At 47.4% G+C, this 71321-nt stretch overlaps 2 protein-coding genes and 1 pseudogene across 2 annotated transcripts in view; 1 reads left to right on the top strand and 2 right to left on the bottom strand.

Annotated features, from left to right (window-relative positions):
* The window catches only part of LOC131570078 (zinc finger protein 271-like), a 4991-nt gene extending 3517 nt beyond the window's left edge, over nt 1-1474 (bottom strand). The window contains exons 1-3 of the mRNA XM_058822419.1: nt 1143-1474; nt 657-738; nt 1-469 (exon numbers count right to left, since the gene is read on the bottom strand). The exon at nt 1-469 is cut by the window's left edge and continues 703 nt beyond it. Coding sequence (XP_058678402.1) covers nt 1-469; nt 657-711 — 524 coding nt within the window. The 5' untranslated portion in view covers nt 712-738; nt 1143-1474. The remainder of the gene's footprint in view (nt 470-656; nt 739-1142) is intronic.
* A 39961-nt stretch (nt 1475-41435) lies between these two features.
* LOC131570083 (U1 small nuclear ribonucleoprotein A-like) lies at nt 41436-51068 on the bottom strand. Its single transcript, XM_058822424.1, has 7 exons — nt 51032-51068; nt 50052-50137; nt 49744-49916; nt 47518-47694; nt 45705-45875; nt 44862-44950; nt 41436-42827 (listed from the first exon to the last, which is right to left on the bottom strand). The coding sequence occupies exons 2-7, from the start codon at nt 50122-50124 to the stop codon at nt 42668-42670; spliced, it is 843 nt and encodes a 280-aa protein (XP_058678407.1). The 5' UTR covers nt 50125-50137; nt 51032-51068; the 3' UTR covers nt 41436-42667.
* A 2317-nt stretch (nt 51069-53385) lies between these two features.
* LOC131570080 (zinc finger protein 883-like) lies at nt 53386-60022 on the top strand (annotated as a pseudogene).
* Nucleotides 60023-71321: the final 11299 nt, after the last annotated feature.

Raw genomic sequence — 71321 nt, 5'->3', positions numbered from 1 at the left:
TTCAGAAGAGTGGAGCTTCTCTGAAAGCTCTTCCCACATTCCCCACACTCATACGGCCGCTCCCCCGTGTGGCTCCTCTGGTGGTTGATCAGGTCAAAGTTATCTCTGCAGCTCTTCCCACACTGCCCACACTCATGGGGCCTTTGTCCAGTGTGGATCCTTTGGTGGCGGATCAGGGCTGAGCTTCGGCTGAAGCTCTTCCCACATTCTCCACACCTGTAGGGCTTCTCCCCATCCTGAAGCTGCTCAGGGACCCCCAGCTCTGAGCTCCGGCCACCTTCCCGGCCCAGGGTGGGTCTTTCCTCCTCAGATCCCCGTGATCTGCGTTTGCAGCCCCTCCTCGTGAGGGATCTCCGGGACTTTTCTTCCCCGTTAGATTCCTGTGCTGTGGAGCTGCTCAAAATGGCCTCATCCACGAGATTCTGCTGTGGTGACTCATCCTCCCTGGTCTCCGCCCTCAGCTCAGTGCCTGGGGAGAGGAAGGACAAGGAGAGGATGGGATTTCCCTCCGTGCCACACGGAAGGACAAAGAGATTCCCCCCAGTGCGTCCCAAGCAGGACAGCTTTGGCAACAGGGTTGTCCTGCAGCCGGGGGCCGTGCTGGGCTGGGAGATGGAGCAGGACAGAGGGGGAAAGGGCCTTGACTTCCTCCTCACCTGCCTGGGGCTCCCGGGCCATCTTCCTCTTCCTCGCAGCCTCCTCTTCCTCCATCCGGCCAAGGTTTAGGAACGGGAAATCCTGCTTTGGACGTGAAAACAAGGGCTGAGTGTGTTGGCTTTGATGGTCCCGCTGCCCAAGTGCAGCTGGAGAAGTCAGCGCCCCTTTCAGCCTCGGGGGGCCCGGAGCCCGCTCATCTCTCGCTTCCTTCAACCCTCCAGGCTGCCGGGGTATCCCAGCTGTGTGATCGCCCCTTTGTGCTCTCCCCCATCCGGGGCTCCCGCGTTCCCCCCGGCTCTCCCTGGGATCCCCAAACCCGAGATCGCCTCTCTGCCCGCAGGGACAGGGCACGCGGGACTCCCCCAAGGGTTATTTGTGACTCAGCTTTTGGGTCCTGGAAGATCCTAAGATCCCTTCCCCACAAAAAAAACTCTCCCAGAGACCCCCCCCGATGGATTTGGGGCGACCTCCCGCTCCCCACTCACCTGCGGGTTCTGGAGGCGAGGAGGGCGATGCAGCAGGAGCCGGGGGAGCTGCGGCCTGAGCGGGGGAACCGCGCGGTGTTGCTGATACTGCTGCTATTCCTTGCCCGTCTCTTTCTCCAGTTCCTGCTCGTCTTCTTCCTTTTCCTCTTTCTCTGTCCCGCCTCTTCCTCCCGCTCCTCCTCCGCTCCCAGCCCGGCCCGGGCAGTGCCGGCACACAAAAGGCGTCGCGCTCTGCCCTAGGGTGGGGTTCCCATAGCGGCCCCGGGAGTGGGAGCGATCCTGAGAGCCGCGGGAAGGAATTGGGAGCGCTTTCCCTGCCAGTCCCGCTTCTACTGGGAGCACTGGGAGGGAACTGGAAGCAAACAGCGCCTGGAGGCGGCTTCAGGCGGCGGTGGGCGGGGCCAAATCGAAGGGCGTGGTTACGCAAATACAGGAGAGATCGCGCACTGGGATTGGTGGGCGGGAGCAGCGCGGGGTCTCCTCGGTCACGTGAGGGCCGGAGCGATGGCGGCGGCGTCCGGTGAGAGGGGGCTGGGAGCGGGAATGGGGAGCGGGACTCGGAATGGGCCAGGGAATACGGGACTGGGATTGGCAATGCGGACAGGAGCCGGGACCGGTATTGCGACTGGGAATGGGAACAGGGACCGGGAGCCCGGAACCGGGAATGGGACTGGAAATACGGGAATGGGACCGGGAACGGGACAGGGATGGGAACCGGGCAAGAGGGACACGGGCAATGGGAGTGCTGGGAAGCGGGCGGGAGCGGGGTGACACCGGGGCGAGGAGCGGCCGGGAACAGGAGCGACACTCGGGTGGGGGGACACCGAGGCCCGGGCCGGGGAAGTTAACGGCTCCAGGGGACGCTGTGCACCTGCCCTGTGGGCAGAGGGGACGGCGAGCGGAGGAGACACCAGAACAGGGTGGGGGAACACGGGGACGAGGGTGACACCGGGGACAGGGAGTCCTGACCGGGGGTTTATCGGAGGCAGGGGACAGTGTGCACTGGGCAGTGGGGACACCGGAAGAGAGGAGTGGCACCGGACCGAGGGGGACACAGACCGGGGAGTGACACCGAGTAGGGGGACACCGGAACAGGGGTGATCCCAGGACACGGGGTGACACCGAACAGCGGGGACATGGACCAGGGGGTGACACCGAGCAGCAGGGACACCAGACTGATGTGACATCGGCGAGTGTCCCCAGAGACCAAGCAGCTGCTGAGCTGCGGCCCCAGGTACAGCACATCCGAGGTGGCTGTGGTCTCAGTAGACAGCGAGCTGGGACAGTGGGGATGGCAGGTGGGGACACTGGGGACAGTAGCACGAGGGACTGGGATACCAGGGAGGGAGCACGGGGACATGGGGACACTTTGAAAGGGATGCTGGGGTGTCCTGGGACAAAGCATGGCAGCATCACCGTGGTGAGAAAGGAGCTGATGGCAGTGGTGGCCTTTGTCCCAAACCATAGAGTGACACTGCTTTGGGGTGAAACATGATGGTGTTGCCAGGGTGGGACAGGGCCTGACCATGGAGGACTTTGTTCCCAAGCATGGGGTGTCACTGTTTTGGGATAAAACTCACCATTGTCACCATGACAGAATATGTGGTGACAGAGGTGGTGGCCTTTGTACCCAAGCTGATCCTGTTCAGGCTCAGCAACCAGCTGGTGCTGGCCTTCAAGCACCTGTTGGGCTACAAAGACGGCACCAATGACACCCAGGCCATCTACACCTGCAGGAACCTCCTGAAGCACCTGGCCTTTGTCCTCAAGAAGATGGCATGGGAATACTGGGAGGGGTTGGGGACATCGGGGGAGTTGGGGGCATTGTGGGGCTTGAGGACAAGGGGACCTCCTGGAGCATGTGGTCTACTCCCTTTAGAAGGTGGCACAGGGATACCAGGCAGGGTTGAGGACACCAGGAGAGGCTGGGGACATCAGGACCTCCTGGAGCACCCTGCATATTCCCTCAAGAAGGTGCCACGGGGACACTGGGAGGGGTTGCGGACACAGTGGTGGTTTGGGGACATGGAGATTCTCAGGGCGATGGAGGGGATGTGGGGACACTGAGGTACCACAGGGCCACCTCCAGCCCCATGTCCCTGTCCCCACAGTACCTGTCTGTCTCCAACAAGGCCCTTGGCCACTACGTTTTTGCTCACTTCTATCTGGTCAGCACACTGTGTCGGAATTATAGGGGTCTCAGTCTCAGTCCTTGGCAGAGGGGCTTCAATCTCTGTTCGTCATGGTGGTAGTGAAACAGACAAAGGATTTTCCATGGGGAGGACCACCAAAGTTGCTCCAGCAAGTTAATTGGGCCAAGAGGTGGGAAAATTCCTGGGCTGTTGTCGCAAAGCAGGTGCAAGCACACAGGCCCATCACCCCCTTAACCAGGCCCTGTTAAAAACAGTGTACCATGGCGGCAAATAGCCCTGCAAACAATCACTGGGCAGGCCAGAACTCTGCTCAAGGGCTTGGCATGCATCCACCTCAAGCAGGTCAAAATTCCAATCAGGGTCCTCAGGTGTAAGAGCCGAAATGAGGGATGTGGGACTCCAGGTGGCTCTTCAAAATGCAGTTTATTCTATCTAAGATGTTACAGCAGTCCAGGGTTGTGGGCGACAGAGCCTGTGCCTGCAGCTGTCAGCTCCTGCTACAAGCAGGCCTGCAGACCCTTTGGTTTTGGTTACATTGCATTATATACTTTTCTTTGCTGAGCATCTTAATACAGTAGAACCAACCTATACCTTAACTATTATCTACAGCCTATCATTACTGCTATAATTACCATATTCATGTTAGTATTCTCCAGTCACTAAAAGTTAGTACATTACAGTTTAAGCTAGAAGTTGTTTTTCAGTTTTCTTGCAGTGGAAAATCTGGAGACCTTTTTTCTACTTGCAACATCAGCAGGCTTGTTGCCTGTGCTATCTTTCTGCTCAGTAAAAACATCTGCTTGTTTGAGGTGGCTTTATCCTTTGCTCTAAGTCATAAAAACCCCCTTCTCACTAACATACCCTTTGCCATCTTAGTTATCCAGTAAGACTGTTTCAGCAATTCTTTTCTTCTATATCAAAACTTGCTTCCATCTCCATTCCTTCATCAGACTCTACATTTAAAAATCTTTCTGCTAAGCATACATATCTGTGAGACTTTCTTGCCAAACTTTCATCCTTCCCAACACCATAGGGGCTTGGCCTGCTTGATGGCAGCACACATCTCACAGTCGTGGATAACCTGAGCAATACTGTCCATGGTTAGATCCACCCCTCGGTCTCGTGCCCACTTACAGAGGCATCATGGGCCCATCCAGCTAGGAATAACTCTCCCTTGTGTTCCCAATTTAAGTCTATCTTGGACACCCCTATCTTTGCAGCCTGGTCTACCTGCTCATTGTTTCAGTGTTCCTCATAAGCTCTACTCTTGGGAGCATGGGCATCTACATGGTGGACTTTCACAGGTAGCCTCCCTACCCTGGTAGCAATGTCTTTCCACTCATCAGCAGCCCAAATTGGTTTTCCTCTACGCTGCCAGTTAGCCTTTTTCCACCTTTCCAGCCAGCCTCACAGAGCATTGGCTACCATCCATGAATCAGTGTAGAGGTAGAGCTTTGGCCATTTCTCTCTCTTAGCAATGTCCTGGGGCAACTGAACGGCCTTGAGTTCAGCAAGCTGACTTGATCCACCTTCTCCTTCGGTAGCTTGTGCAACCTGTCATGTGGGGCTCCATATGGGTGCTTTTCAAATCCAGTTCATCCCTATGATGTGAGAGGAACCGTCAGTGAAAAAAGCGTATTGTGTTTCCTCTGGTGGTGGTTGGTTGTATCATGGAGCTTCTTCAGCCCTTGTAACTTGTTCCTGCTCCTCTTCATCAGCGAGACCAAAGTTTTCACCTTCCAGCCAGTTTGTAATTATCCCCAAAATCCCAGGGTGATTCAGGTTTCCTATACAGGTGCACTGTGTGATAAGAGCAATCCATTTCCTCCATATAGCGTCAGAGGCGGGGTGGGTGGTGGGAACCTTTCCATCACCATCCACCCCAGCACTGGTAGTCAGGGTGCCAGGAGGAGTTGTGCTTCCGTGCCAGTCACCTCTGAGGCAGCCTGGACTCCTTCATAGGCAGCCAAGATTTCCTTCTCTGTGGGAGTGTAGATGGCTGTAGACCCTCTGTAACTTCAGCTCCAGAATCCCAGTGGTCGGCCTCGAGTCTCCCCAGGCACCTTCTGCCAAAGGCACCAGGACAAGCCATTGTACCCAGCTGCAGAGCAAAGAACATTCCTTACGTCTGGTCCAGTCCTAAATGGGCCAAGGGCTACCACATGAGCGATCTCCTGCTTAATCTGGGTAAAAGCTTGTTGCTGCTTTGGGCCCCAGTGGAAATCGTACTTCTTGCGAGTGACCAGGTAGAGAGGGCTCATGATCTGACTGTACTCAGGAATGTGCATTCTCCAAAAGCCTATGGTGCCTAGGAAAGCGGGTGTTTCCCTCTTACTGGTTGGTGGAGACATCACGGTGATCTTGCTGATGATCTGAGTGGGAATCTGACGCCATCCATCTTGCCACTTCACTCCCAGGAACTGGATCTCTCAGGCAGGTCCCTTGACTTTGCTCTTCTTGATGGCAAACCTGGCCTCCAGTAGATTCTGGATGATTTTTTCTGCTTTCTGAAATACTTCCATTGCTGTGTTCCCCCACACAATGATGCCATCCATGTACTGCAGGTGTTCTGGAGCTTCACCCTTTTCCAGTGCAGCCTGGATCAGTCCATGGCAGATGATGGGGCTGTGTTTCCACCCCTGCAGCAGGCATTTCCAGGTGCACTGCACGCCCCTCCTGGTGAAAGCAAACTGAGGCCTGCATTCTGCAGCCGGAGGAATGGAGAGAAATGCATTAGCAATGCCAACAGTGGCGTACCACTCTGCTGCCTTGGACTCCAGCTCATACTGGAGTTCCAGCATGTCCGGCCCAGCAGCGCTCAGCGGTGGAGTCACTTCATTTAAGGCAGGAGAGTCCACAGTCAATCTCCATTCTCTGTCAGAATTGCACACAGGCCAGATGGGGCTGTTGAAGGGTGAGTGGGCCTTACTGACCACCCCTTGGCTCTCAAGCTCACAGATCATTCTGTGGATGGGGATCACAGCATCTGGATTCATTTGATACTACCAGCGGTGCACCGTCAAATGTGGCAGTCGGCACTCGTTGCTCTTCCACCTTCAGGAGTCCTACTGCAGATGGGTCTTTTCATAGTCCAGGCAAGGTGTTCAACTGCTTCATGTTCTCTGTCTCTACAGCAGCTATTCCAAAAGCCCACCTGAGTCCCTTTGGGTCTTTGTAAAGCCATTCCGGAGGAAGTCTATGCCCAGAATACACGGGGCCTCTGGGCCACTCACATTAGGAATTTCTGCCACTCCTTCCCAATCAGGCTCACCTCAACTTCCATCAGAGTCAATTGCTTTGATCCCCCCATCACCCTGGCAATGGAAACGGGTTCTGCCCCCACATGTCCTGATAGTATCAGGGTACGCTGTGCATCAGTATCAACTAACACTTCAGAGCCATATTTCTGTGGCTCTGATGTGCCAGGTTATCAATCCACACCATCCAAAAGACCCAGTTTTCCTGTGCCTCTTATTGGCTAGAGGCAGGGCCCCTCTAGGCCTGGTTTTTACTTCTTTCCTGGGCATACATACTAGAGGTTCCTTCAAGGAGATATGACAGATCATACCTGGCAGCTTGGTCAATGAAGGCTTTCACTTCAGTGGACCATCACTTGCTTAATGTTTACCTTCTTGAGCTGGTGCACCCATGCTGCCAGGACAGAATTGGGTTTTCCATCCCACCATTCCCATGTCTTCCCCATGGTCACGCAGAAAAAACCACAGCTCAACCTGCGGGGTGTACCCTCTCTCTCTGGGGAACGTTGGGCTCTGACTCTGGGGCCTGTGACTCGCACTGGTGCAATGTGGGAACTGTTCCTCCTCACCTCCTCCCTCATCTCCCTTATGTCCTCTTGGAGACTCTTAACCACAGCAGAGACATGATCCTGCATGGGGTCATTGATCACACTCTCACAGTTTCTAAGCTTGTTGGCTACAGAACCCACTGTCTCTCGGTTGGTATCAGCATTAATTGTTGCAATGAAGGTGATGTATTGGGATGGCCCCAGATTTGCCAGACTCCACAGCATTTGCCTGTGCACTTGACCTTGTCAGAGTCATTATCATGCTGTCCATCCCTCCCAAAGAGTACCTCCGGTGTATCTGTTTTCCAGGTGAGTGGAATGGGGAAAGTCCAAGCAATGGCAATTACCCCAAAGGGTGCTGATTAGTTAACACCACTCCCAATTGGGTTAAAATGTCCCTTCCAATTAAACAAGAAACTGTAGGAGGCAGTTGAACAATTGAAAACACAGCAGATATTTGTTGATTCTCAATACACACAGACAAAGGCGGCGACCTGCTTGCCAGTGTAAATCCTCCCACTCCTGTGAGCATGTTTGATGAGGGAAATAGAGGCCAGTGTTGTGGCCATGCTTCTGGAGAAATGATGCTAGTATCTGCTCCTGTATCCAATAATCCATAAAGGGTAATGCTTTGATGCCCATAAGTAATTCCAACCTTTTGCTTTGGTCTATTTTGTAAATCCACAGTTAAAAGTGTAACACCAGTAGAGCCAAAACCTTTTTCATCCCGTGTTTGTCCAGTAAATGATTGTATTCCTGATGTCATTTGTGACAGTGGTACCAATTGTGCAATGCGTTGTCCTTTTGTAATTTTAATCGGAGGATAAAGGGTGTAAGCCATGATTTGTATTTCCCCAGTAAAGTCTGCATCGATAACACCAGGCAAAACAAATAATCCCAACATAGTTGTAGAAGAACGTCCCAGCAATAATGCTCCACATGTTTGTCCATTTAATATAAGAGGGCCCTTTACTCCAGTGGGTATCCTCTCAGGCCGATTCGTCATTAGTGTGACGTCTACTGCTGCTGATAAGTCCAAGCCGAGGCTCCCTGTTGTTGCGGGTTGCAGACAGGAGGTAGCAGCGATGTTACAGCAGCAGCTGGTGTCTCTGATGACACGGTGGCAACTTGTGTCTGTCCCTCATTGCCGCATCGGTAACACTTGATGAATGGTCTCGAGCCTCCTTACGTGACCACCAGTGAGCCACTTCGGAGAGGAGCAAGAGCAGCTAACACCTGATTTTGAGTAGACTATGCTTTTGCAACCCTAATCCTAATTCCTTTAAGGCTTCTACTATAAATGCCTGTGAAGCTGTTGGCATTAATGCCATTCACTCTAATGCTTCCTCAATAGCCCAATTTGCCCCTAAAGTAGCTAGCACTCTTTGGGTTGCTGGATTGCTATTTTGCAAGGCACACTACTTCAATAGGGCCCTGCAACACCAGCCCGATCTATAGCAGTAGCTGCTCTATCGATAAAATTTCCAAATGATTCTTCTCTACCTTGTTTAATGCCCATATAAACCGGTAACCCTCCTGGCTCTTTAACCATGTCAATTGCAGCACTCACTAACCACATAGACTCCCTAAGTTTATCTTCTCCCGATATCATCTGTGCCTCTGTACGTAAAAATGCCTCTAAGCCCATCAGCTCCTTTACTGTTACTCCATGTAATGGGTCATGTGCATTAAACAACAACTGCTGATGCTGAGTGAATATCAACCTCTTAAATCATTAGGACATAAAACCTGAGTATTAAAAAGATAATCTAGCATTTGCTTAACAGGTTCACTTTTTACTCCAAACTGACTAACCGTAGAACGTAGCTGAGTTAACAGCTTCCAATCTAAGGGAGTATATTCTGCTATATTATGCGTAAGGTTCCCCTGTGCATCATAGTGTGGTGTGTATGTAACTGGGCATGCAAGACTAGAAGCTATTTCCACCGCCTCACCATCCCCCATTTGCATTACTTCTTTCGCCAAAGCAGCCCAAGCTTCCCTCCTCTGTTTAGCCATCTCCCCCCATGGATCACGGTGTGCCCCTGGGATGGGATCTGGCTCTTTAAGGGTGCTATGCTGCTGGCGCTTCGGTGCAGGCACCGAGTTTTCGCACGGGGAAGGCAGTGAAGCAGAGGCTGGCTCGCGCGGGGGAAGCAGGGGAAGCAGCCCCCCCGCTGGAGCTGACAGTGAAACCGGAGCCGGCTCAAGCTGAGACGGCCCGCGGGGGGCAATCAGCCCCCCCGCTGGAGCCGGCTCGCGCGGGGTATGCAGCCCCCCCGCCGAAGCTGTAACCGGAGCCGGCTCATTGAGGGGAAGCGGCGGAGGCAAGGCTGGCGGCGGAGGCGAAGCTGGCTTGCTCCCACTCCCACCGTCCGACCCGCCCGAAGCCGGTGGCGGAGGCAAAGCTGGTTTGCTCTTACCCCCACCATCCGACTCGCCCTCCCCCTCAGACAGGAAAGGTGCAGACGGTTCCACTGCGCCTATAGGAAAATCTTCCACACTACTTTCCTGGGGACCCTTAGGCATAAGTATCTTAGTTACAGAAGGTGCCAGGGGATCATCCTCACGACCATACCCTATATTCCTCCTATGAGCTTCTGTTGCCCTTTCTGCTGCCTTTCTCTCAGAGACCTGCTGCAGTAACGTGTTATACACCACCCGCCATAACTTCCCGAATTTCTTTGCTGACTTATCATCGTCCAACACTGTATCCCACAATATTTCCCCAAACTTCTTCCACTCTGCTAGCTCATGAACTGTATGAGGGTTAGAAAAAATACCCTTAGCATGGCCATAGGCTAATAACCCTGGTAACTCCTTTTTTAAATCTATCCCTTTTATCCCACGCCGCTCTAAATAGGCGGTAAATAAATCATATGCCGCTTGCCTATCCATACCTGTTAATCAGCGCGCGCTGTTGCAGCTCTCCAGGCTCCCGCGGCACGTATTGGCTTAAGTCCACCGTTGTGAACCTTAAGGGTGCTTCAAATTCCGGCACCGTCCCTGCTGCCGGGACCCAAACCCAACTTCCCGACCGTGGCGTAATCCCTTTTTCTTTTAATCGAGAAAAAGGGCAGAGATTCGGTTATGCCCGCATTCTCCACCATTTGTCGACGGAAGGAGACCCAGACATCCGTTGATCATCATAGGCCCAATTTTATTGATCAGTACGGCGGGTTAAATACAGTTAATAATAAGCTTCATACATATTGCAAAAGTTGAGCTCAGGATTGGTCAGCTTACATATCAGCATCTACGCCTACTTCTACATTCCTATGGTTCTACTTTTGATACTTTCTACATATTCTCAGGATATATTCAGGAATATCTCTACTCCCTTTCCTCATGTTGCAGCAAGGTCACTGCTGACCTTTCCTTTTAGCTTGCTGACTGCTGGCTTTTCTCTTTCAGCTTAACCAGCGGCATTATTTCAGCGTGGTCTTTCTCAGCTAACCAATTATTAATAAATCTCTCCACAATGCAGTGAGGCTCAATGGCCCATTAACAGAAGGTATCTCCCCAGAGGGAGGATTGGTCGTGGAAGAGGTAAAGAAAACTGCCCCATCTGGTTTTAACATCTTGGCCATTAACAGAAGATATGCCCTCAGAGTTATGAAGGATGAGACATGGAAAAGATAAAGAACACCCCTTACCTGTGAGAGTCTGTCCGAATTTTCCCTCATCTGCCTCATGATTGTCATTTGGGGACCACTGAAGAGAAGACCACCCCTGTCTGGAATCTCTGGCTCTGAAGGAGAAAGTCACATGCCAAAGGCCCTGAGACCTGGAGAGCACAGTGCTAAGTTACTGTCTTCACAGGTATTGTTTGCTGTATGCTACACTGAGCCCAAAGAAGGGGGCTCTGTGTCCTTTTTGCAACAATAGCCTTGGAAGCTGTCCCACCTCTCGGACTGGCTGGAATTCTCCTCAGTTTTGGGTGGTCTCCCACAGAGGACCCTCACCTGTTTTGCAACCACCGTGACAGACAGACTGAGATGTCAGAAGCCTCTCCATCAAGGACTGAGACATGAAACTCCTATGTGAAAAGGCCCCTCTCCTCCTTCCAAGCACTGGGACTGAAACCCCCAGCCTGGGGGAGGCAAGCTGACCAAAGGGAGATGTTTGCCTGCAGCAGGTGTGACCACTGGACCAAGAAGACAATGGCTCTTGCTTACTGTTGAGAACATAGACTACCTGTTACATCTATTCCTTATTGTATCCCCCCCGCCCCAAATTTTCAATAGAATTATCATAATAAAAACCTCTGAGTTAGCTAGAGATTTTGAGATCTCCCCAACGTAACAGGCAGATCCTCAACTGGACTGGACCAAAGGACTTTGTCTCTACATTTGGTAGCTATATCCCCCCCCCCCCACCTCTCTCTCTCTTTCCTTTCTCTCTATCTTTTCTCTCCCTTAATCCCTCTACCGCATTTTGCTGTAGTCATTCAATAAAGGTGCATTTGTTTTGATTATCACTGCCAATCCCTTGTACCGTGTCGGTTCTTTTGCACCCTGAGATCAATCCACGAACCATCATGAAACTGGTTCATAAGGATGGATCGTGACACTACCTCCCAGTGATAGATAACATACTTTTGGTCACATCTTGCATTGCAACCTAAGACATGTTACAGTCGACACTGTGAGGTCACACAACCTGCCCTGTGATGTCACAGCCCACTCTAGGATGTCTCCTCTGTCACCTTGCAGCCCACTCTATGAAGTCATATCACCACCATGTGACATCATAACCTGCTCTATGATGTCATACAATTGAGCCATCACAGCCTGCTCAGTGAAGTCACATAGTGCCCTCTATGATGCTGTAGCTGCTTGATGACCTCACATTACAGACTCTGTGATGTCATAGCCCCATCTGTGACCTCACCCAACCCACTCTGTGCTGTCACACAGCCCCTTTCTGACATCACAGCTGCTCTGTGCCTCTATGACACAGCCGCAGAGGTGCCACTGTGGCACAGCCCCCTCTGGGATATCCCACAGCCCCTGCCAGTGCTGAGCCCCTGGGAGCTCTGTCTGTGCCCTGCTGGTGCAGCCCAGCCCAGCTCAGCAGCACAGACACAGTACCAGGACTTTAATGAGCCTCTGGGGCTTTGTGCTGAGGCCCTGAACATCAGTCCCTGAGAGGGAGATGAAGAAACCTCTAAAGAATCCACAGTCGGAACCAAACTCCAAAGTTCCTGGTACCTTTAATGGGGACACAACTGAGAAAGTGGCCCCAGGCCCCAGGCAGAGCAGAGAACTGGAGGCAGTGATGACAGGTGGGGACAAAGAGAAGCCAAGTCTTGCTGCCCTGGGGCACAGCAGGGTCTGTGCCACCAAGGGCTGTGAGGAGACACCTTGTCCTGAGGCACTGGGGCCTCCTGGCACAGCCCCAGCCAGGCTGGGCACTCTCAGCCCCTTGTCCTGCCCTCAGCATCTCCCCCTAGCCCACATCCCAGTGGCCTCAAGGATCTGCTGGAAGGAGTCCCTGGGGAGCCTTGCTCAGCAATGGCCCTGTGGGGGCTTCCAGGGAGTGCACGTTCTTCAAAGGACTTTGGGTTGTGCTTTTGCATTGGATTTCTGAGAGGTTTGTGCAATCATGGCCTCCAATTATCTGATGTAATGAGTCCCTTAGGATTCTTTGTCAGTAACAACACTCAGTGGGCTTATTAATGCTTCGAGGTACTTCCATTTTTTCAAAGTACTTGGTGTTTCCCTTTTGATACTGATGCCTTAAGTTTCAGCTTTCATACTTTCCAGATTCAGTACTGCATTAGTATATAACTCTGAACTTCAGATAGAGTGTTAGCAAGTTCTCTTCACAGTGTAGACAAAACAATCTAACACTGTCTCACCTCTGTTCCAGGTAGCCTCTTAAGGCATCAGTATAGACTCGGTGAGAAGTTTGTGCAATCATGACCCCAGTTATTTGCGTTAATTAGTCCCTTGAGAGCTTTGTATTGACACTCAGTGGGGCTCATTAATACTTTGAGATATGCAAGGTGTTTAAGGTGCTTTGGACTTTCTTTTCCACACTGAGTCTCTGAGAGGTTTTTGTGCAATCTGGTCTCCAATTCTCTCCTCCAAGGAGTCCATGAGGAGCCTGTGTTGGGGATGGACCTCAGTGGGACCCATTAATGCCTCGAGGCACTTTGGGATTTTTTTCTGACTGACTCCAAAGGTTTGTGCAATCTCCTCTTAGGCTCTGAGATTCCAGGGCTCAGCACTAAATGCACCACAGGGTTCATTAGGATCAAGGCAGTCCTGACAAAGCATGGCTCTGCCTTGATTTCCCTCTGATCTGGTGCCATTCATTAAGAAGGTTTTCCTACTGCAGTAATGGAGAAATACTTCAAAGTGCTTCTAAAAAATATGAGTTCCTATTTTAAAGATTGTATTTTATTAAGTTTCTCTTTAGAGAAGAGTTGATTGCAGCATTCAGTGACTGCTATTGACCCAGGGACTTTCCTCAGGTGGTCAGGCCTGGTCAGAGAAGCTGTGCATTGAGGCCTGATCCAGTGTGGACAACCTTGCTCAACATTCCCAACCCCATCCTGTCTCTCCTCACGCGCCTGGGACCTGTTTTGCTTGGAGAACTGGCTGCACTCAGGCAAATTAGGGATTTGTTTTTTTGAAGCAATCAAAAATTCCTGAGTTTCCTCATTGAAAAATGAGGAAAGACACCCTCAAGTATGTGCCAAGCCCAAGCTGCCACCAAAGACATTCCCTTTCCCCAAGACAGAGCTCTGCAAGAAATGTTTTATTCCTTTGGATTCTTTGGTTCCATGAGGCCATGCTGTGTCACAATGGACCCTCAGTTGCATGGGGCTGCACGGTGTCACTTTGGCCGTGATACAGGCTTAAACAGATTATAGTCGGCTATGTAATCAAGGGTTAAACAAACTGTAGTTTACAGTGTAATCAAAAAAAGGTGGTCCTTTTCCTGTACTGCTGTATAATCAAGAGCAGATGGTCCTCTTTCCTATACTTTAAGGGGATCCTCTATACCCTAAGGGAATATAGTTTATTGTTTAAGACTAAAGAAGTGCTCAAAAAAAATGGTAGAAACTGGATCTGTGTTTCAGACCATGGCCAGAAGCCTTGGAGAATGGCCAAATGTGAAGAGAGTCTGCACAAAGACCAGGTTCATTCAAAGGGCATACTAGGAAGACTGCTTACTTCATCCCATGACCACTGCCCAGAAGACCCCCAGAAAGCAATATGTCTTAGTTTGGAAAGACAGGTGTCTGCTAAGGAGGCAGGAGCCTCCCCTGAAATGGAAAAATGTAAAACCCCCCCCACCAAATTGTTATAAATTTGAAATTAAGGGGCTGTCAGGCAAATATATGGGAGCAGGAATAACAGTTCTTTATTAGGGAAGAAAATAAAAAGATAAACAATGCAGCAGACCAAAACGATACTGATAGAGTGAGAACACAACCTGACACCCTGTTGGTCAGGATGTTGGCAGCAGTCCCATTGGAATTGTGGCTGCAGTCCCCCTGGAGTGTCAGGTGTGGTTCTGTTGGAGCAGGGATCCTGTAGAAGGGTGTAGTCTTCCTCTGAAGATCCAGTGGAGAAAGCTGTGCTGGTGTTCCAGAAACTCCAGATTACATCCAACTAGGAATGCTTGGCTCCTCCCTCCAGGCAGAGCATCTCACAATGGGATGCTGTAGTTCTTATCAGTCATGCAATGACATTCAATAGCCTGTCATCAGCAGATGTCTCCCTGGTTGTGGAAGAGATAAGGAAAACTGCCCCCTTAACAGAAGACAAGTGCCATACAGATGGCAAATAGAATACAATTTGCTTGGCAATCCAGGACACAGTGCTAAGAGTGTGCAGGCGCAGAACAATAAAAACTGATTAACATACGAAGTGAGAGTAGGCGGGGATAGATTATGGATATGTATAGGCGATGACAAATTTGTATGAGCTTAAGAGTATTTAATACAGAGCATCTGCTCTGCTGGACACACACAGCTTTGATGAAGTGATTCCCCGTGTGTCCAGCACTGAACAAACAAACTTCTACTTCACTAATCTGCTGGTTGTGGAGTCCTTATTTCTACATGTCAGTTGGTGAACCAGTCAGGAGTCTCTCTGCTCGTCTGCAGGACTGACTGGAGGATGATGTCCTAGGCACACCCCGAGCCCTTTTCTTGGAGTAACTCCTTCCCCAGCTGCTCACTGCAGGAGCAGGGAAGAACCTCCTGTGGTTGCAAAGAGCATGTTTGACAAAGGTGGGGCCAGTAAGTTGTAGGGGATGCTGGTGCCTGGTCAGGGGCTGCTGGTAAACCACTCAGAGACATCTGGTGTACGGCATAGTCCCTGTTTAGGAGGAGGGGGCCCTGAATTTTCAGAGGAGGGTGCCCTGGGATTTGCTGACTGATAGAGCTAGCAATCTTGAGTGCAGATCAAGCAAATCCAGGGTTACTGCTGCATCCCAGCATCAGGAGCCAGGATGGACCTGCTAATGATTGAAGCAGGAAAAGGGTAAGCAGACCCTTTTAAATGATTACTTGGATTATACTTACAGCTGCTGGAGGGGTATTAAGTGGAATAATAATTGGATGTTAAATTTGTAAATGCCTGGGTATTTTATGTTAAGTACTTAAAACATTCCGTGTTGGTTTTTTTTTTGTGTGTGTGTGTGTGTGTGTGTTTGAGATGCAGCATCACTGCAAAGCAAGAGGGAGTTCTGATCTGCAGTTCTGTGACCCTGCAAGGGGCATGGTCAGTGATGGACAAAGTGCCTAAAATGTTTTGTATGGTACGTCCAGTACTGCAAACAGTTTGTATACTTAAAACATCAGCAAACTATGGATCCAAGTTGTAACCAATAATATATTAAGCTAGCTTTGAAACTAGTGAATGTGTATCTGTGTATGTGACAGGCTGTTTTGATGGCCAGAAATACGATAGCTAGGAAAATAACTGGGACAAGACTATAAGAAAGTGTACAAAGAAGTTCCATGGAAACTAGGGGCAAGAAGCCCCAAAGGGAACAGAAGGAATGGGGAAAGGCCAGAGTAAAGAGGTCCAGTGAAAAACCCCTTTAGGCTGCATATTAGTGCACTGGAAACATATAGTTGGCTCAGGAGAGACAAAAAATAAAAGGACTCTTATTAAATATTGCAACCAGTGGTGGCTGTTGTATAGATTAGAGAATGAGGCTGAATAGCCCCTTAACAGAACTATAGACTATAACATTACTTTGCAGTTAATTCTGTTCTTAAGGAGAGAGGGAAAATGGGATGAAGCATCAAATGCAGGTATGTTTTTTACCTTCTGAAACCACCCATAGTGGCAGAGAGACTGTGCCACCACAAGATTCTCTTGTACTTGCCCTTGAGAAGGAAAAACACAAAGACCTTAAAGGTAAATTGAAGCGATGTTGCTCAGCATGCAAAATTGGCCAACAGTACTCTAGAAGAGATAAAATTCACCAGGCACGAGAATAGGACCTAACTGATTTGTTTAAGCCTCCTCCACAATTACAGGAACAGATGCAGACTCAGACAGAACCCTCACTCCCTCAGATAATCCTGTGTCTTCCCACACCAGAAAAAATCAGCTCCCGAGGTGGTGCAGGCACCTCTCTGGGAGGCAGTAGTGCCTGAGGGAGGGACACTGCTGATTAAGACACCTTTTTCTGTCACCAATTTAGAGGCATGGAAAAAGTTGCTAAAGATTATCAGAAAGACCCACTAAGTGCATCCAAACACTTCCAGTTTATAGTAAAGCGACACAATCCTGATTGGAATGACGCAGTTATTGTTAGAATATATGACTAAAACAGAAGAGCAATTAATTCTAAAAACTACAGGGGATTTGGCTGATGATTATTATAAAACCAAGGGGGAAGACATTATAGAATACTTCCCCTTCCAAGACCCAAAATGGGCTGTGAACAGGTCTGCACACATAGAGAAATTACAGGCATACCAGGGGTGAATCTCAAAAGGAATGTAAAGGGCCATTCATAAAACCATAAATTTGTCCACATGACACATAATCAAACAAGGTTCCTCTGAATCACCATCTGAATTCCTGGATCACCTGAGGGATATGATGCGCCATAACACACTGCTGGATCCTGGGTCAGAGGTAGGAACACAATAACTCGTTTCTTTGTTTCTGGGCAAGTCTAGAGGAGATATTAGGCGCAAGCTGCAAAAGCTGCATCCTACAGAAAGCAGGAATATATAAATAAGTGTTCCTGGATGAAGCATGGAGAGTTTTTAGTAACAGGGAAGAAAAGTACAAGTGGGGACATGGAAGGGTGGTGACGGTCACCAGGGAGGAGGGAGAAAGGAAATGGGGACTGCCCTGACTAGGCAAGGACCAATGTGTGTTATGCAAAAGGTTTGACCACTGTAAAAATGAATGTCCAGAAAAATCCAAGGATAAGGAGATAGTACAGAATAACCAGAAAAGGAAGATAGTGGCCCCTGTAGAAGAAGACTGACGGGGACCTAGGGAATCCACCCTAGTGGATCCACTGATTGTAATGAAGCTAGGGAAAAACAAAAGAAAGTGGAATTTTTGGTCAACACAGGGGCAATGTATCTGGTTTTGAACCAAGATTTGATGCCCCTGGTAAATTATTATATCTTGGTAAAAGGTGCAACTCGTCAAAGTGAAAAGGTGTACTTTTGTGAACCTCTGAGATACAAACTGGAAAAACAATAGGGCATCCACAAATTTCTGTATATGCCTAAATCTCTGAAGGGAGTTTTTTGGAAGAGATTTATTAGAGCAATTTGAGGCAGTAATTAAATTTGAAAAAGGAAAGATTACTCCAGAGGTAAATGAGCAGCACTATATACAAATAATGAGCTTACCCCTAGCTAGTGTTTCTACAGAGAACAAAACCAGTGAAGAAATCGCAGACCAGGTATATCCCAGGGTATGGGCCACTGATGTGGCCCAGAGAGCAAAGAATGCTCTGCCCACCAAAGTCAAACTTAAAGAGGGATTGCAGCCAGTAAGAATCAAACAGTAGCCCCTGAAAAGGGAAGACCAGGAAGGAATTTGGCCAGTGATAGAAAAATTTTTACAACTAGGATTGTAAAGGAGTGCGAGTCTGATTTTATTACCCCCATATTACCTGCCCATAAACCTGACGGGTTGTATTGAGTGGTGCAGGACTTATGAGCTGTAAATAAAATAACTGAGGACCTCTATCCAGTGTTGGCAAACCCATATGCCTTGTTGACTGTATTGACATCTGAACTAACCTGGTTTACTATTTTAGACCTGAAGGATGCCTTCTTTTGCCTCCCTCTCCATAAAGCCAGCCAAAATATATTTGCATTAGAATGGGAAAACCCCAAAAGTGGGTGTAAAACCCACCTTACTTGGACTGTATTACCCCAAGGATTCAAGAACAGCCCCACTATATTCAGCAATCAATAAGCAAAAGATCTTGAGTCCTGGGAGGCCCCATCGGAAGAAGGGAAGCTGTTACAATATGTAGATGATATCCTGATTGGCACCAAAAAAAAGGACGCTAGCCTGACCTGGATGGTGAGTCTGCTAAACTTCTTGGTACTGGTTATCTAAGAAGAAGGCCCGAGTAATGCAGCAGGAGGTAATTTATCTAGGACATGAGATTAGTACTGGACACAAAGAACTCTAAGATGAGCCCAAAAAGAGTCAATATGCCAAATGCCAAGGCCACAAAGAGTGAAAGAATTACAAACCTTTTTGGGGTGGTGGTGGCTGTGGATCTACAACTATGGACTGCTGATTAAACCCCTATATATGCTGACAACCACTGAATGAAAGAACCTTCAATGGAACAAGGGAGCTACACAAGCCTTTGAGTCACTGAAAAAGGCTCTGATGTCAGCTCCAGCCTTGGGACTCCAGATGTGAGTAAACCATTTTTTCTCTTTTCCCATCAGAAGCAGGGGATTGCCCTAGGAATATTGGCACAGGATCTGGGCCAGTATCACCGATCAGTGGCTTACTTTTCCTAACAGCTGGACACAAGTGCAAAAGGTTGGCCTGGATGTTTGTGAGCAGTCGCAGCCCTGGCACTAAACATCCAGAAGGCCTGAAAATTTATCTTGGGCCAGACAATGACCATGCTAGTGTCTCATACAGTATCTGCAGTACTAGAAATGAAAGGTGGGCAGTGGTTTTCCCAACAAAGACTTTTGAAATATCAGGCTACAATGATAGAACAAGACAATGTGTAAATTGTGGTAAATAATATTGTTAATCCAGCCTCTTTCCTCAGCAGAAATACAGAAGAACCAGCACATCGTGACTGTCTGGAAACCACCAAAGTGACATATTTAAGCTGTCCAGACCTGAAACATAGTCCTGTGGAGAACACAGAAAACTGGTTCACAGATGGAAGCAGTTATGCCCTAAGCAGTAAAAGACACACTAGATATGCCATCACCACCAGCCGAGAAATAATACAGTCAGGACCTTTGCCCATCAATACCTCTGCACAAAAGGCAGAGGTAATTGCTCTAACTCAAGCCTTGGAACTGGCCCAAGGCAAAACTGTGAATATCTATACAGACTCAAAATATAGCTTTGAGTCGTATGTGCACTCGGAGCAATCTGGAAGGAAAGAGGACTATTAAATTCACAGGGCAAAAACATTAAATGTGTAGAAGAGATCCTGAAACTGTTGGAGGCAGACCAACTCCCTGAGAAAGGGGCAATCATGGACATCAAAGCACTCCAAAAAGTAAGTTAGGAATTGGAAAAAGGAAATTAGCTGGTGGACAGAGAGGCAAAACAGGCAGCCAAGAAAAAGGTAAAAACAGGAGCCTTGATAGGCGAATCTCCTTAGAAGGTGAGCCAAAATATACCAAAGCGTATCAAAGCCTCATTTCTGACCTAGATGGGTCATTTAATAAAGAAGGGTAGGCTGTCACCCCACAAGGACAACTGATCATTCCCTCCTATTTAATATGGCCTTTGGTTAGGGAAGAGCACAAGAAAAGGTACTGGGGGGCAGACGCCCTACACCAGTTTCTACTTAAAGGAATTATTGCTAGGAATTACATGCCACTGTGAAACAGGTGACTCTGCAATGCGATCTTTGCCTCCAGACTAATCCCAAAAATATAATACCCCCAAACCAAAATTAGGCCAAACTGGGAAAGGCAAAGGACCTGGGCATCAGTGGCAGAATGATTTTATGGAACTCCAGGAAAAGGGGGGTATAGATATTTACTGATACTAACTGATACCTTTTCAGGCTGGCCAGAGGCATTCCCTACCAGAACAGCCAAGGCTTGGAAGGTAACAAGAATACAAATAGAGGAAATCATACCGCTCTTTGGAGTTCCAGCAACTATGTCTAAGAGGACAAAGAGGATTAAGAGGACCACATTTTACCTCAAAAATAGTGCAGCAAATCAGCTACCATTTGGGTATCGATTGGCAGCTTCATACCCCATATCATTCTAGTCAAGTGGACAGGTAGAAATGATGAACCACTTAATCAAACAGCAGATTGTGAAATTAGGACAAGAAACAAACTTGACCTGGCCTCAGTCTATTTCTCTAACACTTTTGTGCCTACAAACTAGGCCAAGGGGAAAAGAAGGACTGAGCCCTTTTGAAATCTTGTATGGGAGACCTTATGGAATACAAAAAGGGATGTCCACATAAGCTAGGGATGAAATTATGATCTCATACATAGTGGCATTAGGCAAACAACTAAACAAAACTGAGAAACTGAGAAATGTAGTTGGGACTTGAAGCAGGGGTTTGGATGGGCCTGTGCATAACATCCAACTTGGAGATTGTGTGTATGTAAAGACTCTCACAAAAAAACTCTGGAACCACAGTGGGAGAGACCATTCCAATGGCTCCTCACATCCTTCACAGCAGTCAAGATCAAGGAACAAGCATCACGGATACATCACACAAGAATCAAAAAGGCTTCACAGTCTTCCTGGAAGGTCACACAAGTATGTCCTGGAAAGCTACTCTTTACACAATCCTAATCTTAATCAAAGGATGTGTGAATATGCAAAATCCAAAAAATGTCATACCAATGTGCACCTTCAATGGCATCACCACTATTTAAAAGTTGTTGGGAGGCTTCTATGAGTCTACAGGTATGATTGTTACTGGGAATGCTACAAACTTCTTAGGGAAAGTATTATATGATGCAACAAAATATGGGCCCATAGGTTCAACAGAGGTTGGCAATAAAAGCTTAATTAACTGTACAGTTTCTGAATTCTTATTGAAAGCAAAGAACACTGGGGTATACAATTTCTATACAATAACACAAATTTATTTAAATTAAGTCAAGGATCTTGATGAAAACATAAAAAAAAATTAAAAGCCCCAATATAAAAAGGAGCTCCAACCTCTGATTACCAAAATAGGGCCCAATTCCCCTCGGGAATTCAAAAGCTATTGATTAACCCAGAATGGTCCCTGAAGTGAGTCGAAATGGCAATGCAGGTGAGTGCTTCTAACATCTGGTCAAAATGTGCTCCATTTCTTAAGACTTCCTTCATGGAATGGACCAATTGGCTACAGAAAATTATACCTACAACTTGAAGGAAGAAAAACCTTACAGAGGTGCTGGGAACAGGACTGGGGGTTTGAATACAATGGATTCAGAAAGATTAATGAACAGATTAGCTATAGCAGGCAGCAATCTAGTTAATTTATAAAAACCTCTCAGTCTTCCTTGCTAGCATAAGGCACTAGCCAATGCAAATTATTGAAAGTATTACCAGGGTGGGAAAATATGGAGGAACTGTGGCATTATGAGTTAACAATAACTGCACTAAATACATTCCAAGACAATATTTCATTAAAATGTTTTCAGCTGTATATAGGCACAACTATGGATGCAATCAATCGCTGCCTCAATTATACAAGTGGGAGGGGAGGGCACCTTCCCCACTGAGATCTGAAGGATTGTTTGGGACAATACTGCTGAGGTAGAAAGAGAGATTGGTGGAGCCCTGGTGGGCTTTAGTAAATTTCACTTATGAGCCTGTCACTAGCATAGTGACTGATTTCATGTTGACCATTCATAATGCCTCAATACACATGATCCACCCCATCATTGCCTTAGGATTGAACCGTGACAAAACCTTGTTATATCCTTCAGAACATAGAACTTGCGCACGAAAGACTAAAGGAAAGTGGTGAACTATAAATATAGAGTCTTGTCTTGCAAGGGAACAACTAGGGTTCATTTGTGAAAGCAACACCATAGATGAACAAGACATTTGCCTAGATACTGAACAGAGCATCTGTCATTTTGAGGTTCATCCAGTTAACCAAATAACTATGCTTGTGTATATAGGCCAAGGCTGTGCATATCTAAGAACAGCATGCCCCACCATACTGATAGATGATTCTATGATCTATAACCACTCTAACCTTTGTATCTGCAATTTTGTCAAAATAGGTGGGCATGCAAAAACTAATTTTACTACGGTTCAGGAGATATTACCTACATGAACCTTACTCTGGTAAAACAATTATTAAGACATGAAGACCTAGGGAACATTCTCAAAGAAGTAAAGGAGACTGGAAAGAAAACTTTAATCACAATCCACCATGATGTTGAGGAGATAGGGAAAGTTTTAAGGCAAGTAAGGGATGACATGACACACCATTGGTGGGAAGTACTTTTTGGATGGTCCCCTGTGGATGCTGACAGTCTGGTCAGAGAGAGTCAGATAAACTTTCCCAGGCATTGCTCTGGGGATTTTTGAGACAGCTCAGAGAAAGAATTAAAACAATATTTTATCTTTGCAGCTGGTGTTTTATTATTTACTTGTATGATGTTAACAAGAAGGGTGTTATTCCTAATTAGCCAATGATGTGAGGAGTGTTTATTGAGGACCAATCAGGTCCAGCTTTGTCAGAACAGTCTATAAAAGAATGTGATGGCTAATAAACTGGGCATTTGCCTTTTGACAACATTGGAGTCTGTGTCGCTTTATTCAGCCATCCCTAATACAAGTGACAGTCCCCTACCGCCACTGGGATCTTAAATATGTTGTGTCATCCTATAATAGTGCTTTTAGTTTTAGTTTGCATAAGTCTAGTTGTATTATTGTTTATGCTTATTTGGATTGTTAGGATAATGAAATCTATAAATGTAACGATTGCAATTCTTGAAGCACATGAAAACACAATAAAAATATTGTGGTATCACCTAGAAGGCAAAAGAATTTGCCTATAGTTTTGAAAAGGGGGATTGATGTAGGCTTAAACAGACTATAGTTGGCTGTGTAATCAAGGTTTAAACAGACTATAGTTCACAGTGTAATCAAGAAAAGTTTCCTATATTGCTGTGTAATCAAGAGCAGATGGTCCTCTTTCCTATACCTTAAGGGGACTTTCTGTACTTTAAGGGATCTCGCCTATTGTTGAAGACTGAACCAGTGCTTGAAAAATTGGTAAAAACTGGATTTGTGATTTGGACCATGACAAGAAGCCTTGGAGAATTGCAGATGTGAAGAGTGCTAAAAGTGTACAAGCACAGAACAATAAAAGCTGATTGACATACAAAGTGAGAGCAGGCAGGGAGAGGTTATGGATATGTATAGGCAATGATAAATATGTATGGGTTTAAGTGTATATAATACAGAGCATCTGCTCTGCTGGACACACCCAGCTTTGAAGAAGTGATTCCCCATGTGTCCAGTGCTGAATAAACAAACATATCTACTTCACTAACCTGCTGGTTGCGGAATCTCTATTTCCACATGTCAGCCTTTTGGTTCCATGGTCCCCACAGTGTCACAGGACTTTCTTTGGTTCTCTGACCTTCTGTGTGTCACAATGGATATTGGTTCCATGGGACTCCAGAGTGTCATAGGAGTTTCCTTGTTTCCATGTGCCCCAAAGTGTCACAGTCATCTCCTTTTTCCTGCAGCAACCAGCAGCAAACCAAATGCCTGGGAAGAAGGAGACAGGAGGGACATTTGGAGTGATGGATTTTGTCTTCCCAGGTCACAGTGATGTGGGGTGGGGCCCTGCTGTCCTGGAGATGGCTGAACACCAGCCTGCCCATGGGAAGGTGTAAAACACAACAACCTCTGCCCATGGAACTACAACAACAGAAAGGTCAAGCAGAAGGCTGGATTTAAAAGACTGTCACCAGCACAAGATACATCAATTTGAGAGGAAATATGTGAGCTAATGTCTTTACAAATAATTTGATGGGTAAAGGGATGGGTGTTAATATCTTTGAAATGGGTGGTAATATTTCTACTGCCTTTGGGCAGCAGGTTTGTTGCTGGGTGAAGACAACTTGACTCCTGAAACAGACAAGGGTCTGCACAAGCCTGAACTTTGAGGGGTAATGCCAGGTTCAAGAAGGAATATGGGGTAGGCAGGTTGAGAAGGCTGTGCCTTCCTAGTACCTTGGCCAATGGGAAAAGGAAGAGGACAGCATGCAGCCGGGAGTTTAGGATAAAAAGAAGCTGCACCCTCGGAAACCTTGAGAGAGAAAACCCTTCAGCTGTGTGCCCCAGTGAACTCTCTCCCTTTATTCACATAAAGTTGGAGGACTCCTCTGTCTCATTTTTGGACATAAACCTCTGGCGTTTGTGGATTTTCCTGGCAGTGATAACATGGAATCTTATGAAAACAAGAGTCCAGAGTTTCAAGGCGCAGCCTCATAGAGTACTGGAGACCATCATGTCACAATGGGAACACATGGAACAAAGGCTCCATAGTGACACAGCAGGGCCTCATGGAATGCTGGAGACCATTGTAGCACAACTGGGCCTCATGGAACTAAGGAGATGGCTGTGGTACAATGGAATCTCAAGGAAACAAGGGTCAGTTGTTAACCCAAGGTTCTGCTTTGACCGAGTGGGGCCTCATGGGACACAGGTGCCACTGGGACATTGTTAGGTCTAGTTGGAATAAGGCTCCATTATTGCACAGCAAGGCCTCAGGGCTTCCAGGAGAGCAGTGTGACACAGTGACATCTTGGTGAACCAAGTGTCAACTGCAAACACAACGGGGCGTCGTGGAAGCCAGGTGCCAGTTGGATATTGCCAGGGCAGGTGGAACTCAGTGTTCATTGTGACACAGCACAGCCTCATCAAACTCAGCAGAGCACTGGGACAGCCTGGAATCTCATGGAGCCAAGGTTCTACTTTGGCAAAGTGGGGCCCATAGGACACAGGTGCCACCAGGACATTGCCAGCTCTTGTGGAACCCAGTGTCCATTGTGAGAGAGCACAGCCTCATGGAAACATGGGGACCACTGTGATGCAATGGAATCTCATGGAAGCAAGTGTCAGTTGTGAACGCAGCATGGCCTCATTGAACCCAGGGGCAACTGGGACCATGTCGTGGCTTGTGGAAGTAAGGGGCCATTGTGACACAGTGTGGCCTCTTGGAACCCAGGAGAACACTGTGGGTCCATGGATTCTCACAGAAGCATGGCCCCATTGTGGCAAAGTGCAGCATCACCATAGTCTCCTGGGTTCCATGAGTCCTCGATATGTTTAGAATTGACACTTGGTTCCCCAAGATTCCATGGCATCCCTCTGCTCTCCTGTGATTTGAGGCTGTGCTGTGTCACAATGGACACTTGCTTCCACCAAGGCTGGGGATGTCTCAATGGCACCAGGTTTCCATAAGGCCGTGCTTTGTCACAATGGAGCCTTGGATTGATGAGAATCCATTGCATCACAGTGATCTCCTGGCTACCATGAGGCCTTCCTTTGTCACAGTGTAACCTTGCTTGCACGAGCCTTGGCAATGTCCCAGTGGCACAGGCGTTCCATGAGACCCTGCTGTGTCACAATGGGCCCTTGGTTCCATCAGGTTCCATTGTGTCACAGTGCTCTCCCAGGTCCCATGAGGCCTTGGTCTGCCACAGTGGTGTCTTGTTCCTACTAGGCCTGACAATGTCCAGTGGCACCTGTGTCCCACGAGGCCCCACTTGATCAAAGTAGAGCCTTGCTTCCATGAGATTCCACTCTGTCACAATGTTCTGCTTGCTTTCATGAGAACCTCATGGGTTGACAATTGATCCTTGGAGCTTAGAGATTCCATTGTATCACAGCGGTCTCCTTGGATTCCATGAGGCCCTGCTGGGTCACAGTGGAGCCTTTCGGCTATTCATTTCCATGGTGTCACAATGGTCTCCAGTACTCCATGAGGCCATGCTGTAAAACAGTGGACCCTTGGTTCCATGGGTTTCCATCCCATCAGGATGATCTCTTGCATTCCATGAGGCCCTGTTGTGTCATTTTGGAGCCTTTGTTCCATGTGTTCCCATTGCAACACAATGGTGTCCAGCGCTCTGTGAGGCTGCACCGTGAAACTGTGGACACTTGCTTCCATGAGATTCCATGGTGTTGTTATGGTTCCCTGGGTCCCATGAGGCCCCTGTTTGTAACAATTCAGACTTGGTTCCATGAGATTCCACAGTGTCACAGTATTTTACTTGGTTTCTTGAGAACCTGATGTGTTGACAGTTGACCCTTGGTTCCTTGAGATTCCATTCCATCACAGTGGTGTCCTTGTCACAACAGAGCCTTGGTTTCGGGATATTCCATTGCAACACAATGGTCTCACTTCTATGAGGCTGCACTGTAAAACAGTGCACACTTGGTTCCATGAGATTCCATTAGGTAACAATGTTGTCCTGTGTGCCATTAGACCAGGCTCTGTCACTATGAACACTTGGAAATGTCCCATCAGCACCTAGGCTCCATCAGGCCCTGTTGTGTTGACAATTTACTCCTTGTTCCAGGACATTTCATTGCCTCACAATGGTCTCCTTGGTGCCATGAGGCCCCTCTGTTTCACAACAGAGCCTTGGTTCCATGAGTTTCCATTGGGTCACAGTGGCCTCCCGTGTTCCATTAGGCCTGGCCTAATGTGTCACCATGGACACTTGGTTCCATGGGCAGTGGCAATGTTCACAGTGGCACCCCACAGTCTTACAAGGGACAGTTTGTTCCATGACATTCCAATGGAGTCACAACAGTCACTTGGGTTCCAAGCAGATGCCTGGAGAAGGGCAGCTCAGCCCAAATACCCTGGGGGTCCCTGGGCTGGTGTTTTTTGAGGGGAAATCTTTGGATCTTGCAGGACTCCAAAGCCAAGCCACAGATGCCCCTTGGGACATAGTGGAGCATCATGAAAGCCAGGAGACCCTCACAGAAGTCAAGAGACCCTCATGCAGCCAAGGCTGCAGTGGGTCAGAGAGGAACTTGGAAGTCAGGAGACCCTCATAGAAGCCAAGAGACCCTCATGCAGCCAAGGCTGCAGTGGGTAACAGAGGAACCTTGTGGAAGCCAGGAGAGCAGTGTGAGGCTCTGGAACAATATGGCACCAAGGTTTCACTGGGACTTGACAGAACCTCATGGAAGCAAGGAAGCATTGTGAGCCCCCGGAATCAGCGTCTGCAGGAGGGGGGACAATTTGCTGCTCCCTCCTGGGATGGTGGTGGACAATAAAGCCTAAGGCAGCTTCCCAAGTGTCCGGCTGTATTATTAGTGTGGGTAAAATCTGGGGGGATGCCCTGTCAAACCTGCTGCTCCTCCTGGCTGGGCATGGAGCTGCTGGGACACTGGGGTATGGGGGAATCCTTAGTGGTGTGCAAGGAAAGGTTCACCACAAGCAGCACTGGAATGAGATGTGCACATAAAGCGAGACAGAAGAGAAAGCAAGATAGCAGAGCAAGTGACACAACAAATGCTATCAAGAGCAAGATAACAAGTTTAACAGAACTTGCAAACCGCAAAATTAGCTAAAACCAGGTTAGACTGAAGAAGGACCAGGCATGGGCTGATAATACAGGTAAAAAGTTCTACACCAGCCACACCCAGCCCCTCATTCCCTATTACATCGACCTGAATGGGCCGCTGCTGGTGAGAGAGAGACGGTGAATCTTGCATCTTGATCAGAAGGCTTGATTTATTAAGATACGATATATAATACATTATGACTATACTAAATAGAATATAGAGAGAGGTTTGCAGAGCTGCTAGCTAAGCTAAGAATAGATAGAAAAAAATCCATAACAAAGTTGTGTCCAGGGACTCAGTCCCCTATCTTGCACTGATGATTGGCCCTTAATTATAAACATAGAAAATGAGCCAATCAAGGTGAATCCTATTGCATTCCACAGCAGCTGATAATAATTGTTTACCTTCTCTTCGGGGGCCTCTGGCCTCCTGAAGATGCAGAAATCTGAAAGAAAGGATTTCTGTGGAGAAATGTCTGCGACATCTCACCTTTCTAAATTGTATAAAATAAAAGAAAAAATGCTGATGTGGAATGAACAGGAAATTCCTTCACCTATAAAATATAGAATACTAACAATTCACTAAAACAATCCTACAATATAAGAAAATTGCAAAATACAATGTAAAGAGAATTCAAGTCCATGCAGCTGAGTTTCAGGAACAGTCCATCAGCTGAAGTTGTTTCTTTTGGACATCTGAGAGTCCTTAGAGTCCTTTTTGTCCTGAAACAGCATAACACAATTTTAAACAATTTTAAACAATTTGAACAATTTTTAGAATGTCCTTTTCTGGCCCTTCAGTGCTTTCAGTGCTTCAGCGCTTCAGAGCTGCTGCCCAGTATTTTCAATCTTTTTTATTTAATTTTTTTTTTTTTTTTTTTTTTTTTTTTTTTTTTTTTTTTTTTTTTTTTGATCGAAAAGCAAAAGAGCAGCAGCTGGGCAGAGCAGTGCCAGAGAAGGAAAGGCCCTGGGGGCCCTGGCCCATACTGGACCAGGAACCCCAAAACTGGCTCACACAGGGGGGGACCCGGACCGGTAGGACAAACCAGTATCCCCAAAATCATAAGGAGGCCTCGCAGTGGGCCTGGCCCAGGAATTTTCTGAGCCAAACGGCCCAGGCCAAACTCATAAGGAAGGCTGTGTATATCCACAGGCCTGAACCCTGCTGCCAGCACAATGGCAGCACGGGTAGTGAGACGCTTCCTTTCCCCTAAACCACTGAGGCATGCCAGCAGCAGGGAAATAGAAGCCTTCCCCAGCAATCCCATCTGGGGTCTGGAGATGTTTGTTTCCCACAGCAAACCAGCTATGGTCTCCTCCAATTGTGCCCTCTCCCTTGGCAATGCATCGGGTTTGTCTCTCATCCGCCCCCTGGCTTCATCCCCATCCCCTCCGGGCTGGAGATCAGAGGCAGAACTCTCTGGATGCACCTGCCCCCCCATGCCACTAGGGCACAAGAGAGGCGGCGGCCTCCATGGGACAATCCCCGAAAAACCACCCCCCAAACCGCCGAGAATGCTGATCTTAAAAACAGGCAGCTGGACTGCCACAACAGTGAGCTGGCGGGCAGCCCCCGCTCCACGGAAGGAGAGACCCCCCGCCAGAGCGACTGCTGGGACGTCTGGTGGAAGCATCGGGGAGGGAGCCGGAACCGGGGGGGGGAACCGCGCTGAGCGTGGGATCCGCCGCGGGCTGCTCCGAGGGTCCCGCGGGCTCAACTCCGTTTTCTGCTGCTGACTCTGGGGTCCGCTGCGGAGGCGGCGGGGACGCGCGGGAACACGCTGTTGCTGCGTCCCTTGGCTCTGAAAGCGGCGGCGGGCACGGCACGGGCACCAGCGGAGCTGGGAGGAGCGGCGGAGCGTCGCTGTTGCTTAGCAACAGGTCAATCGCTGACAGTGCTGTTTCTTCTGTCTTCTCCGACACAGGCTCTGGCGGGGGCGGGATCTCCTGGAGTGACAGCTCTGGCAGGGGCGTGGAGGAAACCTCATAGACCGGTGCCGCCCCCATGTCTGAAGGCGGAGTCTGAGAGGCCGGCCCTGGCTTGAGCGGCCACTCCCATCCCCCCGGAGAGAGAGAAGGGGGGAAAGGAGAAGGCTCCATCTGAGCATGGTCCGGAGAAAGAGTAAAAAAAACTTCTTCGCACCGCGAAGTTTCGCCCCCCTCCGCCGTGAAGCGGGGGGGGAAAAAAGCCCAAAGTCATCACCCACCAGGTCTTCTGCCAAGGGCAGTGGAAACAGAGCTTGGCCATAACAGTTAGAGATCCATGGAAAACAAGCTGCTCTGCGCTTCAGGACAGGGAAAAGCTTTATAAATGCTGGGTAGATAGAAGGCAACACGCGTCCCTTACTGTAGATGCACTGGATAATTGAGTCCATGCACTCCCAGACAAAAACATCTAAAGCATATAAGACATCAGCAAAGAACCCAAAAAGCTTTGCCCATCGAAAGAATTCATAGATATCTGTTTTTGACAAAAGGAAACCGTCTTCTCTGCACCAATATTTCCAGAGGGCCATGATTTTCTCCTCTGAAGGGGAGAATTGAATCTCTTCTGGCAAGGCATGGGTCTGCCATACGAACAGCCACAAGCTACGAAGGGCTGGTTCATCAGGGATAGAAAAGTGAACAGTACCTTTTGAAAGAGTCCAGCTTGCTCTGGCCAGCTCCACAGGTCTGCTGCTCTTTTCCATCATCTTTCCTGATGGTTTTCCAGAGGAAAGGTTCTCTTGTGGTCAGCCTTGGCTGTGAACTCTGTCCAAATCAGGATCTTCAGTTCTTCAGCTCCTGGCTTGAATCCACTTTCGTGGTCGCTTCAAAGCAACCATCAAATGCTACACATACAGGATTTTTACCCAGTGCAGCAATTTTGCTCCTCTGGTCTTATCAAATTAATTTTTGCTCTGACACGAGGGGTCACCAGATATTACATTGACCTGAGTGGGCCGCTGCTGGTGAGAGAGAGACGGTGAATCTTGTATCTTGATCAGAAGGCTTGATTTATTAAGATATGATATATAATACATTATGACTATACTAAATAGAATATAGAGAGAGGTTTGCAGAGCTGCTAGCTAAGCTAAGAATAGATAGAAAAAAATCCATAACAAAGTTGTGTCCAGGGACTCAGTCCCCTATCTTGCACTGATGATTGGCCCTTAATTATAAACATAGAAAATGAGCCAATCAAGGTGAATCCTATTGCATTCCACAGCAGCTGATAATAATTGTTTACCTTCTCTTTGGGGGCCTCTGGCCTCCTGAAGACGCAGAAATCTGAAAGAAAGGATTTCTGTGGAGAAATGTCTGCGACAATTCCCCAAAGAGTTGAACATATCTGGATAGCAAGGGGCGTTACTAGAATTTCCCGCAAACTGCACACACCTAGGTGAAAAACATCCCAATACTTAACTGAGGGTTCTGTCTTCAGAATTTCACAAAAGATCTCTAAGTGCAAAAAGGGGAAACTGTTTTAGTGTTTGTGTGTATCTGGACTGTCTGGGAAGGAAGGGACACCTTTGGAGTAACTAAGCAGGGCCTCTCAGACAGATTCATCCCCACACCCACCCAGGGAAGTGAGGGGAAACACAGCAAGAGTTGTGTAGTTGTGTAACTTAGTTTGTACCTCCCTGTTGTGGTTTTTGGTCCCTTCACAAAAAAACCGTTTTAGTGTGTGTATCTGGACTGTCTGGGAAGGAGGGGACGCCTTTGGAGTAACTAAGCAGGGCCTCTCAGGCAGCTTTGTCCCTTCACCCACCCAGGGAAGCAAAGGGGAACACAGCAAAGGCTGTGTGATTGTGTAACTTAAGTCTGTATCTCCTTGTCATGGTTCTGGTCTCTTCACAAAATGAGTGAAAACTTCAGTGAAAAAGTTAAAGCTGAGTTTTGTGCTCTGTTCGCTAAATACAATGCCAAACTGGGAAGTTTGGGCAGAGAACAACTGGTTAATTTAGAAAATGTTATTGACAGAATATGTTCTTTACAACACAAAACAAAATTTAAACTGGGCAAAAATAAGACCATCCTCTGCTCAGTTTTGGGAGCTTGTCTCACAGCAGCCATAGAGACCCGTTTTAAGTGAAGAAGTGAGAAAAGGGCAATAATAGATTACCCTCAAAACCTAGTTGAAATTTTGAAAAAACAATTAAATGAAGATAGAAACGAGATCTATATGTTGTGAGCTGCCCTTAGAGAGGAATATGTTAAGAATTCACATAATACTGATTCCTCTACAGAGGAAAAGGAAACTCCTCAGATTAAAAAATCTATCCCCATAAGGAATTTCAGGGGGTAAAAAATTGTGGGGAGTACTGCTGTCCTCGCTTGAGACCCTTGGTTCAAACAGAATATAACTATATTAATGATGAGGATCTTGACCCACACATCACAACTAAACAAATACCATTCAGTGCTACCTAATTAGCTAAGCTGAAAAAAGAATTCGGGCACCTCCCACAAGAATTGGAGACAGAATATGTCTTCCGAGTGTCCCTCAGTGGTGGAGATCAAATTGAATTAGCTGAACAGGAGGCCAGTGGGTACTGGGGACATGGAGTCTTCTTGACAACAGGAGATAAGGAGATAAGTGTGACGGATGGTCCCTGACACAGGGCGCGTCTTTCTGGGCCGGGAAAATGAATCCTTTGGAAAGGGGTGACCCCCCCAGGCAATCGTTGGCACCCTGACCAGCTCTTTGAAAGTGTCCACAAAGCGGCCTGCAAATGATTCATGAAAAGAAATTACATCCTGGTTTTGAATCCCCAATGCAATTACCTGTGAAGCCAGAACTAATGACCCCTTGAATTTGTGGGCTTCCAGAAATGTTTAAACCTACAGCAATGACTCTACACAAAACCATAATGGCTTTGAATCCTGTAGAAAGACTAGATAGATTCCTCAGGAACTCCACTGACCAAAGTGGATCTACTGAGCCTGGCTTCACTCCATACTCTTCCCCCTCACAGCCTTCAGCTTCTCAATCTGATTCACCTGCCAGTAGCTGTAAAGTTTGGACATGGGGTGAAATTGCAGTAGATCTGATTAGTTATTGTAGACAATTAATTAATGGACCTATAAAAACCCCGGAGGAGAAATCAGAAAAAACAAAAGGTGTTTGGTTTATTGGGGCTCCTCACAGTGAAAATATAGAGAAGGGAAAACAGATCTCTAACCGCCACCATTGGTGGTTGTTGGAAATTATAAAGGGGTCCCCAAAGAGGTGATGGATGGTTTGCCCCTTGATAAATTGCAGAAAATAATAAATAATTAGCACCTAATTCATTGACTCAACCCAGTGCACCCCTCCCTTCTCAGGAACCAAAACTAACCCTCTCCCAGCCTCTCCCACAGAACATAGGCAGTGAACCAAAACCAAGAGTTTTCGGGAAAAAGAATCTCTCTGCTGCTTACAGGTGGGCAAAGGGGCAGAGCTTGAATTTATTTAAGAATGTTCACTAAAAATAAATCAGGAGATAAATTAATCACAGCTATCATGGGCCCCAAAAGAGTACTAGTAACCTTTTTGATTGACACTGGGGATCAAATCTCTCCACTAACAAAAAAGGATACCCAGAGGTGTGGAATTGTTCCAACTAAGAGACAATGCTGTGTTCCTAATGCTCTGGGAACTATAGAATCTATGAATGTTGTCTTAGTCAAACTGACGCTCCCTGGAGATGGGCATCAACTAGTCGTCAAAATGGTAATTTGGAACATTGCAAATAATTGATTAGGAATGGATGTCCTTGCTGGGAGGCAGTGGGAAGACTCTGAGGGATTTCTGTGGTCTTTTGGCACACTGCCACTTAACATTAGGCTGCTTCAAGCTGCACCCTCTCTACCCTATAATAAAACAACTAATGTAAAACAATACCCTCTACCTTCTGGTGCCAGAGAAGGTATCAAAGCGGTTCTACAGGACTTGAGAAACCAAGGGGTAATAATTCACACACATTCTCCTTTTAATTCACCGGTATGGCCAGTCTGAAAAGCCAATGGAAAGTGGAGACTAACAATAGATTTTCACAGGCTTAATGCCAACACAGACACTCTTACAGCAGCGGTCCCAAACTTAGCTGAATTAATAACATCAATTCAAGAAAAGGCTCACTCAATCACGGCAATGGCAACTATGGATGTCAAAGACATCTTTATGATACCTATACAGCCAGAAGATATGGACCATTTTGCCTTCACATGGGAAAGGACAGCAATACACTTTCACTAGGCTTCCCCAAGGCTACAAACACTCCCCCACTTTAGCCCACCATGCTTTAGCCCGGGAATTAGAAAATATACCCAAACCTGATCCTGTAGCTGATAATCATTGATAACATTCTGGGGTGAGGGCGGGGCAGGGGGAGGGGGGTTGAAATAGAGGTAGTAAGGGAACATCAGCAGAAAATAATCTCTTACTTAGAAAGTATTGATTTGCAGATGCCCCCAGAGAAAATTCAGAAGCCTTCTCAGGAAGTGAAGTTTTTGGGAATTTGGTGGAAAGGAAGTATGACATGTATTCCACTGATATCCTAACCTCTTTAGATCAGATTCAAATGTCTGAATGGAGGAAAGACTTCCAGCAAGCTCTAGGACTATTAGTGTTCTGGAGAAAATACATCCCAGATTTCTCAATAATTGCTAGGCTGCTTTATGACTTGCTGAGGAAAAGGATGACACTGATTGGACTCCTTCTCAGGAAGAAGCATTGCAATTACTGATTTTTGAGGCAACAGCTCACCAAGCACTAGGCTCTATCCATCCCACAGACCCCTTTCAAGTGGAATGGGGATTTGCCTCCTCAGGGCTATCAGTACATATTTGCCAGTGGGGTCCCGAGGGTCTGACGGGGCCTCTTGGTTTTTGTTCCTGTGGTTTCAAAGATGCTGAGAAAAGATACACTACCTGGGGAAAGGGGTTGTTTGTGGTTAGCTTAGCTCTCCTAGAAGTGGAAAAAATTGCACAACAATGGCCTATTGTTTTAAGAGACCCTTTCAAAGTTATCAAAATTGCCACTAATGGGACCTCCCCCCACCTGATGGGGTAGCCCAAAGGGCCTCAGTTATAAAATGGTATGCTCAGATGGAAGCCTACTGTAATACCGTCTCAATAACAGAAGATGCTGCTAAAAATCTAGCAATCCAAGGCACTGAGAGCCTGGCTAGAAACTAAGATAAACCTGCCTCTGTAATCAAAGCTGCCCTTCCTTTCTCCCCGAACTAGCAGCAAGTTCTTGGTTCACAGATGCCTCTGCAAAACAGGAAGGGAAGGTATGGAGATATAGAGCAGCTGCCTTACACATTTCATCTGGTGAAAGAATCATTACCAAAGGGGAAGGCAGCCCTCGGGCTGGGGAACTCATAGCTGTTTGGAGTGTTTTCTGACATGAGGCACAGAACATTTCTCTTGTCTGCATTTACAGCGACTCTTATGCAGTGTACAAAGGTTGTACCAAGTGGCTTCCTTTCTGGCAGCAAAATGATTGGGAAGTTAGGAATTCCAGTGTGGCAAAAGGAAAAGTGGCAAGAAATTTTAGATTTTGCAAGTCAAGGAAATTTTGCTGTTGGTTGGGTAGCTTCTCACCAAACAGATGGAAATCCAGCAGGAGAGTGGAATAATAGAGCTGATGAACTAGCAAGACTCAGCCCCCTGGATAAGGAACAAATTACTGAGGACTGGGATCAACTATTAGAATGGCTGCACGTAAAAAGAACATGGGTGCAAAAGATTTCTACAAAGAAGCTCATGCTCGTGGTTGGCTGGTTACCAAGGAAATGTGTAAAACATCCTTTAGAAGATGACCCTCTGCATTGAAGAAAGGGTAAAGGCTTTTGGGACGTGTGGCAGGTAGACTATATCGGTCCCTTTAAGAAGTCAGGAGGTAAACACTTCGTGCTGGTAGGAGTAGAAATTGTATCTGGGTTCGTTCAAGCTGATGCTTTTAAAAGGGCCACAGGTCGTAATACGGTTAAAGCTTTGCAGGGGTGGTTTGGAACTTTCCCAAAGCCACAGGAAATTTAATCTGACAACAGGTCCCACTTCACTGCTAGAGGTGTACAGCACTGGGCAAAAGGTGAAGGAATTAAGTGGACTTTCCACACCCCTTACTACCCTCAAGCTAATGGAAAGGACCAATGGTCTTTTGAAACGACTTCTGAAGCCACAGGAGGGAAATTGGGAAATTCAGTTATGGGAAGCTGCTAAAGGAGTGAACAGTAGATGGCGGGGGGGTGAATGCATGTCCCAAAATCACTGCCTTTTGCCCAACAGCTCCAAGAATCATTCCCTCACAGCAGGGACCTGACAATTCAAAAAATCCAGCACATTACCCTGGACAACCTGTTCTGGTGGACCTCCCTACTGTAGGGGAAGTACCACTAGTGCTGAAAACCCCTCTGAATAAATATGCATGGGCAGCCTCTGATACTCTAGGGAAAGAGCATTGGATAAATACATGCTGGATAATCCTATCATTTTAAGTCTTTTCTGCCCCTCAGTGGAAGGATTTCTGTTGTTTTTACTTTTACAGAAGAACCCCGAGGGACATGAGAATCATCTGAACCATGATAACACTGGTGATATTTTTCTGCATCCTACCGCAATTCCATGGACAGAATCCTGCTTTCTGCATCCTACCACAATTCCATGGACAGAATCCTGATGAATGGTCATGATCTGAAGCTACCCTCCATCACACTAATGTTCTAGGAGCGTATCCCAAGGGTGGCCACCCGAACCTAGAGCCTGTAGTGCTGCATGACTCCGAGGTATATCATCCAAGTGAGCAGGGATGGGATCAGAAGGACTGGACTAGAATCCTAACTGGAACAATTGGTGAAATGATTGTGGTAGCATGCAGAAAAGTGGAAAGATTTCTCCATGAGAAAGCCACCTCCATTACAGTTGTCGGAAATTTTATGGAAGCAGGTGGGAAAAATGATCTGGATATCCCTTCAGCGAGACTGTGTCATACAAACAAGTGGGAGTGTGCCAAACAACTTCCCCTTACTCTGTGATGCTGCCAGGAGTATGTTGGGCATTACACGCTAGGTCCCAAAACAAACAATGTTGCAAGTACAAAGGATTGTAAAAATGAACCGATTGCTGTCATAATTTTACTTTAGCTAAACCGACTTATGTGACATGCCACCTGCAAAATAACTTGACTGACCCGTTAGGTTGAAAAGGCTTAGTTCATAAATTTAGGATAGATGCTATAACAAAACCCACACTGAGTACTGTATTTACATCTCAGTGGATAGAAGGGACTGAGAGCATGAAGCGCACACTGAGAACCGTAGTTACACGCCAATGGGTAGAAGGGACTGAGAGCACAAAGCTCACATTAAGTACAGTAGTTACATCCCAGTGGGCAGAAGGGACTGAGACTACGAAGCCCACATTAAGTACAATAGTTATACCCCAACTGGTAGAAGGGACTGAGAGTACCCTTAGTCAGTGTGTTACCGAATGGCCTTGGTCCCAGGCTTTTGTTCACTTTGGAGGAATGGGAAAAACAAAAATCCTGGCAGCTTCAAGGGGTACTGGGAGAAGAAATTAGCTGAATGATTTGCAGAACTACTTATAGCAAAGCAATCTCAATCAGTGTTTTGACAGATCAGACAAATAAGTGTGAACAGGTTTGTATGCACCCAGCGTAGAAGACTGTTGGCACAATTTTACATTAACACAAACCACAGAAGTAGTTTGTGTCTGGTCTAAAAATACTAAAGGCCTTTCTCTTAAGTTTATAATAAATGCTATGACCCAACCTTCTACTACCACCACTCCCTCCCAACCACCGATTATGCTTAGTCTGAGAATTTTTGAAATTGGACCATACATAATCAGGAAAACTGGACAACAACAAATATTCAATCCGGCATGGTCTCTTAAACAAGTCAAATTGCTGATGCAAAACAATGTCTCAGAAATTCAGCCGGCCTGTTTACCTTTATTGCAGACTTCCTTTGAGGGTTGGACGACCTGGCTGTGAAAAGGGAGCTCTTTTAAAAAATGGATGCTAAGAGACATAACTGGTGTTGCAGGAACAGGTTTGGGAACGCTAAATAGCATTGATTCAGAAGTACTAATGAATAAATTGGCTGCCACAAATAGGGATTTGACTAAATTATAACAACAACTGCTGCGTTTCCAAAGCCAATAAGGATGACTGCACTGGTTGTTATCAAACATATGACCAAATTGGAAGAAGGTAAATGTAAACAATCACAAATTGGTAATTGATGCGCTCAGTGCTACACACAACAACCTTTCTTTGGTTCTCAGCTGTATCCAGGCACAATTGTGGATGCAGTCAGTTGCTGCCTCAATGATAAGAGAAGGTGAAGAAGGAATTTTCCTACTAAAATTCAGAAAAAAATTTGGGACAGTGCCATTGATATTGAAAGAGAATTCCAGTCCTGGTGGAACTTGGTGAATTTTACTTATGACCTCATTACAAACACAGCCATAGCTTTTGTGTTAACTATATGCAATGCCTCAGTGCATTTGAGATTTCCTATCAATGCATTAGGGCTGAATCATGATGGAGCTGTTCTCTATCCTTCTGAACATAGATAATGGGCCTGTCAAATTGGTAAAAAATGGCAAACTGGTAATTTGGAACCTTGTATTGTCCAAGAACAAGTGTTCATCTGTGAAAGCAATGCAATTATAGCTCAAGACGTTTGGACACAGAGCAAAATGTCATTTTGAAATTAGTCCTAACAAGACTTCTGAAAGGAGTCCTTAAACACATAGGCAATAGGTGTGCATGCTTTAGAACTGCTTGTGATATTGTATTTATAGAAAATGTAGTAGTGGATACTAAAAATAATTCAAATTTTTGTGCTTGTAACTTTACCAAAATTGCAAGATGTGATTCTTCTTATGAAGCTCCAGTTACCTCTCATTACCTTTTACAATCCAATTAAACACCAATTCACAAATTATTACCTACTCCCATTGGGATGAACATTACTTTGGTAAAGCAATTGTTGCTTCACCAGGACTTAATAAAAATATTAGAGAAGATCAAGAAGAATGCACAGAAAGCCCTGGTAACTGTTCATCACCAAGTGAAAGAAATACACTGTGTCATAGAGAAAGTAAAAAAAGAGGCCGAACACAGGTGGTGGGACACTCTTTTCGCATGATCACCTACTGCCACAAGTGTTCTGAACAATGTGTATCATCCCATCATTATGCTTTAGATTCTAGTTCTGATTGGTTTTATTTTATCAGCAATCTTATTCATTATGAATTGGAGAATGATTAAATGGTTAACAAAATTGAAGTTTGTAATTAATGCACACAACTTGGCTGATGTCCTCTTCACTGTGGACATCCCCAAAACTGTTGACACAAGGTAATTACAAATTAGAGTATGTGTTTTGAAATAATCCTCAATTTTCTTTTGTGATTTTGTGAAAATTACTTTTGATTTTTGGTGATTTGTTTTGCAAAAATTATTTTAAATTAATACTTACTGTATTTGTTTATTGCTTTAATGCCTTTGATTATTTGTGATTTGTTTGGATCGTTTGAAGAAATTGTTTGAAAAGAATATTGTTTTAATTAATATTAATTATATTTGTTCATTGTTTCCCTTTTCCCCTTTTTCTATCTTTTCTTTTTCCTTCTTTTCTCTCTCTCTCTACATTCTGTCTCTGTTTTCCAGAATATACTACCAACACTCGACAAGCCCTGAAGACTTTGCAACTATGCTATGGAACCCTGCTGATGAAGACCTATGGCAGACTGTCATGAGTCACCGGCTGGTATGAGAGATGATCTCAAGTTCCCCTCATTTACCTCACGACCATCCATCCCCAGGACAGATATCGGGACCCTGAGGATCCTGATCGGAATTCTGGCCTGCTTGACGTGGATGAACACCAAAAATCCTGAGGCCCCTGAGCAGAATTCTGGCCTGCCAAGTGATTGTTCACAGCTGTGTCTACAGTGACTGCTTCTAGCAGGGCCTGCCAAGGGGCAACACGCCCTATGACTGCACCTGCTTCTTGACAATAGGCCAGGAATTTTCCCACCTCTTGGACACATGAACTTGCTGGGGCAACTTTGGTAGAACCACCATGGAAAATCCTTCATCTGCTCCACTACCACCATGAGGGACAGAGATTGAAGCCCCCTGCCAAGGACTCAGACCCCCGTAATTCTGATGCAGGGGTGCTGGCCTGACTGAAGCAGGAAGCCTGCTAAGTGTTGCGTACAGATGTGTTCACTGGACATAGATTGGTTTCCCATAGAAAGCAGTCCTGAAACAGTCGGTCCCACTCACTGCTGATACTGACTTATCCTGCTGAGAACATGACTGTCTGTACCTGTCTTCAATACCTTTTCCCCCCCCTTAGCCATTTCAATAGACTTCTTGATTGTATCTCTTCCCCCTCAGCCATTTCAATATCTGTTTCCCCCCTCAGCAATGGACTATAATAGAACCTTGAGTTAACCGGGACTTTGCGATCTTGCCAACATGACTAGGCAAACTCCATCGGCTGGACTACAAGGACTTCGTCTCTCCACATTTGGTAGATATACTCCCTCTCTCTTTCTCCCCCTCTTTTCTATTCTTTTCCTCTCCCTAATTCCTTTCACACATTTGCTGTGGTCATTCTATAAAGGTGCATTTGTTTTTGATTGATACTGCAATCCCCTTTCCATGTTGTGTTTTGCACTCCGAGATCAGTTAACACAACGATCTGGAACTGGGGAGGGGTCTAGGATTGGGGAAGGGATCCATAAGATGGACAGGGTCTAGGAATGGGGAGGGGTCCGGGATTGTGGGGATGGGTCCATTCCGGGATTGGGACGAGGTCTCTCCCCGGGGTCGGGGACCGTTATTGGGTTGAGGTGTCTCCCTTTCCTGATCCCGCCGCTGTTTCAAGGGAATGGCTCCGATCTCAACCCCGACCACAAACCTGAGGCGGTCAAACACCCCAAATCCTGGGGTCAAACATGCCAAATCCTGGGGTCAAGTCCTTGACCCCAGATCCTGGGGGTTCCAACACTGGCAGGGGAGGTCAAACATCCCTAAACCCGAATTCTGGGATGTCAACCTCCCCCCTCCACCCTGAAACCTAAATTTTAGAATCAAACCCCCAAATCCCGGGGTGTCAAACACTCCCCAATTCCCAAGTGTTTGGGTAGAATCCCCATAGCCCCAAATCCTGGGGTTTAAAACATCTGGGGTGTCCACCATCTCAAATTCCCAAAGTTTGGGGTCAAATATCTCCAAACCCTAAGGTGCCAAACACCCTCAATCTCCAAAATTTGGGCTTAAAACCCCCAATCCCCAACTCCTGGGGTTTGAAATATGTGGGGTATCCAACCCTCATCCCCAAAATCTGGGGTCCAATCCCCTAATCCCCAAATCCTGGGGTCAAAGCCCCCCAAAATCCCAAATCCTGGTCAAATACTCCCAAACCTCAAACCCTGGGGTGTCAAACACCCCAACCCCCAAATTTCAGGATCAAATCCCCCCCAGTCCCCGAAGTCTCAGGGGTCACGCCCCCCACCCCCCCATCCCCAACATCCCCCCAAAACCACTCCAGCCCTGGGGGGCATAGTGGGGTTTATTTTGGAAGGCTCCAGGTGCAATGTCTGCAGAGAGACTCTGGGTACAATGCTGGGAAAGACCCCAAAACCCCCTTGGGAACCCCAGAAACATGTGGGGGAGTGGGAAAAGGGGATTTGGGCTTATCTGGGGTGGGGGCAGCTCCAGGTGCAATGTCTGCAGAGAGACCCTGGGTACAATGCTGGGAAAAACCCCAAAAACTCCCTGGGAACCCCAAAAGCCCCTGGGGGGTGGAGAAAGTGAATTTGGGGTGGGGATCCAGGGTGGAAGAAGGGCATTTGGGGTGAAAGAAGAAGGATTTGGGGTAAGAAGATGTAGGGAGGAAAGAAGAGCATTTAAGATGGATAAAGGAGATTTTCGTGTGAGAGGAGGATTTGGGATGGAAAAAAGGAGATTTGGGTGGGAAAAGGAAATCTTGGGATGGAAACGGATTTTGGGGTGGAAAAAGGGGATTTGGGGTGGAAAAAGAAGGATTTAAGATGAAAAAAGGAGATTTTGGGGTAAAAAAGGAATTTTGGGTGGGGGAAGGGGGATTTAGGGTGGGGAGGGGAAAAGGGAGATTGAGGTGGGAATTGAGGCATTTAGGGTGAGGAAAGATTTTTGGTGGAAAAAGAGGATTTAGGGTGGGCTGGGAAGCACTTGGGATGGGAAAAGAGGATTTGGAGTTAAAAAAGGAGATTTTGTGTGGGAAAAGGGGATTTCAGGTGGGCAGGGAAGCATTTGGGGTGGAAAAGGGTTATCTGGGGTAGATAAAGGAGATTTGGGATGCACAAATGATTTGAGGTGAAAAAAACAGGATTTGGGGTAGGGAATTGAGGTGGAAAAGGGAGATTTTGGGATAGGAAAAGGGATTTGGGGACTCACAAAGGATTTGGGCTGGAAAAAAAATAATTTGAGGTGGGAAAAAGGAGGATTTGGGTTAAAAAAATGAAGATTTGGGCGGAGCTGAACTTACCTGGGGGAGTAGGGGTGTGTGTGGGGTTTGGATCGGGGCCAGGACTTTTTCTGGGGCAGTTTTCTGGAATTTGGGAGCAGTTTTATGGGATTTAGGTTGTTTTGGGGTGGTTTTGAGGGATTTTAGGGCGTTTCTATGGGATTTTGGGGTGTTTTGGGGCAGGTTTTGGGTATTTAGGGGCGGTTTTGAGGCGCTTTTTTGGATCTTGGGGTATTTCAGGCCCTTTTTTGGGGGGGGTTAGGGGTATTTTGGTGGGGTTTGGGGTGTTTTGGGTCACTTTTTGGCGAAAGAGATCTTCATGGCGTTGCTCTGGGTGATCTTGAAGCCCTGCAGGGCCTCACGGGCAGCGCCCGCCTGCACCTCTGTGTCGAACTCCACGAAGGCGATGTCGTGGCGCCCGGGCACCAGGCGCACCTCCTTGAACCCTGGGAACCTGGGATGGGGAGTGGAGTCAGGAGAGCCTGAAAAAACCTGCAACCGTTCTCCCAGAAACCTGGGACCGTTCCCCAAAAAATCTGACAATGTTCCCCAAAAATATTCCAGAAATGGTTCCCCAAAAATTCAGAAATGTTCCGCAACAAAATCCAGAAATGCACCCCCCAAAAATCCAGAAGCATCCCCCCCAAAAACCCCTGAAACAGCGTCTCTTAGAAATCCAGCACCATTCCCAAATATCCAGCCATGTTCCCCAAAAAATCCAGAAACTTCTCTCAAAAACTCAGAAATATTCCTCAAAAAACCCGAGAACCTAAAAATTTTCCCCCAAAATCCAGAAGCATTCCCCCCAAAAAACTTGGAAACATTCCCAAAAAGATCTGGCTACATCCCCCCAAAATCCAGAAACGCTTCAAAAAAAGTTCCAGAAATCCAACTCCCCATAAAAGTCCAGAAATGTTCCCCTAATATCCAGAATTTCCGCTCAAATTCCAGACTTTTCCCCCTCAAAAGATCCAGAAATCCAACTGCACCAAATATCCAGAAACATCCCCAAAAATATCCAGCAATGCTCCCCAAAACCCCAGAAATCCAACTCCATAAACATTCCCTAACGTCTGGAAACATTTCCCTCCAAAAATTCCAGAAACATTCCCCCAAAAATCCAACGCATTCCCCACATGACTCCTCTCAAAAAAAATCTCAAATTCCAGGAATGCCACCAAATGCCCCCGAGGGAGCTCCTGGATTCCCAATGCCTGGGAATTTGGGATGGGGGGTTGGGGTCAGGAGGAGCTGAGAATTTGGGGAAATCCCTGAGAAATCCAAGGGGGAGAGCCCGAGTTTGGGAAAACCCCCAGTATTGGGAAATTACCCCCAAAATACGACTGAAATGCTCTCAAAATGGCTTGCGAATCTCAGAAAGTCCCTCAAAATCCCAAAATATCCCCAAGAACCCCAAAAGTCCTGCAGGATTTCCCCAAAATTCCAGGGAAATGCTCTGAAAATCTTTCAATGTTCAACTCCCCAAAAATCCAACAAACCCAAAGATTCCAAAACATTTCCAAAGATCCAACATCCCATCAATCAAAAATCCAACTCTAAATCCCACTTAAACATTCTCAAAATTCCCAAAACTCCAAAAACCCAACACCCCCCAAAATCCAGAAATATCCCACAAGATCCCGAAAAATTCCACCACGTCCAGAAACATACCTCCAAGATCCCACAAAAACCCTCCCAAAATTGTTCAAAACCTCCAAAATCCAACCTCCCTAAAAGTGAAGAAACATTCCCCCCCACCAAAGCCTCCCTGAAAAAATCCAGAAAGATTGCCAAAAATCCAGAGATGTTCCCCAAAAAAATCCAGGAGTGTCCCCCAAAACATCTAGAAACATTTCCCCCAAAAACTGAGAAATGGTCCTCAAAAAGTCCAGAAACATCCCCCCAAAAACCCCAATAAACTCTAAAATTGAGGATCTTTCCGCAAAAAATCCGTAACTGTCCCCACAAAAAGCCAGAAGCTTTTCCTGCAGAAAATCCTGAAATATTCCCCCAAATCAAGGAACTTCCTCCCAAAATCCACAAATGTTCCCCCAAAAATCTGGAAACATTCCTCAGAATCTAGAAACCTTCTTAAGAAAAAACAGAAATGTTCCCCCTAAAACTGATAAACCTGTCCCCCTAGTCCAGAAAGTTTCTCCAAAAAAAAATCCTGAAGCATTCCCAAAATATCGTGGAACTTCCCCCAAAAACTCCAGAGCCGTTCCCAAATAAACCCAAAAACCCAACTCCCCTAAAAAACCAAAAAACATTCCTCAAAAAAATCTGGAAACATTCCTCCAAAAACCCAGAAATTCCTACTCAAAAAATCCAGAACTTCCCCCCCAAAATCCTGATATTTGCCAAAAAAAAAAAAAAAAAAAAAATCGAGCCCAAAGGCCTCCTCACCTCTCTCCACCCTCTCAAAGCCCCAGAATACCCCAATACCCCAGTCCCTGCCTAGAATTCCCGGAATTGCCCAAGTTCTCACTGGTTGAAGAGCATGGAGAGCATCAGCTCGTTGGTTTCCTCAGGGAGGTTGGTCAGGAACAGGATGTGGTTCGGGGGGTTTTCCGACAGCTGTGGGGAATGAGAGAAAAACCCCAGAATCAGCACCAAATCTGCCCCAAATCAGGCCCAAAATCTACCTAAAGTCACACTGTGTACACACTAAAAAAAAATCTGCCCAAAAATCCTGGAAAAACCCCCATAAAAATCTGTGCAATATCCCACCAAAACCCCCCAAAAATCTCTCTAAATAATCCCCCAAAAAGTCTCTCCAAATCTGACCAAAAATTCACCAAAATTCCACCCAAAAGACCACAAAGTTCATGCCAAAAATCCTTACAAAAAATGCACCGAAGCCCACAGAAATCCCTCAAAATCCCCAAAAAATCCCACAAAAATCACCCCAAAAATCCCCCTAAATCTCACAGTAAAAATCTTCAAAAAGTACCACTAAATCCCCATGAAAATCTCACAGAATCCATGCAGAAAAATCTGCACAAAAATCCCACCCAAAATCCCCAAATTAAACAAAATCCACCCAAAAAATCCCTCAAAATCGTCCAAAATATCCCCTTAAAATATTGCACAAAAATTGTCCCAAAAGCCACAAAACCCACTGCAAATCCATTCAAAAAATCCGCATCAAAATCCCACCAAAACCCTCACAAATCCACCAAAAAATGCCCCCAAGTTCCCTCAATCCTACCAAAAATCTCAGGAAATCCACCCAAAAATTCTCCACCAAAAATTCCCTCAAAATCCCACCAAATTCCATCCCAAAAATCCCACAAGTCCTCTAAATTACTCAGGTTCTGGGGTCACTCACAGGCTGTGGGGTAGGGATCGGCGCCATTCCAGGCTGTGGGGCCATTCCCGGGGGAATTCCGGGATTTGGGGCTATTCCTGGGGCTGGAATCATGCCCGGGGGGGGGATGTAGGGCGGTTGTCCCCCCAGGTGCGGCAGCATCCGGGGCGGCTGCGCCAGTGGCGGCATCCCCTGAGGAGAGACCCCAACACATCCCAAATCATCCCAAAGGCACAGACAGAATCCCAAAGTTATGCCAAAAGTACAGTGAGAATCTCAAATCTATGTAGAATTATGCCAAACCCACATGGAATTATCCCTGAATTACCCTACAGACATGCGGGCCCCAAAACCCCCCAATTTTCCCAAAACTATGAAAAATTACCCCAAATTATCCCAAACTTACCCTGAAAATCCCAAAATTACACCAAACAACTTCAAAATTACCCTAAATAACCCCAAAATTACCCTACATAACCCCAAAGGCACACAAAGAACCCAAATAACTCAAATCCTCCCCAAATCCCATCCAAATCCCCCCATGCCCTCCCAGAATGCCCAGGAACAATCCCAAATCCCCTGGAATGATCCCAAATCCCCACAAATCCCCCAAAATTCTCTGGAACAATCCCAAAATCTCCCTGAACCTTTCCCCAAACCCCCTGGAATGATTCCAAAATCCCCTGGAACCATCCCAAAACCCTATTAAACAATCCCAAATCTCCTAAGAACAATCCCCAAAATCCCATAAAATGATGCCAAATTCCCATCAACTGATTCCAAATCCCCAGGAATGATCCCCAATCCCCACCCAAACATCTCCAAATCCCCCAGGACTGATCCCAAAATCCCCTGAACCGATCCCAAATTCCTGGCACTCACAGGCACTGTCCCCTGTGCCCCAATCCCAAATCCCATAAATCCACCCCAAAATCCAATGGAATGATCCCAAATCCCCCAGAACCACCCCCAAAATGATCCCAAAGTCTCATTAAACAATCCCAAACCCCCTGTAGTGATCCCAAATGCCCTGGGAACAATCCCAAATCCCATAAAACAATCCCAAAATCCCCCAAAACCATCCCAAATTCCCCTGGCACTCACGAGCACTGCCTTCTGTGCCTTGTTCCCAATCCCAAATCCTATAAATGACTCCAAATCCCATAAATGACCCTGTAAATCTCCTAGCACCCACTGAGCACCACCCCCTGTGCCCTGATTCTGATCTCAAAATTCCATAGATGACCCCAAATCCCATGAATGACCCCAAAGCCCATAAAACAATCCCATAAATACCCTGGGACTCATGGGCACTGACCCTTGTGCAACAATCACAAAATCCACAAATTACCCCAAATCCCATAAAAGATTCTATAAATCTCTTGGCACCCACTGGCACCATCCCCTGTGCCCTGATTCTGATCTCAAAATCCCACAAATGAGCCCAATCCCATAAATGATTCCAAATCCCACAAAACAATCCCATAAATCCCATGAACGACCCCAATCCCACGAAATAACCCCAAATCCCACTAATAACCCCAATCCCACGAATGATCCCAAATCCCACAAACAACCCCAAATCCCACGAATGACCTCAAATCCCACGAATTACCCCAAATCCCACGAATGATCCCAAATCCCACAAACAACCCCAATCCCACTAATGACCCCAAATCCCACGAATAACCCCAATCCCATGAATGACCCCAAATCCCACTAATAACCCCAATCCCATGAATGACCCCAAATCCCACTAATAACCCCAAATCCCACGAACAACCAAAATCCCACTAATGACCCCAGTCCAATCAAGCAATCCCCTGGCACTCACGGGCACTGCCCCCTGCGTTGCCCCCTGCGCTCCAGCCCCACTCTTTTTGGGGCCAGGGGCCTCTCCCCCCTTGGCTTTGCGCTTGTCCCGTTTGCACTCCCGGTCCCGATCCCGCTCCACGAACATTCCCTTCATCTTGGCGATGATGTCTGAGTCCGTCTTGGCGTACTGGATCCGCTGGGATGGCACATTCCCAAGATTGGGGCATCTGGGGGATTTCAGAGCATTCGGGGCATCTCTGGGAGGGATTTTGGGGTTTTCCCAGGAGTGCTCAGATTTGCTGCTTTCCAAGGGATTTCTGGAGGTTCCAAAGAGGATTTGGGGTTGTTCCATGGGATTTTGGGGTGGTTCCAGAAGATTTGGGATCAGTCCAGGGGGTTTTGGGGGTGTTCCCGAGGATTTTGGGGGGATCTGGGGAGGAATTGGGGTTTTCTGAGGGATTTGAGACTTTCTCAAGTATTTGGGGGAGTTCCAAGAAAGATATTGGGTTTTTCAACGAACTCTGGGAAGTTCTAGAAAGAGTTTTGCAAATTTCAGAGGAATTTGAGGGAATTTAGAGGGGATTTGGGTGAGTTCCAAGAGGGATTTTGGGGTTTTCCATGGGATTTTCAGGAATTCTGTGGCATTTGGGGAGGTTCCAGACAGGATATGGGGGGGTTCCAAGAGCAATTAGGGACATTTTTGAGGAATTTTGGGAAGTTCAAGAAGGAATTTTGGGAGAATTCAGAGGAATTTGGGAGGTGCCAACAGGGATTTTGGGATTGCCAAGGGGGATTTTGGGGTTTTCTGAAGGATTTTCAAGGGTTCTGAGGGATTTGGGAGAGATTCAAGGAGGGATTCAGGGAGTTTCTGAGGGATTTTGGGGGGTTCTGAGGGGTTTTAGGGAATTTCAAGAGGGAATTTGGAAGAATTTGAAGAGGTTTCAGCGGGGGGTTGGGGTTTTCCAAGGGATTTTCAGGGGTTGCGAGGGATTTGGGAAGGTTCCAGAAAGTATTTTGGGATTTTCAGATGGCGTTTGGGGGAGCTCCAAGAGGAATCTGGGAGTATTTCAGGAGTCCTAGCAGGGATCTAGGAATTTCTGAGGGATTTTGAGGGAATTCAGAAATATTTAGGAGGGATTTGGGAGTTTCTGAGGAATTCAGAGATTTTGGAGGAGCTCCAAGAGGGATTTGGGGGTTTCCAACAGATTTTTGGGGCTTCCAGGTTGAATTTGCAGTTTCACCACAGGTTTGCCATAGAAGTGAAAGCTTTGGGAATTCCTGGCTAGATTTCAGGGGGTTTCCAGTAATTTTGGGGTTTCTCCCATGATTTGGTTCTCACTGGGTTTGGCTGTAGCAGAGGAAACTTTGGGGCAGGTCCTGGCTTGATTTTGGTGCATTCCTAGTGGGATTTGGTTTTTTTTGTTTTTTTTGTTTTTTTTTTTTGGTGGGATTTTGGGGATATTTGAGGCTGGATTTAATTTTTCCCCCCAAGAATTCAGGTTTTTTTCCCCCAAAATTTGCGGATTTTTCCCGTAATTTGAGCATTTCCCCCCAGAATTGTCTCTCACCAGAAACTTGCCATAAAATTGGAAGCTTTGGGGTGGTCTGGTTGAATTTTGGGGATATTTGATGCTGCATTTTGGGGTTTTTCCCCCCAGGAATTCAGGATTTTCCCCAGAATTCCAGGATTTTTTCACAAAATGTCAAAATTTTCCCTCAGGTTTGGCTATCACCATGCACTTGTCATAGAAGGGGAAGCCTTACGGTGGTCAGGGTGAATTTGGAGGATTACAGGTTGGATTTTGGGAATACTTGAGGCCAGATTCTGGCATTTTTTCCCCCAGAATTCCAGTTTTTCCCTAGAATGTCAGATTTTTTTTCATCAAGTTTCTGTCCCACTGTGGGCTTGTCATAGAAGGGGAAGCTTTGATTCGTAGTTTGATTTGAGAGTGTTCCCAGGGGATTTTTGGTAGATTTCCAGCAGGATTTTGCGGTTTTTTTCCCAGAAATTCAGTCTTTTTCCTAAAATACCAGGAATTTTTCCCACAATTCCAGTGTTTTTCCACAGAATTTCTGTTTCACCATGAGTGTATCATAGAGGAGGAAGTTTTGGGGTGCTCAGGGTGAATTCAGAAGGATTATAAGTTAGATTTTAGGGATATTTGTGGTCACATTTTGGTGTTTTTTCCCTAGAATTCCATTTTTTTCCCAAAATCCCAGAATTCTCCCCCAGTCTCTGTCTCACCATGGGTTTGTCATAGAAGGGGAAGCCCTGCATGGAGCGCAGGGCGTTGGTGGCACTGCTCATCTCCTTGAAGATGACAAAGGCCTGGCCCCGCATGCGGAGACTGCGAGACACCAAAATGTCCAAAATCTGCCCAAACTGCGAGAAAATGGCATAGAGGGACTTCTTCAGCTCTGGGGACAGAGTGACAGCACGGTGACAATGGGGACAGCACACTGGCAATGGGGACATCACGGTGACAGTGGGGACGCACAAGGGACAGCCTGAGCCCCTGGTGACACTCAGAGACCCCCCCAGCCCCTCCTCACCATCCTTCTTGATCTTCTCATTCAGGTTGTTGATGTAGATGGTGTGGTTGGGCCGGGGGTCCTGCACTGCCATGGCCAGGACTCCTCTGTGGGGACAGGAGGGCTTTAGGGGGCATCTGGGACCCCTTCACCCCCTGACACCCCCTTTAGGTGCCCCCAGACCCACCTAAACCTCCCCAAATTTCCCACAGACCCGCCCAGTTCCCCCCAAAATTGACCCCAGACCCACCTGAGATACCCCGCAAATTCCCCCCAGAGTCACCTCAGAACCCCCCAGATGCTCCGAATCCCCCTCAGACCCCTCTAAACCCACCTGAGAACCCTCCAGACCCTTTCAAGCTCCTCCCCAAGCCCCTCAGACTCCCTCATTCCCCCCAAACCGACCTCAGATCCCCCTATTTTCCCTTAACCATTCCTCCAAAATCGTCCATTTCTCCTCAGACTCACCTCAGAACCCCCTAACCAACCTCAGATCTCCCCATTCCTGCCCAGACTCACCTCAAAGCGCCCCCTCCCCCTCCATTTCCCCCCAGTTCTACCTCAGACCCCACAAAAACTCCTCAAACCACCCAAAGCGCCCCCCAACAGCCTCGGACCACTCAATGCACCTACACCCACCTCAAACGCCCCTAACTCCTCCCAAATCCCCCTCAAACCGCCTCAATTCCCTTCACGTTCGCCCCAAATCCGCCTCACACCCCACAAAAGCCCCTCAAACAACCCCAACTGCCCCCAAACGCATTCCCAACCCACCTCAGATACCCGTCTTTTCCCTGCAGTTTCCCCCCCGGAACAACCTGACATGCCACTAATTATCCCTCAGACCCCGCAAAAATCCCTCAGACCCGCCCAATTTCCCCCAAATCCGTCCCGCAGCAACCAGCAACCTCACACCTCCCACTTTCCCTCAGAGCCGCCTCAACCCCCACCTATTTCCCCCCAAAGCCATCTAAGACCACTCCATTCCGTTCATACCCCACCTCAGCTCCCTCCTCAGCCGTTCTCCCCTCACGACTGACTGCCACTGCCGCGACCGCGTCCGCCGCGTGCGCGGGCCCCTTCCAACCAATAGCGGCGCGATCCTCCCCAAACCAACCACTCATCGTGCGGCTCGCCTCACAACGCCCGCCTCCCCCGCTCAACTCCAGCCAATTAGAGGCGAGCCGGAAGTGGAGCCCTCTGACCCCGGGGTCGGTCTTGAAGCGGGCGTTCCCTCCTCCTCCTGCTCCTCCGCCTCCTCCGCTGTCCCGGGCTCGGGCGGGTGCTCCGGGAGGCGCTGGGAGAGGACCGAGGGATCCTGGAGCTGCTGAGGCGGCCGGGACGGGTGGGGGATGGGAGATGTGGGGGGGGGTTGGGGGTTCTAAGAGGGAATTGTGGGAGGTTCTTGGGGGGGTTCTTGGGGTCCTGGGGGTCTGGGGAGGGGTATTTGGTGGGGGGGGATCCTGAGGGGTCCTGGAGGTGTCAGGGAGGCTCTGGGGAGGGGTCGTGGGGCATTGACGGGGGGGATCTGGGGGGGGGGCGATGTGGATGGGGTCTTGAGGTGGGGGGTCGTAGGAAGGTCTTTGGAGGGTCTGGGAGGTCCTGGGGTGTTGTGTGAGGGGTTTTTGGGGCCCTGCGGGGTCCTGGCTTGGTTTTGGGGAGGGGTCTGGGGGATCTGCGGATGATCCCTGAGGGGGATTGGGGAGGGGTCGGAGGGAAGGCTTCTGGGGGGGGGGTCTTGGGAAGGCTCTGGGTGGGGGGGGGGGGGGTCTCCGGGGACATCCTGGGCTGGGCCTGATTGGGGTCTGGGGGCTCTCAGGGGGCTCCTGGGGGTCTCAGGGGTTTCTGGGGGTATGGGGGACCTGGGGAGGGGTTAGGGGTCCAGGGTGGTCCTGGGCCAACCTTGGGGGGCTCTGTAAGGGTTTGGGGTTCCTGGAGGGGTGATTTGGGAAATACTGGGGGAGATTTGGGTGTCCCAGGGGGTCCCAGGCCCACCCTGGACCGGGGTCTGGGTGTTTTGGGCAGAGGGGGCACAACAGGGGTTCCCAATCCCCGTTTTTATGCAGGTCTCCCATCGTTCCCCCTCCCCAAAAAGCTTCAAGGGCCACTGAAGTGGCTCCTGTTCCTCCAGCCAGTGCCCCCTTGATCCAAGACAGCCCCCATGAGTCTGGGGGATTTTGTGGGGATTTTTGGGCGTTTTGGGGGGGCTTTTTTGGGCTTTGGGGGATTTTGTCAGGAGTTTAGGAGGAATTAGTGGGTTTTTGGAGAGAATTACTGGGTTTTGGGGGGTTTTGTGGGTTTGGGGGGTTTTGGATTTTGGGGGATTATATTGGGGTTTTGGGGGGGTTTATAGAAATTTTGGGAAGTTTTTTTTGAATTTTGGTGGGTTTTACTGAGATTTTGAGGTATTCTCTGGGTTTTTCGAAGAATTTATTGGGATTTTTAGAGGATTTTGTTTTTAGTGGGTGTTTGGGGGGGCTTCAGGGTTGGGGGGCTTTATGGTTGCCCCTGGGTGCGGGGAAGGGCTTAGAGGTACCAAAATCTCCTTAAAACCCCCAAAAGTCCCAATAAAACCCATAAAATCCCAATTAAATCTCACAAAATCCCCTTAGAACACCCTAGAATTTCAGTAAAAGCCCACACAATCTCTTGAAATCCCAACAAACCTCTCAAAACTCCAATTAAACCCCAAAAATATCTCCAAAACCACAAAAAGTCCCACAAAATCCCCCCAAGATCCAAAGAAATCCTGGCAACACCCAAAAAGCCCCACAAAAACCCACCAAAATCTCCCCAAAAACCAAAAAAATCCCAAATGAACCCAAACCCTCAAAGAATCCCACTAAATGCCCCCCAAATTCTAATAAAATGCCCTCAACCCCCCTAAATATAATAAAACCATTAAAAACTCCAGACTCCAACAAAATCATAGTAAACCCCACTAAAATTTAACAAAACCCCAAAAAATCTCAATAAGCTCCCAAACACCCCTAGAAAACAACCCCGCAAAGCACCAATAAAATCCCCCCAAATCCAAACCCCTCAAAGTTCCTCAACTCACCGAAAACCCTGCAATTATCTTCAAAAAACCCAATAATTTCCCTTAAACTCCCAACAAAATTCCCCGAAGCTCAGAAGAGGCCAGTGTCCCCAAAAGCTCTCCTGAGAGCCCTGGCCCCTGCCAGTCTCAACTCAGTCCCATCCAGGGGTGCAGCCAAACGCGCGGATACCGGAACCGATCCTGGTGACAATCCCAGTCTCGGCCCCAATCTCAGCCCATTTGGGTGATTTTGGGCCAAACTGGGTGGGTTTAGGGTGGGTTGCAGATCCTTTGGAGTGATTTCAAGCCTTGTAGTGTGGATTTTAGGCCTCTTTGAATGACTTTTAGGCTAAATCTTGTGGGTTTTAGAGTGGATTTTAGATCCTTCGGGATGATTTTAGGCCCGTTTGTATAGAGTTTAGGCCTGTTTGGATGATTTTAGGATAAACTGGGCAGTTTTAGTGTGTATTTTGGGACCCTTTGGCTGATTTTATGCCCATACTGGGTGAATTTTAATCCTGGGTGGGTGATTTTAGGTTCCTTGTTTTGGTGATTTTGGGCCCATTTAGTCAGATTTTTGGCTTCTTTAGTTAATTTTAGGTCAAATCAAGTCTTTTTAAGGTGATTTTAGGTCCTCTTGTGTTGGTTTCAGGCATGTTTGGGTGAATTTAGGTCCATGTGGGTGATTTTAGTAAAAAACAGGTGGATTTTAGGGTGGATTTATACACATTTGGGTCATTTTAGGCAAAACCAGATACTTTCAGGGTGGATTTTAAGCCCATTTTGGAAATTCAGGGTGATTTTGGGCCATTTTGTGCAAACTACTTTGGGCAATTTTAGGCCCATTTGGTTGGATTTTAGACCAAACCATTAGACCCCGTTGGATAACTTGAATCCCAATTGGCTGATTTTAGGCCAAACTGGGTCCTTATAGGAGTGCGTGTCCCCTCTACCGCGCCCCTTTTGCCTCACAGTTTGGGGTTTGGGAATGGGGGAGAGGGAGGGAGGAAGAGGTGGAGTGGCAGCAGGAAGCAACAGAGGAAGAGACAACGGGGGAATCTCATGGCCCTGGCAGTTCCTGAACTCACTGCAGCCACCCAGGGACCATCGTCCCCCATCCTGCAGGTGCCTGGGCAGGGGGAGCTGGCTTTGGGGTTTTTTGGGGGGGATGTTTGCATCTGGCAGGGCTCCAAAGCCGAGCCGTGGATGGCCCTTGGGGGGACATCAGGGGTCCCTGGGAGGTGTTTTAGGGGGTCCCGGTGTGGGTGGTGGCAGAGCCCTGGCGGGAGGGGTTGGGCTTCCCGGCCGGCCCTCCGAGCTCTGCTGGGGCCTCATGGGGAGCGCGCGGGAGCAGCGGCACCGGCGGGGGGACACCGGTTCTGGGGAGCCCCAGGAGAGCCCCGGAAGGGCAAAGCGGGGACCCTGAGAGGGGGGGAACCCTGGGATTGCCAGGACCCCAGCAGGTGGGATAGCTGGGAATGGGGTTTGGGGTTCCTGGTGCTGGAAGTGGCTGCTCCCACTATGAGCCCCCTCGTTGCTCCCCCCGTTTCCAGTTTCCGCAACATTCCCACTATGAGCCCAGTCACTCCCAGTCATTCCCTATGATGATGCAATTTGCTCCTAGCAAGATCTCACTTGCTCCCAGTTTCATCTCGTGTGTTCCCAGTTCTCCCAGTTGCCCCTAGCATAGTCCTAGTCATTCCAATATGGTCCCCGTCTCTCCCAGCATGGCCCCAGTCACTCACACTTGCCCCCAGCATGATCCCAGGTCCTCTAGAGCATTCTCAGCCACTCCCACTTTGGTCCCAGGCACTACTTCTATGGTGTCAGACACTTCCAGTATATCCCAGGTACCCTGAACTTTCTCGTAGTTATTGCCAGGCACTTCTAGTTACCTCAGTGAACCTCCTGTTTTACTTGCCCCTGTTTTTATCCCACTTGCTCCCAGTTCTTCTAATTATGTCCCCAGTTGGCTCCCAGCATGGGCCTGGTAGCTCCCAATAACCCCCAATAAGGGTCCAATGACAGGCACTCTAATCCCAGTATAATTCCAATCACTCCCAGTCTGATGTCAGTTGCCCCCAGTGTGATCCCAGTTGCTCCCTGTCAATGCCAGAGTGACCCCAGTAGCCTCCAGTATGATCCCGGTAAATCCCTGTCTCTCCCAGTGTATCCCAGTCACCCCCAGCATGCTCCCAGTAACTTTCAGCATGATTCCAGTTGCCCACAGCCACTCCTAGTCAATCCCAGTATGATTCCAGTCACCCTCAGTATGATCCAGTTGCCCCCAGCATAGTTCCAGTTGTTCCTAGTTCCTACAAGTATGATCCCAGTTGCCCCTAGAATAGTCCTAGTCCTTCTCAGCATGGTCCCTGTCACATCCAGTGTCCCCCAGTGTAGATTCAATCACTTGCAGTTTCTGTAGAGTAGTCCCAGTCATCCCCAGCATGGTCCCTGCTGTTCCCAGTGTTGTTCCAGTTATCCCTAGTATGGTTACAGGCACTCCAAGTTGCCCCAGTGAGGCTCTAGTTACCTGAGAATTATCCCAGTATTTTCCAGTTATTCCCAGTTGCCTCCAGCATGATCCCAGTTTTTGTTTGTTGCCCAAAGTACAGTCCTAGTTGCTTCCAGTATGATCCCAGTTGTGAGCTCAGTCCCCTCAGCATGGTTCCAGTACAGTCCAGTTGATCCCAGTTGCTCCCAATGTGTCCACAATTTCCTCCCAACATGGGCCCAGTAGCTCTCAGTAACCCCCAGTCAGGTTCCATTCACACCCATTGTAATCCCAGTAGCTCCCAGGGTGGTCCCAGTAGTGCCCATAGTCACTGCCAGTATGGTTCCAGTCATTCCTAGTATGATCCCAGTTGCATCCAGTATCTTCTAGATCCTCCCAGTATTATTCCAGTCATGCCCAGAGTGACTCTCTATAACTCCTAGTGTGGTCCTAGTTGCTCCCAGTCACCTCCAGTATGGTTCCAGTCATGGCAAGCACCTTTCCAGTCACCCCCAGTCTGATTCCAGTAGGATCCCAGTCACTCTTACATACTCTCAGTACTATTGTACTTACTCCCAGTATGATCCCAGTATGACCTTGACATAGGCATACCTCCTGCCATTATCACTCAGCATGATTCCAGTTGCTCCCATTTACCCCCACTATTGTTTCAGTCTCTCCCAGTATAACCCAGCTGGTCCCAGCATGTTCCCAGCACTCCCAGATGCCCAGAGTTGCTTCCAGCTCATTTGATCACAGCTACTCCCAGTCACCATTAGTGCAGTCCCAGTTGCTGCAAGTATGATCCTAGTCTGTCCCAGCATGGGCCCAGCTGCTTCCACTGTGATCCCTGTAGGATCCCAGTTACCCCCAGCATGGTTCCGATTTCTCCCCGTTCCTCCCAGTGTGAAGCCAGTTGCACCCAGTTGTCCCTAGTATAGTCCTAGTCATGCTGTGGATGATCCCAATCCCTCCCAACATGGTCGCAGTCATGCCCAGTTGCCACCAGTGCAGACCCAGTCACCCGCATTCCCTCCCAGTTGCCCACATTGTCATCCCAGTTCTCCTCAACATGGTCCCCGTTGTTCCCAGTGTGGTTCCAGTCAGCTCAGTATGGTTACAGACACTCCTAGTATACCCCAGTTGCTCTCAGCATGCTTGTAGTAATTCCCAGTCATTCCCAGTTGCCCCAGTAAGTTTCCAGTTACCCCAGTATAGCATAGTTCCTCCCTGTGATGCCACTCCTGGTATCCCCCAGCCCTCTCTGCATCCCCCCGCTCCTGGATGTCCCAAGAGGAGCCCCAAAGGCTGACAGTGGCCAGGCAGGGTCCCCAGCAAGCCCCAGTGTGGATGTGCAGCCCCCAGCAAGGCCCAGTTTGCCTCTCCTTTGGCCCAGGCCAGGTTCCCCCCGGCCCCAGTGGGTGGGAGCAGGCGAGAGCCCCGCTCTGCCCATCCTGACCTGTTCCGGCTCCATCCCCGCTCCTGCTGCGGGCTGCGAGGGTGTGGCTGCTGCTGGGGGAGAAGGGTTGGAAGTAGGAGAAGGAGGTGGGCTTAGGGAGGAGGAGGAGGAGGGATGGAAGAGGAGGAGTGCAAGGAAGAGGAGGATCAAGGAAAGGAGAAGGAACCACGAGGTCGAGCACTCCCTGAATTTGCAGCCCTGCACCTGTGGGATCATCACCCCCCCATCTTGCAGGTGACAGGGAAAGGGGACCTTGGCCCAGATATTCTGGGGGCTCTGTGGGTTGGGTTTTTTGGGGGGCAGTGTTTGGAGAATGAAGAACTGTACAGCTGAGTGGAAAAGGCCCCTTTTGGGGACATTGAGGGGTTCCAGTGGCAGCTGCCGGCAGAGGCAGCCTGGAGGAGCAGAGCCCTGTGTTCCCCAGGAGCCCAAAGTGGGGAGCTCAGAGAAGGGGGAGTGCCGTGATTCACAGGACCTTCAACAGCCTGGAGAGGGGCAGGGGGAACTCCTTGGAGCTTCTGCACCCCAAAGCAGAGAAATAAGGGGAGAAGGCACCCTGGGACCCCAGAAAACCTCCAGCATTCCTAAATGGGGAGACTGAGGAGAGGAGAACCTTTTGGATTCCTGGGATTCACAGCAGCCTGAGGAGGATGGGAACCGAGGAGAAGGGAGACCCACAATATGAGCACGACCCCAAGCAGCTGGGACAGGGAGGAATCCCCTAAGACCAAAGGGGAGAGACCAGAGATGGGGAACTTCTGTGAGGTTTTTTCAGAGCTGAATCTTGGTGTTCTGGAGGATTCTATGGACCCCCGATGCCCAGTGACTTCCAGAGATGATGGACTTGGGCAGAAGGACCTTCAAACTCAACATGCTTATCCCTTGTTTTTCCTCAAACCAGGATTTCCCATTCCCAGCCCTTGGCTGGATGGAGAAGGAGGGTGCAAGGACAAGGAAGATGCCACGGAACACCCAGGCAGGTGAGGAGGAAGTCAGTGCCCCTTTCCCCCTCTCTTCTGCTCCATCTCCCAGCCCAGCACGGCCCCCGGCTGCAGGACAACCCTGCTGCCAAAGCTGTCCTGCTGGGGATGCACTGGGGGGATCTCCTTGTCCTTCCCTGTGGCACAGAGGGAAATCCCATCCTCTCCTTGTCCTTCCTCCCCCAGACCAGGAGCTGAGCATGGAGACCAGGGAGGACAAATCCCTGCACCAGAACCTCCTGGAAGAGGCTGTTTTGAGCAGCTCCACAGCACAGGAATCAAAGGGGAAAGAAAAGCCCCGGAGATCACACGCAAGGAGGGGCTGCAAACGCAGATCACGGGGATCTGAGGAGGAAAGACCCAACCTGGGCCAGGAAGGCGGCCAGGGATCGAGCCAGAGCTTGGACTTGGTGGTCCATGAGCAGCTTCATGATTGCAGGAAGCCCCATAAGTGCTTGGAGTGTGGGAAGAGCTTCAGCCGGAGCTCCAGCCTGATTCAGCACCAGAGGATCCACACTGGGGAACGGCCATATGAGTGTGGGGTATGTGGGAAGAGCTTCAGAGTCAGCTCCAGCTTGATCTGCCACCAGATTAACCACACTGGAGAACAACCCTATGAGTGTGGGGAATGTGGGAAGAGCTTCAGCCGGAGCTGCTCCCTCATCCATCACCAGGTGGTCCACACTGGGGAGAGGCCCTATGAGTGTGATCAGTGCAGGAAGAGGTTTCAGCTCAGCTCTAGTCTCCTTGTGCACCAGTGCACGGCACACAGAGGAGAGGACCTTCCGCTTCCCCGACTGTGGGAAGGGCTTCAGGCAAAATGCCCATCTTGTCAGGCACCGGCGCATCCACACTGGGGAGAGGCCTCATGAGTGTGAGAAATGTGGGATGAGCTTCAGCCGGAGCTCGCACCTGATCCACCACCAGAGGACCCACACTGGGGAGCAGCCCTATGAGTGTGGGGAATGTGGGAAGAGCTTCAGACAGAGTACCAACCTGATCCAGCACCAGAACATTCACACTGGGAAGAGGCCCTACAAATGTGGGGAATGTGGGAAGGGCTTCAGCCAGCGTGTCAACCTGGTTCAGCACCAGGTCATCCACACAGGGAGAGGCCCTACAAGTGTTCAGAATGTGGGAAGGGGTTTCGGATCAGCTCATCTCCTCGTACACTGTCGGACTCACACAGAGGAGAGGCCCTTCCACTGTCGCGACTGTGGGAAGGGATTCATGTACAACTCCACCCTCATCAACCACCAACAGATTCACACAAAGGAGAGGCCCTTCCACTGCCCTGACTGCGGGAAGGGCTACAAGCACAATTCCTCCCTGATCTGCCATCGGTGCATCCACACTGGGAAGAGGCCCTATGAGTGTCCACAGTGTGGGAAGAGCTTCTCACAGAGCTCAGTCTTGACCAAGCACCAACAGAGCCACCAGTAAGGAAAACCCTGTGAGTGCCCCAGTTTCAGGAAGACCTTCATATGCTGCTCCAACTCCATTCCCCACTGGAGGACCCTTGTTGGGAAGAGCCCTGGTGACCCACATTCCCTTTGATCCATGTTGGGAAGGCACCTAGCTGGTTATCCTTTTGTTTTGGCCTTCATTTTCTTCTGATTCATCTTCATCCCTTAAAAACAGGCAAAACAGGCTTGAAAAGAAAGAAACTGATCAAAGATATCTAAAGTCCGACCATTTCACAGTTTTAGAGGGAATTTATGATTTGGGGACATGATCTTGAGGATTTATGGGTTCTGGGAGGCTTTTGGGCAGTGTTCTCCATCTCTTTGCACTGCAGAAACCAAGAGGGATCAATCTGTCTCCTCATAGCAACTCAGCCCCACTGAAAACCATACAGTTGTACCCCAAAATGGCTCAAACCCAACTCAAAATTCCTTGTTCCCTCCTCAAAAATCTCAACTGTGTGCCAAACTCACTTGATTCCAAAGCCGCCATGGTGAGAAGGGGTTGGAAGGAGATTGGGAGAAGTGGGATCCAAATTTGGAATGGTGGATTGGGATTGCGTGGGGCTGGGTGAGTGGGATGTATTTGATAGTAAATAAAACTTTCAGAGTTAGTGATTTCTGTCCCATTCATTTTCAGTCAGTTGCAGTTCTGTTTCCGAAGTGCCACCTTCACAGCTGATTTTTTTGTGTCCTCCTTTCTCTCCTGCCTCTCTTTGCCTGCTCTGTTTCTCTCTCAGTATCTCCCTTGAGTCAGGGCAGCTGCCACCCTGCTTTGATTTAATTCCCAATGCAGGAGCTACAGCAACGATCGGTGAGGTTTTGAAGGCTGGCAGTGAAATGTCACTGTAAGATCTTGCAAGTAGACTTGGCTTTCAGCCCCTTCTTAAGCGCTCTGCCTTCAAGGGCAGGAACACTTTTTCCTCAGGGGGAACTGGAATTCCAGACTTTTGGAGTGTGTGCCATGCAGGACCATACAGACTGGGATCATGCGGACTGGGATCATATGGACTGGGATGGCTGCACCAGAACAATGTGAACTGAGGCAGTCCCACCCCGCCCAGGGATCCCTCCCAGTCCTGCACGGGGGCATAGCCAAAACTCTCCAGAGTGAACACGGAAGTCCTGGATCGATCCCGGTGCCAATCCCGTTCCCAGTTTTGGTCTCAGTCTCTGTCCAGGAGTACTCCCAGTGTCAGTCTTAGTCCCAGTCCAGTCTCAGTCTCAGGGTGCTCCTGGAGCATTCCCAGTGCTGATTCTCATCCTGGTGTTGATCTCAATGTCAACCAGCTGTGCTGGTCCTGGTCTCAGTTTGAGTCCAAGAGCAGTGCCAGTCTTGGTGCTGGTGCTGCTTCTGGTTTCAGTCCTCATCTCAGACTCGGTCTCTGAATTGTCCTGGTTCTAATGCTGGTACCTGTGCCAGTCTTGGTCCTGGAGTGCTCCCTGTGCCAGCCTCAGCCCCAGTCCCAGAGCGCTGCCAGTCTCGGTGCTGATTCCAATGCCAGTCTTGGTCTCAGTCCCGCAGTGCTCCAGATAGTCTCCATCCTGGTCCCGGTCCCAGAGAGGTCCTGGTGCCAGTGCTGGTCTCAGTTCCAGTCCTGGTCCTGGTCCCAGAGCACTCCGGGTAGCAAGTCCCAGTGTCAGTCTTAGTCTCAGTCTTTGTCCCAGTGCCAGTTCTGGTGCTGGTTTCAGTTTCGGTCCCAGTAATGGTGCCTGTCCCAGAGCGGTGCTGGTCTTGGTTCTGGTATCAGTTCTGGTCCCAGACTTGGTCCCAGTCCCTGAAATTTTAGGCCCATTTGGGTGATTTTAGGCCAAGCTGGGCAAGTTTAGGGTGGGTTTTAGATCTGAGTGATTTCAAGCATTTTAGTGGGGATTTTAGGTCCCTTTGGATGATTTTAAACCTATATGGGTGGATCTTAAGCCCGTGTGGGTGATTTTAGCCCCCTTTTCTTGGTGATTTTGGTTTCAGGATTCAAACAGTGTTGTCTTTCCCCACAGCTGTTCCTTCAGATGGATTACGAGGGCCTTTTGGCCTCTGGACCCACGCTTTGGCTCCATTATTAGGACTGATGGATTCAAACCCTTTATCTCCAACAACAGTGATATTTGGAGGTGCATCTCCTTTTTTCACAATTGTTTTTAAAACTGCAATATCAATAACTGTGCTACCCTGTCATGGGGTGGAATAATCACACTTTATTCATTATTGTTTAGTGACTTTAATTACATTAATTACTTTAATTCCTCCTTGATAATCTGCATCAACTCCTCCCATGACAGGTACACTTTTCAAAGCCAAGCTCCAGTGAGCAGTTATCAAACCAAAGTGTCCTAGAGGAATTGGAATTCCTATGTCAGTATTGATAATTCTCATTTGCTTTTGATTTATCCTAATTAATTATAATGCATGAAGGTCCAGCCCTGCAGCCTCTAGGAGGGCCCTGTCAGGGGCCATCAGACCAGAATAATTTCTCAGGAAGTTAAAGTGTCACTGTTCATAGTTATAGTTGTATTTGCAAATTGGGTGCAGCCATGCACATCCAGGGGGTTTCCATTTCCCAGGGGGGCCCTTGTACCCTTGTTAAATCTATAGAGCACATCTGTGAGATGGGTTCTCCACGGGGGCAGGTTCCCATCTCCTTTTTTCAACTGCTCTTTGAATAACCCTTTTACCCATTCAATCAATCTAGCAGATTGTGGATAGTCTGGTGTATGAAAAACCTAGCAGTCTTAATCACTGTATTTTTCACAGTAACAGACAAAGCATTCCACATCACAGTATCAGCAAACCCCATAAAAATAGCCAATTTCATCCATTCCTCCTTTATTTGTTGTATACAATCTTACAAAGTTTACCACCGACATTTGGGTCCTGGAGAACGCTTTTCTGTAGGATATTTAGTGCTAGATCCTTGAGAAGTCACAGGTGGTAAATCAGAATTGTCAGCATTATTTCACATTATTATTTTATATATAGATAAAGATATAGATAGAAACATAGATAAATGTTTATAAATATATATTAAAATGTTATATTTTATTACACATATGTATATAGTTATTATATTAATATTCTTTCACTTGAACAAATTAATATATGCTCAAGATTAAAAACTTCTGCTGTCACTCCATGTGAGAGCAACAACAACCGGTCCTTCTATTGGTGCTGTTTCCAATGGGCTGTTAACAAAATTCATCCTCATCTTTACCCACTCACAAATTGTTTTCCTTTCTCCATATGCAATTTTTGGATGCATTTTAATACATCCAGTGGTTCAGTTTCTTTAAAGTGACTGCCTCATTGCTCAGACGGTGTTCTGACCTCAGTCCACTCCAGAGTCAGCAAACTCTAGGGAAGGGCTTCCCATCTGTGAATTTCAGATGGAACTGATTCCTTAAATTTACATTTAAGAAGTGACATTTTGTTTTGATCTGGCCAGACTGTGCCAGTTTTGTTTCATGAGTGGGCAGGGTCAGCACCAAAGAAACAAACATGAACTGAAGGAATCAGTGTAATTTACTGTAGTTCAAAGCAGCAAAGAATCACAGAAGGAGAAGCTCAGCAATGCACCCAATCATCACTACCAAATATTACCTGCAGTGATTAAGATCCATCACTGTCGTGGTGAGGATGGCTGCAGCAAACCTCTTTGGTTCCCTAACTTCAGGGCGAGGGTGGCGAAAATGAAAAGGAGCGGGTTCAATGGAGTTGCCTGGAAAGAACTTTAATAAAGGGTGAAAAACAGCAAATGTGGAGTAGCTGAGCACAGTGTGAGGGGCAGCATCCAGAGACCCAAAACAAAGGGGAAGCAGCAACATGTACACTTGGGGGTGGAACATTCTGGAACTATAACCATATATGGGAAACAAGTAATCAATAGGGGAGCAGAACTTGGACAACTTAACATAATAACACCATGGGCTTATGGGGGAACTCTCAGTCTCACCTTAAGTTAAACAAATGATTCCCAGGGCTTGAAACTAATGCCCAGTTCTTTTGGGGTAAAATCTGGCTGACTTCGTGTCACAGCTGGGCCAATTCCCACATCTCTTCCTTTCTGTTTCCTAACAAAAATGGAGCGGAAAGAACTTTGCAAAACTGTAAAAACATCCAAACAAGCATGGAACAACCAACATCACAGCAACAACAACCAAGAAAACTAACAGTCCCATCTTGACTAAAGACATCATCCAACCCTTCAGTCCCCAGGATTTGAAGAGTTCATTCAACCAGTCTTTGTTTTCCACCTGAAGCTTCTCGAACCCTCCCCTCAGCACTTGAATGCTGCTGTGGATTGACTTGCTGTGGCGGGAGAGGTTCATGAAACACATTCCCTCAAAGTCCTCACAGCTGTGCTCATGTGCCAAAAGTAGAAAGTCTATTCTGCCCTGTTCTGCAAGGTAGTGTGTCTGATGGTATCTACATCTGACAGCAGGCCACTCAATGCAAGGGAGGTAGCATTGGTTTGCTTACTTAGGCACCCAAGATGGTCTAATTGTCCTAATGTTAGCGTTCAGGAACACATAATCACAGAATGATTGTATGCAGGTGCTTTTATTGAAGAGCTCTGGGTGTCAGGGGCACAGACCCAAATCTGACTACAACATGGATTCAGGATGAACATGGTTTTATACACTTATCGTTATATAACTACATACTAATTATTAAACTTATATTGTTCTATTGTATACATTGATTTCATCCAAGAATGGATTTCCGTAATTTCCATCAAACCCCCCTAACATAATTTCTCATTATCCTTGTTACGATTAAACAGTGATTATATCCAATTACCAAACAATCATCTAACAATCATCTAACAATCATCTAACAGTGATTATATCCAATTACCAAACAATCATCCAACAAGCATCTAACAATCATATAATTTATCACAGTCATTAAATGATTATACAGGTGCAGCCTAACATTTTCCCAGGGTCTCCTTCAACATTTTCCCAGGACCTACCAGGCCTATCCTTCCTTTCTAACTCACCCGAATATTCCATGATTTTAGAAACATTTTATCCCTATACCATCACTAAGGCTTTGGATTCAGCCACCCAAGGGCACAAGATGGAGGCTGATTTTGTCTTGTTTTAACTCCAATACATAACACTGTCTTTTCAATCAGATTCGAAGTAGTGCATAGATCTTTTCACTCTATCTCTTTGGCTATGAATCATTTTCATGTTGGGTGCCAGCAAGGTAAGCCTCTCCAAGTTTCAAAGTCCGCCTTTGATGTGTGAAGTGATACTGGGCCATGCCCTGTCCCTGCAAATAAGAAACACCTGTCGAGAATATTTTGCAGGTTGAGGAGTTTTTGCAAGACAATGGCTATATTCAGCCAATGCATAATCCAGCCTGCTTGTAATAATGGACAATGGTCATGTTCACAAACAAAGAATTATGGACATATTCAGAAATGGGGTCAGTATATCCTTGAAAAAGATACAAGAAGAAGAGTCATTGGGCTCAGCAAGTTTGTCAGTGAGCTTGAGAAAGTAAGAAAAACGTGAGCCATGGGTGAGCCGGACAACCACAGCAAGACACATGAAAAATTACATGATCCAATCAGCATTCCATTTTAGACACGTGAACAGCTAGGATTAACCAATCATGTATTAGCTAGAGACACGTGGACAGTAGAGATTTATAATAAAATATAGTCTTTTTAGGGATAATAAATTTGGCTTCACTGGATCATATTGGTTATGGTGTGATGTCCCTGAACCTCCGCATTTCTGGTGGAGAACACGGGCAGGCCCAATGTCATAGCACCAGAGGGACTCGAGGTCGGCAATTTGGCTGCTGTGCAGAGGATCAGAGCCAACCCTGGAGGAGCGGAGAAGCTGGTCGAAAGTATCCTCACTGCCCTGGTGAGAGGAAAGGGTTACTGGAGCTCCAATCGTAGATGACTTGAATCTCACCCTGATCAAGGCGAGCGGCCAGGGAGGAGATGGGGTCTGAACATGAAAGGGAAAGTGTTCAGAAACTCCTCCAACATGTCCTCTCTAAGAGAGAACAAAAGTATGATGCTTCCAATTTGAAGAGACTATTACACTGGGTTTGGGACTATAATCTCATAGCAGGAGCACAGGTTGCTTTAGAGATTTTGACATGGCAAGTTGTGGGGCGGAAGTTGTGGGATAGCATTGCATCTGGCAGGAGTGAGGCAAAAGAGGCATCTAAATATGCTACTTTGTAGAAAACTGTCATAGAGGTGTTGCAAGCCTTAAAAGCAGAGAGAAAAGCTGCTGCTGCGGCTTGCACAGCCCTTGCCTCTCAGTCGGAACAGCCTCAGGCATTTCCAGTAACTTCAGTTCAGCAACTGTTTCCTACCACCTTAGATATTCCTTCACGCAGCCCACAACCCCTCAGCTCAGAATCGAGCATGACACCAACTGCTCCTCCAGCTCAGAGCGGGAATGAGGAAGCTGCTGCCTCTTCAAGGGGGGTTAGGCTGCAGAACAGAGGACAGTTGTACTCAGAGTGAACAAACTGTTGATAACAGTAATTTAGGAACTAAACATGCTGAAAGTGAAAAGGATAAGGAAGGATATGTTATGAGTAATGCTTCTATTGAAGAGGATTTAAAATCTTTAGTGGACACTTTGCAAAAATTGGTAATTCAACAAAAAGATTCAGTTGTCCCCAAAAGAGACTATTCTTTCGAGAAAATGGACTTGCCAATGATAGTAGGTTCAGACAGACTACCAGGAAAGCGGTTACCACCCTCTCATTTTGTCTCTGAGCCAGTATTCAAGCTGGTTAAATGAAATCCTCCCTCCACGCTGTAAAGAATGTGGAATTAGAGTTGGAATGTGACCTTGAAATAGAAGCAGCTCAGAAACGAAAGTGGAAGGGAGTTATTACAGAAGCTATTGTAGAAGGGACTTTTCTCTCAAATGATGTAGAAGGTTTTCCTGTAGTAACTAATGCTGCAAGTTGAGTTGGAGAACCTTTCAATTGGAAGATTTTAGGAAAGTTGAGAGTTGCAATTTCACAATTTGGTTTAAAATCCCAACTTGCACAGCCACTTCTGCAGTATATTTTTCCATCTAACACTAATTCCAGCTGATGTGCATACCCTAATAAGACTTATAATGCCACCCTCTCAGCAGGTGATGTGTCATAAAAGCTGGGAGAAAAAGTGTACTCAAGAACCAGCAAGACCTAGAGTGCAGGGTGATCCTCTGTATGGTTTAACAGCACAACAGTTACTTGGCAAAGGGCCCTGGGCTACTGCCACTGCCCAGGCTAGGAGCATTGATCAAGTCTTAGAGATGAGCCAACAACTAGCATATAATGCTATCCTTGCACTTCCAGATGGGTTACGCACTAAGTCCTTTACACAGATTTGCCAAGGAATGAATGAAGACTTTGATAAATTTGTAGACAAATTGCATGAAGCTATCTATGATCGTCCTGATTTGGATTCAGACACAAAGGTACAATTGTTTAATATGCTTGCTTTTGACAATGCTAATGCTAAAACTCGTCAGATTTTGGGAACATTAAAGAAGGGAGCTGATGTTACAGAAATGCCAGAACTTATGGCTAGAACTACAGAGAGAGAAAAAACAGCCTATGTAGCTGCTGCAGTACAGGATGCAGTAAAACCATTGATTTCTAAACAGCAAAAGAGAGCCAAAGGAAAGAATATTAAATGCTTTGAGTGTGGTAAAATTGGACATGTTGGGAGTTGTGTCACTCTGCAACTATGAAAAAATTTTGTTCTATCTGCAAAAAAGATAACCACAATACTAAATAATGTTGGTTCCAGGGAAACGAACTTAGGAGCGCATAATCTCTGTGGGTAAAGAAACAAGTACAGAGAGCTGTCTGGATAGCTCAGCCTCCCATGGAGGAGGAGGAGGACTTTGCTCACTCAGATAATCAACTTCTAGAAGCGCCAGAGTGGACATGGAAACCGCAGTAGATGTTACCATCACCGACTCTGCTGTGCACCTGATAGATACTAATGTAAAAGGACCCTTGGGGGATGGGCTGAGTGCTTTTCTGTTAGGGAGATCATCTACCAGTAAAAAGGGATTGGATGTAATTCCAGACTATCAAGGGGTTGTTAAAATTATGGTTAGAACATTTTTCCCTCCTGTATCTATTCCCAAAGGTTCATGAATTGCTCAGCTTGTTTCTTCTAAGTCTTGTGTCCCCTGTACACGCTACAAGGAAGGGGGAACAGGAAGCTTTGGTTCCACAGGTAAACCAGAAGTATAGTGGGCCATGGACATCACAAGAGGTAAACCAGACAAACAGGTAACCCTGACACATCCTAATAGTGATTCCATTACTAAGAAACTCATAATTGATACTGAAGCAGTTGTAACCATCATTTCAAACACAATATGGCCAAAACATTAGGCATTGGTCAATCCTGCTTTAGGCATTGTGGGTATTGGAGGGACTCAGGCAACTCAGATGAGCAGGGAAGTAATTACTTTTACTTTCCCAGATGGAGTGAATGTATCTACAAGGCCTTATGTCATGCAAACTCCTGGTACTTTACTAGGTTTGCTTGGTTAGGGATCTGTTAGGCTAGTTAAAAGCTGCCATTGTTCCACAGCCTTTTTAGCAGCGGCCACTGGAAGGCAGCCAATCCTCAAAATCAGCTAGACCACTGATACACCTGTGTGGATTGATCAGTGGCCTCTGTCAAAGGAAAAACTGCCCATAATCCAACAATTAGTGCAAGAAGAGCTTGAGGAAGGGCACATAAAGGCATCCACTAGCCCTTGGAACACTCCAATTTTTGCCATCCCAAAAAAGAGTGGGAAATGGAGGTTGCTCCATGACTTACACGCTGTTAATGCAGTAATGCTAAGGATGGGTGCCTTGCAATCTGGTCTTCCATCTCCTACTATGATACCTGAGTCATAGAATCTATTGATCATTTATCTCAAAGACTGTTTTTTCACCATTCCCTTGATGACTGAAATCAGAAAGACAATGGGGACTTTTCCACACAGATTCCACATAGTATTTATTTATAACTCTGTATGCCATCAGTATTTCCACTGGGAAAAGTGATGTGCACATTGTTTTTTTATTCAAGAATTGGGTAACACAAACATCTTTTCTTATGTGCTGTAATACTATGCAGCATAAACTTGGGAAATTATTTTACAAATTCTTTCACCTGAAATTAACTCTCCAGATGACACGAGTCATTTTGCATTTTCTGTTCCATCTATCAAGAAGGCAGAACCCTACAAAAGGTATGAATGGATTTCTTTGCCCCAAGGCATGCGAAACTCCCCTATGGTGTGCCAAATTTATGTTGCTTGGGCATTAGAACCTGTTTGGCAGCAATTCCCTGAGTATATCATCTATCACTGCATGGATGATATATTAGTGGCTGGAAAACAATTAGACTCTGTAACTGTTCTAAAAACCACAAGAGTTTTGCTAGAGGAAAGGGGTTTAAAAATTGCTCCTGATAAAGTGCAATATTCTGCTCCTTGGAAATATCTTGGGTGGCCAATTGATCAGTCTGTAGTGAAGCCACAGAAACTCACCATTACCACTGAAATTAAAACTGTACATGGTGTCCAGAAGTGAGTGGGGGATATTCAATGGATTCGACCTATTTGTGGGATAACTAATGAAGAACTTGGACCGTTAATAGATGTTGAAGTGAGGGGGAGAACGACCATTGTGCATCGAACTCCGAATTTATTGATCGATCAGTCACTTTAAATAACAGTGTTAATTAACTTCATGCATATTCCAAAATCCAGGTTTACGATAGGCTAACAGAGGAAACTCTAACCACTCCTTTTGTTTTACAATACCGTTGATTGTTTACATAAAACAAAACCAGTGTTCCCACTGTGTCGTGGGTTGACAGCCTTTATCCCAATATCGTGTGTTGTGTCTGGCAGCTGTGCCTTTTCTCTCTTCCCCCCCCCCGGCTGTCTTGCTGCGGCGGGGCGGGGAAGAGAGGGGGGAGTGTTTGACCAGGCCTTTTTTTGCTTTTGGCTTTTGCTGCTTGGCTTGGCTAGCCGCTTTGCTTGCTTGCTTTCTGCTTTTTTGTGCTGTTTTTTTCCTTTTCTCTTGCTCCCTCTTTCTTACCCTCCCCTGAAGATACTGGACCGGCTCCGGACGTGACCTGAAGGCGTCCAGGACACCCGAAGCTTGCAGAGAAGCGCCGCGCCCTCTCAACACACAGTCTTTTTTTTTCTGTTTTCTTTTCTTTTCTTGTGTTGGGGAGTGTTCTTTTGTTACTTGTAAATAAATAGGTTTTGTTTTCCACTTTGCTCCTCCGAGAAATTCCTTCCCGAACCCGGTGTTGGGGGAGGGGTGGTTGGAGGTTTGTTTTGTTTTTGGGGGGCTCCCTTTTGGAGATTTCCCCTAATTTGTCCTAAACCAGGACAATATACTTTTGGTGCGTTGGCCGGGAAAGGGAGGCCAAAAAACAGTGGAAAAAAACCTATAACAATAATATTTTGGTTTTGGCTATTTTGTGGGCATATCGGTGATTCATAATGTCATTTGGAGTGGAAGCTTGCCGGTCGTTCTGGTCCCTAGGGGTTTTTGAAGTTTTAATACTTTTGTGGTCCCTGGGGTTATTTCCTTACCCAAAAATAGCTCTGATGTTGGCCCTAATAAGTAGCTTTTGTAAGCGGGGGGCACTAACCAGAATAGTCATTGTGCTGGTCTTATGTATGATGATGTGTCGGATAAAAATGCTGGACTTTATTTCAGGAATCTATGGACTGTTATTATGGTTGTTTACTCAGTTTGTTTGGGGAGAAGAAGGGGAAGGGGCTTTTCAGCCTTTGTCTTCCTTCTTGTCCTCCAAATTGTTGACATCTCTATTAGAAAATACTGAATTTCCCCTGAGTTTGAAAGAAACCATCTTTCTGGCATTTAATTTATTAAGCCTTTTCTATACTGTCTGGAGTGTGTATAAAATGAAGACTGAGATTTCTATAGGGGTTAGAGACACTCCTGACTTAGGAGTAAAACAAAGCAGGAAAAATCTTGACTGGAGTGGGAAATGGGAGGACATGGGCCAGACTTTAAAGGAATTTTCTGATCCTATGGACTGGGACTTTCCATCTGATCAAATTCAGAATCCAGTCGAGGTGGCAAAGTATTTGAGGGAGAAGTGCCATGGTAACACTAAGGAAGAAAGGATTACTGCAGTGAGCTGGGCCTTGGCATTTGTTTACCGTACTCTGCTAGATACTGTGGAGCAGCAGATAGCAGAAAGGGAACAGGGTGATAAGTTAGTTACTACCCCAGTGACCCAGGCTGCAGCTAACCTCCCAGGCTCCAGGCTAGCAGCTGCATCAGACAGTAGGCCCCAAACCATGGCTGTTGCAGCTAATACAAGAGGTGGAAAGTGTAAAGGCAAGACCGATCGAAAGGTGGAGGATGATGAGGATGATGATGCAGGAGAAGGACCCTCACCAAAATCAGAGGCCACATCAAGGGGCACAGAATCTGGAGCTAATATTGACTCCTTTTCTCTGAAGGACCTCAGAGGCCTAAGAAAGGATTACAGACGACAACCTGACGAATCTATAATTAGTTGGTTAGTCCGCCTTTGGGATGCTGCAGGGGAGGTTACGATTTTGGATGGTACTGAAGCGAGGCATTTGGGATCCCTGTCACATGATCCTGTCATCGATCAAGGTATGATGAGGGGGGCTAACCCTCACAGCCTCTGGGAACGGGTCCTAAGAAGCGTAGCAGAACGATACCTGTGTACGGATGATCTCTATATGCAGCAGACACGGTGGAAGACCATAGAACAGGGGATCCAACGCCTGAGAGAGATGGCGGTGGCAGAGCTCATTTTCTCAGATGACACAACAACTAGAAA

This window comes from Ammospiza caudacuta, chromosome 32 (genome assembly GCF_027887145.1).
Source record: "Ammospiza caudacuta isolate bAmmCau1 chromosome 32, bAmmCau1.pri, whole genome shotgun sequence".
Lineage (NCBI taxonomy): Eukaryota > Metazoa > Chordata > Aves > Passeriformes > Passerellidae > Ammospiza > Ammospiza caudacuta.
Note: the sequence above shows the minus strand (reverse complement) of the source record. Positions and strands in the feature narration are given on the sequence as shown.

What these genes read in the sequence shown, in the direction of transcription:
- LOC131570083 (XM_058822424.1), bottom strand. Translation starts at nt 50,124, where the DNA reads ATGGCAGTGCAGGACCCCCGGCCCAACCACACCATCTACATCAACAAC. An exon ending in TGAGAAGATCAAGAAGGATG is followed by an intron (nt 49,917 to 50,051) that starts GTGAGGAGGGGC and finishes CTCTGTCCCCAG; the next exon opens with AGCTGAAGAAGTCCCTCTAT. An exon ending in CAACGCAGGGGGCAGTGCCC is followed by an intron (nt 45,876 to 47,517) that starts GTGAGTGCCAGG and finishes GTCTCTCCTCAG; the next exon opens with GGGATGCCGCCACTGGCGCA.